The sequence below is a fragment of the Chinchilla lanigera genome, unplaced genomic scaffold (assembly GCF_000276665.1).
Source record: "Chinchilla lanigera isolate Chin_1 unplaced genomic scaffold, ChiLan1.0 scaffold00138, whole genome shotgun sequence".
In the NCBI taxonomy this organism is placed as follows: domain Eukaryota; kingdom Metazoa; phylum Chordata; class Mammalia; order Rodentia; family Chinchillidae; genus Chinchilla; species Chinchilla lanigera.
This window is the reverse complement of record NW_004955539.1, coordinates 3057394-3129482: the sequence shown is the minus strand read 5'-3', so window position 1 is coordinate 3129482 and position 72089 is coordinate 3057394.

Genomic DNA, 72089 nt, shown 5'->3' with positions numbered 1-72089 from the left:
ACAGAGAACTAAAGTGCCCTTATTTATTCCTGTGTGGCCACTCTCTACATATGATATCACAGCTCTCAGGAATTCTCATTTCTCACTCCAGATGCAAGTCCCTACTTACATTATGCTTGCTAACTTGCTTACTTAAATGGTACTTCTCTAAAATTTATTTCTATCTGAAACATCTGCATTTGAATGAATTTGGAAATGTATCTATGCAGATGATATAAAGTGAAGATAAGGGCCTGAGGGATTAAAGTGTTTCCTAAAAGAATGACTGGAATCTTCATACAGAGACTCATAGACACACAGGAAAACGCTCCATATGAATTTAGGTAGAGGTTGGAATGATGAAGCTACAAGTCAAATGATTTCAGTGGTTGCCAGAAGACACCAGAAGCTAGAGACATGAAGAAATAATTTTTCTAGGGCATCTTCAGAGGGAACATAACCTTACTGACAGCTTAGCTTCCAGAAGTATGAGAGAATTTATTTCTTTTTCAAGCCAACTGATTTGCGACTCTTTGTTTCAGCAGCCATAGGAAGCTAACGTAGGTCTCATAAGAAGACATTTGTGTAATCAAACCCGGAAATGAGTGTGGGAGGACGCTAGAGGAAAATGTCAATACCAAATGGCATGGTAGATAAAAGACCATCAGTGTAACATTCTACTCTAGTTTGCCATCTGACTATTAATGACTCCTGTCTCTCTTAAATGAGGAATGCATTTAACCTGCTCCCCTAATCCTTGAAATCTTACCACGGGAAGGCATTTGGCTTTGGTTTCAGACCTGAATTTACTCCAAATCAGGCCTAGGTGCAAATGAAGCTTCCTGTTTGTAGTTCTTCATTTCTAGAGGTCTGTGAGCTAAAACAGGTTACCTTCTCTACACACACTTAATATACAGTTACAAGACCGTTTTATAATTACAATCGAAGGTATCTTTCCAGATAAGGTTGAGATATGGAGCAGGAAATGCTTAGCATTCATTGGTTTACAGCAGTTCTGATACTCAGCTGAGCAATTAGTAGCAGTTCCTCCTGTTCCAGACACAGAACAGTATTTTAAAAGTTGTCAAATAAAGAAATAAATCTAGTCTTGGATAAGGAGCAAATATTTAAAAGCATACTGCAAGGGCTGGGGATATGGCTTAGTGGCAGAGTGCCTGCCTGGCAAGCATGAAGTCCTGAGTTCGAACCCTAGTACCATTAAAAAAAAAAAGAAACTTTAAAAGCATATTGCAAGAGGGAGGAGATTACTGCAATAGGGAGAGAACAGTTGCAGCAGAGAAGGGGGTACCTATGACAATATAGAGAACATGACAGCTACAAGTGGCTCAAAAGTCAGGTTTTTTTCCTACCAGAAGGAGTGAGTGAGGCTAGCAATAATCAATGTAGTGAAGCAGGTTGAATGATATTGGCACTAGTGGAGAATATATGAGAGAATGTTTTACGCTGAGGTACATATGTTCTCAGAACAGGTTATTGAGTTTGTCTGCTGTCCCAGTTTGAGGGTGGGCAGAAGTTCAAACACCCAGGTTGCAGAGGAACCTGGGGTAAGCTTATTAATAAAACTTTTGTTAACCAACTTTCTATTCAGATCAGCAGGAACAAAGACTTCAGCTCATCATGCATAAGAATTACATAGGGGAATTTAGGAAAGCTACATATTGCCTTGTCCTACATAGAATTCCTGCTTCTAGGAATTTTATCAAAGGAATAGGCAAAATAAATATTCTTTATGGGAAGTCACATCATAGAAAATTAGCTATGAGGAGATTGTTAAATCTTTGCTGGTTCCCAAACTCATGGGCCTAGAGTAGATTTCAATATTGTCACAGTCTAAAATACTCAACAGTTATTTCTGTTATACCAGGAAATGATTACTATCTGGGATGATAGTTGTATTTTAATTTTCCTTTGTTTGTCTGTTTATCTCTTGTTTTAGTAGAAGTCCTCGTAATATTTCAAGTGTTTTATTCTGCCTCATGTTCTGTGATGGTTAGTCTTGATTATCAACTCGATTGGGTTAACAGATGCCTAGATTAGCAAAGCACCCTTGGGTGTGTCTATGTGGGTGATGGGGGTGTGATTCTGGGAACTATATGGGATCCCTGAGCCTTTCCGCACAGGACTCTTCCTCTGTGCTCTGCTTCCTGCATGGTATGAACTGAGTGGCTTTTCTCCGCCAGGCTCTTGCACCATGATATTTCTGCATTGGAGCCAGCCAAACATGGGTGGAAACCTCTGAAATCATGAGGCACATTAAACTTCTCCTTTTTTAAATTATGGGTATCAAGTGTTTTGTCCCAGTGATGGGAAAGCCTACTAATTCACTTTCTCTAATACATTCCCATTATTTCTATTCCTGCCAGGATCCACCTGTGACATTCCATACCTTAAGTTACATTTTCAGTGTTTTATGCACATGTACCAAATGCACACAAGGATTGCAATCACTATGCACTGCAAACATGCGCCAATGAAAAGCAAATGAACATTTTAGTCTTACCATTTATTGGGTGGTAATTTACTTATAGCCAAATCCTGATATTCCTTTGTTATGATCATGTAGTTAACTCTACAATTATTTTTGTCCATCTAGACATTTTTATTGCCATTCAAAATAATTTGGATGGTTAATATTCATCTCATGATCAATATCCCAGATTCACTATACTAGAAAAGTTAAGGGTACTCTGAATGGAAGTCCCCTAAATCAAACATGTCTATTTTGGTACAGATATAGCCATCAGTTTATAATTTTGTATTGTGCTAGAAACAAGACTAATTTCATATACCAATTTTAAATAGATGCTATTCTCACAGAGGCTGCTTACTGAAATCAGTATAGGTTAATAGTACATTGAGGGGTTCCTGTATGAGATATATTCTACATCACAGAAGACTTAGTCATGTATTTGGGCTCTATCACATTATCCTGTTCTTTTTGTTATTAAAGTAACTATGGATTCATTATCATCCACAACATAAGTTCATACTGACTGGGCCATAGTGGAACTCAGAACAGGATAAAGAAGAAAATAAATTCCAGACAACACTTGTCTACTGTAAAGTTACATGTCTGAGTATCTTTACTAAAAGAACACTATCAGAAAGTTTACTAAGGAGAATTTGGATTGAGTATGAAGTGGCCTTCAGACACATAGAAGTAGTGTTCTCTATGAATGAATGTAGTAAATTTCCTTGTCTAGGACATAAGTGCTTTGATACTTCACACTACATTTGGGACTGTTTCCTGCATGCATGTTGGGTGCTTCAAAATGTAGCCATTCATTTTCATCTTACAATGTTTCTGCTATGTCATTGCAGAAGAACTTCTTTCTAAAAGAGTCTTTAACCAAGGAAAAATGTTACCATGTGCTAGTAATTATCACTTTATCTCTTGCTGTTGCACTGAAAACACAAATAATTTGACATGTAATTTATGAATAAGTAGATCAGCCTCTGGATTTTATAACACTGTAGGCATAATCTTGAGCATAATCTCAGAAGAAACTTATCAGCTCTTCTATTGTATTTGACAAGGTCAAATTATAGTAAGTGCTCCACAATTAACATTTTAAAATGGGTAAGATGGACTGGTATCATTAGAATGAGGTCAAACTTTTTTACATAGTCTGGGGACTGAAGCCCCCATATCATCTTCTCAATGTTATGAAATTGAAAGTGTTAATTGTCTTTTTCAAGTCTGCTTATGAGTTTTATATGGACTGCCACCTATAGTTGAATTTTCTGGAGAGATATTTTTGTAAAATCGGATCAAAGTAGAAAAGAGAGTCCTTTCTCCTGTATTTAATCTATTACCATTTATGAAATAGTTTCCTGACACATTTAGTAGTCTAGCTCCCAGAACACTTCAATGACTTATAATGATAGTTTATATTATTTGAGTACATCATGATTATATGATTTATTTTTCATTAGCTTTATTGAGATATACATTTCATACCGTAAAATCATCAAACTTGTAGGTGATCTAAGGAATTCTGACACAAGTTTCAAGGACTTTTCCCAATAGTTCATTTAGCTGAATAGACCAATAAGGATTTTTCTAAACCAAGATAGAGTGTAGGAAATCATCCCTCCATTCTGGGATTTTTTTTATTAGTTTTTGCAGTATATGCCATTTTCAGTCATGTTGGGGAGTGGGTACATGTGCGTATTACACCTTGTTTCTTTTTTTAATCCCCTGCACCTTTGCTCCTCCTTCAACCTCTCCTCCTCTAATTCTCCTTTTCCCATTTTCATTCTTGCTGGTATTGTGAATGCTTAAGACTGCTGTTCTGAAAATGTGGAGAACAACATTGCTAGGAAAATATATACAGTTAATTCCTGGGGACCCGTGATACACCGTAACGCTCAATTTTCTCAGGGGAGTTGTTATCTGTGAGGGAAGAAGTCAGCACTGCTGCAGAATGAGACAATGCTCATGGCTGGTATAGCACTAAACAGTGGGTTTCATACACATTAGAGTCACCTGGGAAACTTTTAAACTGATGATGCCAAACCTCGTATCCAGACATTCTGATTTGAATGTTCTCAGGATGTGTCCTGGCAATTGGAATTTTTAAAATGATCCCTAAGTGTTTCTTATAGGCAGTCAGAACTGAGAGCCTCTACAAAAGGAAGTATATCATATTCTACATAATCTACTTCCCTGTAAGGTTAATTTTACAATCATATGGTCACTCCAAATAATACCTCGCTTTGGGGAGAATTCATAAAATTTCTCATTGGTTGGGAATAAGTATCTATATTATTATCCAGAACCTCCTTTTAGCTCTATAGCAATTAAGATGGTGTTTTTCATTCTCTCTGTGTGATAGAGTTCTCCCTTGACCAGTGTAGGAGAAATTATTATGGCAACATCAAATCGCTTGTGAATCTCTCTCCTGATCTGTGGTTCTCCTTTTCTTGATATGGTCTCTCATTTGATTCTCTAACATAGTTCAATATTTTTTATCTATTTCTTGTTAATACCAGTAAGAGTTGCATGTATAACTTTCTCTTTGGTAGACCATTTCACCTTCACCTCGTTCTACTATAATCAACTTCAGCAGAATGAGATGTGACAAGTCCTCCATTGTTCATATTATCTGTAAATTCCCAGGATATTTTTAACACAAAGTCCTTTGTTTGAAAGTTTCACATTCCCCAATTTTTCTATAATTCCTCCAAATATTTTATTATGTTTTGACTAATTACCACAAAAGGAGAAAGTAGAATTCCAAACACCAAACACCTGTATGTAGTAGTAAAACTGAGGTATTTATTGATACAGTTTTTAAGAGGTCCTATAGTCAGTCTGCCAATGTTGCCCAGAAAAGAGTTCTCTAGAGGCTGTGCCCAGAGAGTTACTCGTAAATCTCTCTGGCAGTTTACCTCCTGGGCACAGGACTCTGATTCTCTTTGATGAACTTTACCCACGTTAAAGGGCGGTGGCCAGAAGCACAGTGGCCAACCTTCTTAGCTATGTTTCTAGAAGCACATCCTCTTGTCTGTCATGCTCCCTTTAAAAAGTCCATATGGTTCTTGGGAGCACATTTATTCCCCTGTATTCTGAGGCCGGTAAAATGCGATGCACTGTACTGATATGAACAGTGCATTTCGAAGTTATTTTCTCTTCTCTGTTTTGCATTAATTATCTAGTCACTCTTTTCCTTTTATCTAATTGATGATATAGTATTTTGGGTCATTATCAAACACAAACTCAAGCACATATGGCTCCCCTAGTTCTTTAATTTCTCTGCAACTTACATTGCCATCAAGACTGTCCAAACGTCAGCATGGTTTGCTAATTAGTCTCTCTGGCCCCTTTCCTATGTTCTCATCTTAAGGTGGAGGGCAGCAGCTTTTCACTGAGGCATGCTCTTGATTAGAATGTGTCTGCCATCCACTACCAAAAGGTCTCCTCCTAGTAAATGCTCCCAGAGCATTATTGGTGACACGGACAGCAGGGGAGCAATGGGTTGTCAGAAAAGCAGAGAAACTATGGCACCACGCATAGTACTAAAGGGGCCTGGCTCACCCTTTTTCTGAAGTTATCACTGTAGTTTTAATTGAACCCCAATTTGATGAAGCTAATGACATAACTGAAACCTTTTTCCATGGTAAAAAGGATAGTTCTGAGGCTTTGATGGTCTATCCCATTAAGTTCAGTCTCAGATAGGCCCAAGAAGCTAGAGAAAATTTCACTCTCTAGGAGGAAGAGAGATAAATTCTCTTTGCCTCTCAGAATTTTTTGCACTGAATTTTTGCTGATTTCTGGAGAAAACCACAGCTGGATTTCTCCAGCATTTATAGTAACCTCCTTCTTACTGTACACGGCTAGAAAGCTAAAACCTACACTTCCTAGATTCCCTTGTTCCTGTTTTGCTGAGTAGAATTTGATTAGAAATTAAGAGGCAGAAACACTGTGGCATAATACATTCATTTTTCTGGTGCAGATTGAGTGGATGAGGGAAGCTTCTAAGAACCCTTCATAGTCTTTAATTATAACTAAGACCAACTGAAGACAATAGCATAACAGCAACTTTCTTCTTCCTAATCATGGTAAATTTGGGGAGAACCTGGATCCAGAAGTTCAGACAATGGCCTCTTATAGAAGATTCTGGATTTTCTACCTTGTTGACTAAATTTGAGGCAGCACTTTTCTTCACAGGTTAGCCATGAAGGTATTCGTGGCATTAATCTAATACTCAGCCTACGGCCTGCTTGTTTGGTCATTATACAACTGTGTAAATGCTCAATTTCTTGCAGTAAACACTATTTCAGTTATAATACCTAGAGAGACTTCTGTTCTCTGCAGTTAAATCCTGACTGCTACACAGCTGGTTCTTTCTTAACTCTGCAGGGACACTAAGATACGGCTTTTGATTCCTGGTGATTGACATGAATAAAGCAAATAGTTGGTCAAGGGAGTTGTTACCGATGGTACACTGTGCTTGATAGTTATTTTCAATTAAGGTAGATTGATGTTAACTCCCTCTTCTACCCCGCATCCCAACAAAATTCTTGCTTTTAAAAAATGACATAAACTGGAGGCAACCAAATGTACACTGCATTCCCTGGCAAATGACAAATAGTGGCAGGTTAACTTGGTGTCCTTTTTTTGGTGTGTTATAATACACAATTGGAAAGTCTGTTACAGCTGAACATCTTTCAAGGGCTTTAATTAATTCATTAGTGATTTTGACAGCACAGTCAGTATACTCCTTGCTATAAAAATAACTAATTAAAGGCTTTTCCCCTATTATCCTGGAGAATTAAATAGAAATATAGCTTTTTAAATTGGGCCTATATCTTTCAAATATTTTATATCTGGTGAGATTTCAGCTTGTTCCCCCATCATTTGCTTTTCTGAATATTGCTTTAGTGAATGTTATTGGTCTATATTTGCAATACATAATCATCACATTCATTTTGGAGAATCAGATATATATATAGATACCAGTTTGATCTCCCACCCCCAGCCCTTCTTTCTTCTCCCTTCCCTTTTCTCCCTCCCAACTCTGAAAATCCTGCGTCCCTGTTTCATCCCATGTCTGTTCAGTTATATTTCGAGTTCCTCAGATAAGAAAAAGCATATCATATTTAATCTCTGTGTTTAATTTAATTCATGTTTTTTGAGACATAGGCATACGTTTCTTGATTTTTCCTCTGGTAAAATTTTACTTATCAATTTACATAGTAGGTAAACAAATGATTAATTCATAATACTTAAGTGTTTAAAACATAGGGCAAAAATATAAAGTTTGCCATTTTTACCATTTAAATGTATAGTTCAGTAGCTTTAAGTATATTTACATCATTAGGCAACCAAACTCCAGGATATTTTCTCTTGCAAAATTGAAACCCAACATCCATCATGCAGTAACTCCCCATTTCTCTGTTCCCCCAGCCCCTGATGTCCACCACACTATCTTCTGTTTCTATGCTTTTGACAAGCTCATTTCATTTAGTATAATATCATCAAGGTTTATCCAGTCTGGAGCGTGCTTCACAATTTCCTTTCTGTAAAAAAGCTGCCTACTATCCCATTGTCTGGATGTAAAGTGTTTGTTCTTTCATTCTTCAATATGCATTGGAGTTGCTTCCACCTTTTCATATGAATAATCTTACTAAGAACATTCGCATACATATATCTCTTATGAACCCAGCTTTCAAGGCTTTTCCATATATACTATTATGGCTTATATCTAGATGTCTCCCCAAAGCTTTATGTGCTTATAGTTGGAGCTTTCTGATGTTGCATGGATCTAGGGTGTGTGATACAGAGATTAAAAGTGTGTGGTACTAAATCATTCCACTGAGTGGAATTAGCATAGTTCTGAGTGTGGCTGAATGAATTTACCTAAAACAGAAATCCCACTCTAAAGTATGGGTAGCACCACCCAAAAGGCTTGTAGCCTGGATGAGATAAAGGGAAAAGGAGGCTTACTGCTTGCTGCCTTTTGTGTGCCATGCCATGAGTTATTTCTTCTCTGCAATGCCTTCTGCCATGCCTCCCTACCTTGGAGCCAACTGACTGCAGAATTAAACCTCTACAAACTGTAAGCCAGAATAACCCATTTCTAGTTTAACTTGTGCATATCCAGTATTTTCCTACAGCAAAAAAGAAAAAAGTAACTAAGATATGCATCAAGATTTGGAACTTTAAGGGTCTTATGGTGGTAATATTTTTTTTTTTTTTTTTTTTTTTTCTCCGGTACCAGGAACCGAACTCACGACCTTGCGCTTGCCAGGCAGGCGCTTTTGCCGCTGAGCTAAATCCCCAGCCCCTGGTGGTAATATTTTTAATATTTTGAAAAATTGTCTTACTGTTTTCTGTAGTGGCTACATATGTATTTTGAGGTATGTAATGTTACCTGTTGCTATTTATACTTCTAGTCAAAGTCTTTAACATATTAAACTTGCTTTTCAAGTGGAAAATGCCTTCTTCACTCCAAGCTATCCATTCCAATTATTTTTTGTGAGGTTTTGGCAATTTCCATTTCAAATTCCCCACTTGTCCACTGAAATATGTCCATTTTAATTTTATTTTTTGTTATTAGTGTGTTGGAATTACATAAATTTTAAAGTAATTCTCTACTTCCCAGAGCATTCATCATTTGAGGACCACTGTCAATTGATATTAATTTCCTTTGTTAATCTTTTGAATCTCGCAGGACAATCATGTCCCAAATCACTTTCACATTAGCTTTGTGGATCACTTGTCAACTTCAATTAAATGGGTTGCCGCACTGTCAAGCTGACATATTTAGGGCCAACCCTAGCTTGGTTTGTATTCCCTTTTCTCCAAGCATGAGTGCTCCTTAAGTTTGCCTCAACAGGAATTCTTTCTGGAATCTGTAGGCCTTTTGCTGGTATTGTCTTCGTTAACTCTTCTGACTTCTGTGGCAATTTACTTCCTCATTTCTACCACTAACTGGTTAAATCCAACCTATTCTCACATGAAAATTCATCTCCTAATTGCAGGCCATCTACTACAGCCCTTTCCTGGTCTCTATGAAAACGAATAATAATTTGAGACACCATCCTGTTGAGAGGTAACATGAATTTCATTTCCATATTAATGACAATTTCTTGGACATCCTCATACTGTCCTAGTAACAATGGGATGCTACGCATCTTAAAAATCCTATCTGTCCATGGAGAGCTTGATTTTTGTGAATAACTTTAATCTTTTGCCTCTCAAACTATTGTATTCATTGTGAGCTAGTGTGTCTAAGATAAGTAATCATTTTGTAAGGACCAAGAGAGAGCTGTTGTGTCATTGAAAGGAGCTCTTGGTTCCTTTAAATATTTTCTAAGTCTTCCAACCTCTGGAGACTTTCTAGATTGTGAATTTTATTTTGTACCATCGTGATATCTACCCAGCTAGTGTATATTAATCAAATGTGATCTCTTATCTCTTTGGCAAACTTTCCCATGCTTAGCAACTTGAACAGAGGATAAACCCTTACTTGCAACCTACTAAAATCTTGAGTAGACTTGAGCATAAGGTGATATATATGTCCTTATGTTTGGTTGATTTTCTCATGCCTATTTTTGTTCCAATATTATTGCACAATGTGATACTGTAAACTTATTTAAGGCATCTTCCAGGGTTTAATTATTCCTCTTTTCTACACTATGAAAACTTAGAAATGGCAATAAAATCACTCCACATTACCAACTATGAAAATTGGTATTGCTTTTTTTTGTTGTTGTTGTTTTTTCCAGTACCGGGAATCAAACTCATGACATTGCACTTGCCAGACAGGCGCTGTGCCACTGAGTTAAATCCCCAGCCCATGTATTGTTTGGGGAAAGAAATCTATTCCTTTCATTTCTTCTGTATCTAAGGAAATACAAGATACTTATTTGCAGTGCAGCAAGTAGTGCAAAGTAACCTTAATTCTGTCATTTGGTAATTGTTCTGACTTTTGGCATGTTTTACCAGCCTTTGGAATCTCAAGATTGTTGGGGCTTTATGTGTTCATTCTCCAATAATCTTTCTAGCAATATGAAAGCAAATCATATCAAAATTTACCAAAGACATAGTTGTTAAGAATAATGTGTGGAAACAGTGATGCTACTGTTGTGAGTAGTATCCTCTGCCCTTATTTCTTCCAGCTCCTACTTGAGGGCTGGATAAGCCAGATTGGTAGATAGTTCAGGAAAAGTAGTCTTACATGAAATACAGTTGCACAGAACTAGTGATAACCTAGATTTCAAAGACTGCAATGAGTGTATTAGGCTGGTCAACTTTTCAATATCTTGTTATGTAAGAAGAGTGAGGTCTAAAAAATGTCTCAATTACAAATCTTGATTACCATTTATTCTGTAATGAAAGAAATCATTTCTAAAATCACAGACTATCTTCATGGTGTATATATTATATCCATATTTGTGGTACTTAGTCACCTCCTCTGGAGTGTGGTTTGCTAGTGGGACACATGACATGCTAGACAATCATCTTTATAATGTAGAAGGTAGTTATCTTGGATACAACACAATATTTACTAAAGAAAATATAAAGCAAATCAATAACTAAATAACAATTAAAATGGATAAAAAGAAAAAATTACAAGGCAAATTTGGCAAGTACACATAACCTTTATGTTTTTCAGTTTTACTTTGAGCAACTCTTCTGCCATTTAGTGGCAGCTGTCTTTCTCTGCAGACACACAGTGCTCTGGTGATCTTCCCTTCCCAAACAGGTCCTTAATAAAGCATTTGTGAACTCATACTCAATTTTGAGTTCACAGTAATTTAGGGAAAGAGGAAGGAAAAAATGGAAAGATTATTATATGCTGAGCACCGGGAGTATTTGCATTTTTGAAGATAATTAGAAGGTTAAACAGTGCAGCAATATCATAGCATTTTAACTTACTGTGTGCTGAGAATATACTTACTATGCATGCACTCTAATTCAAGTGATTTATACATATACATGTATAGATAAACAGATACGTGTGTGTATTTATATATAAAATCACACTCATCCTCACAACTTTCTTTTGAGGCAGGTGCCAACATTCTATTTTGTATTTAGAAAACTGAAGCTCTGAGAGTTTAAGTAACACATGCCAGATCTTTTCATTGCCTTACCACTGATAGTATGTCTTAAGGTTTTCATTTTAACAGTGAACAAGGCCTTAGGAAGCAAGATTTTGCTTTTTATTTAGATCTTCAAGGTTCATTAAAGTGGTGAGAAAAGTGATTATGAAATTAAACAACTGATACCTTTTCTAATGGCATGTCTCAGTGAAGAATTTGCAAGGACAGCATCCATATACATTGATGTATGTTTAACTGGTTTTTCTGTTAGTTTCCTTCCTCCTCAACTCACTCTACCTTCATTATGTTTATACATCTACAGGTATTCACATATGCATACATACAAACACATATACATTTTTCCTGAAGATGTAGCTAATACTATAGTAGTGCTGTGCTTAGAACATTTTCAGATATTTTCTTTTCATTATTTTTTACAGAGAATTTCCACAAGAGTTTAATATCAATCCCATTGGTGTCTTTCAGTGTCAGCCTATTCTTCCTCTTTGCATTGAAGAGGGCTGTGAGGTTTTATGTAGATCCCTTTGTGTTGAAAGTATCCTTCAGCCAGTTTCTGAGATCAAAGGTGATTGTAAGTTTTACATTGATTGTTACAAATGATTTTGCATTAATTTTAACAGTTCTGTATTTAAACTTGTTTCAGACTGATCAACTGGCAAAATATATCATCTTATACTTTACTAAAGTGGTCACTGTACACACACTATTTGCCATTATTTCATAATGATTATCACCCCTGTAATAGTTATTAACAAAATGTCAGCATCACGTAACTTCATTAATATAGTGTTGATTGTCTATGTATGTTATCTCATAAAGTAAGGCACCCAGGAACTCTGTCTTTTGTTTATTACTATAAAATGCAAAAATAGAGGGTATGGAATAAAGTTTTTCTTATTTCAGATGACATCACATGTTCATAGTTTGAAAATTTCTACTCTAAACTCATAGCTATGAAACATAAAATGGAGAGTTAAAACAATTAAAATAAGACAGTCATGCTCAGAAATATGATAAAAATTCTTCAATAAAAGAAGCTGAAGTCAAGCATCCAGATCCTGCAACAGGTTTGGATGTGCGTAGAATTCTGTTCACCTGAGGGAGAATCATTACATTGAAAGTGCCTTGCATGATATGCTAAAGCAAATAAAGCTCCATGGCTCTAAGGAAACAAATAGAACCCATGGGAGGAGAAAGCACAGCAAGGAGGTCAGCTACCGCCATTTGTATTTTGCAGAGATTCAAAGGCAGGCAGAAAGTTGGAAAGTTTTAGAGTAAAAAAGTGAAGGTTTCAGGGCTGCTGCCCCTGGAAACTGTCTGCATAGGGAGTCTAATTAGAACTGCTACATTCAGTATGATTGGTTTTGAGCAGGAAATTTAGCTTCGTTTTTTTGGTCCTGAACTGGAAGTAGGGGCACAAAATAGAGAGATTGGTAAGCAAGGATCATGTCCATTCCACTTTGGACTAAGTACTGTAGAGCTTGAGGGGGACAGTTCTATTGTCATATGTGGTTTACCCATGGCTTGTCTATTCTCCGTGCCATCTTAAAAGAAATGGTTAATGTTCTATTCAAGATAAAAGAAGACTGAGAAAAACAACACTGAGTACAACTTGCTACAATGCCCATACAAAGTTCAGATACCGGGGAAAAGGAAGAATCTCAGTTATCACAGTTAACATGGGTTCTATACTGTCTTCTGTCTTAGTTCCTGTTGGTATCGTATTACCAATGCAGGCAGCAGCCTTAAGCCTGCATTTCTGATGATGGGATAATTGGGACCTCTATAAAGCTGCTATATATGGCCAGTATGGGGACAGTGCTGATGAGTCCAGATTGAGCGTGGAAAACAGCACAAACCCAAGCAGAAAATACTTTCATACTGGGTGAGACTGCAAATCAAATATCTAAGATGCGTGAAGAAAATTAGCATTGTCAAAGACAACAGGTATTATGAGCATTTGAGAGTTGATTTTACTAGAAGCAAACTAAAAATTGCACAGCAGCTGAACAATGTCTTTATACTCAGCGTGGCAGATCTTGAAATGAGAGAAGGAAATAGAAGTCTGAATAAAATCTGAAGAAATCAAAAAAATGAAGTCAGCAGAACGGAGACAAGAACAGGTGGATATCACAATGAACCAATTGGAAAGTTTGTAAATAAAAATCATTATGATGGAAATTTCATGCACAACATTTTATGTAATGCAATTGTTAATTCAAGAATTCTTACAAGTACTAATCTAATTCTGCTATCTAATAATATAAGGTTTTTAAGTGCCCCTTCTTGGAGATTTCCCAGAGTAAGAGAGGGCACATGAAAGGATCAAGTTACTGTGTATTCTACAGGTTATGTTAGAGGATTTCAGACAGTCTAACATTTTTGTGATTCTGCCATTATAAGAAACGTAGGCCCAGACTTTTGATCATGATAAAATAACCCCAGGAAATTGCTTTTCTACCTGAAATAGTCATGCTCCCATGAATAATTTGAGGTCTTTTATAAGTAATCAGTGTGGATTTTGGAATTGAGATATAGCTTTCTTCATCACTTTAATCTGCCTATTAGTATTTTCTTACATTAGTAAAAATAAATGTCTCCTTTTTCTAAAGCACATTTTATAAAAGGAACACAATAGGAGGACCCTGGCTTTTCTGCAGGAGACAATTTATGTTCACTTTCAGGATAATCACACTAAGCTATAAAGTTTAAAGGAATAAAGAATGTCATTTACTAGCTGTGAAAATTGTGCAAACGAAGTGGAAACATTCTTTCATTTTTAGAAAATAGTCTCAAAATATTTAGTAATAATATAACTGACCCCAAACATATGTAAGTTTTTAAGTGCTTATTTCAGTTCACAATGCCACATTGTTCTTTTTTTACAAATACCTTGTAAGGATTGCATACAGAAGATCTAAATGACATAGAAATGGAAAAAGTTTATTTTATTGTAATATGATGTTTTCCTGCTTCCCACATGACCTTGACCAGAAAAGCCATGAGTACATTCTGCAGTCTCGCGGATGAATCTACTAACAAATAACAGACACATTAAAGCATTTAATTGGTATGCAAGATGTAATTGCTATGATTTTTATTGAAATATTATTTTGAAGCATATATTTAGAATTTTCTAAGGATTTAAATCCAAACTGAAAATGAATTCAGTGCATTTAACTCCCAGTATTTATGCTCTTAGCAGGGCACATTTTCTTTCATTTCAAATGAACCTTTGCTGTTAAGGCTTTGCCTCCTTTTCATCTATCCAAATGGCAATGTGTTCATACCAGTTAGCATTTCTAGTTTTCCTCAGAAATTTTCTGCACTTTTTTCTTCTTTTCTAAGGTGAAAAAATGAGGCATCTATTTCTCCTTTGTATTATTCACACATGATTGATAAATTCAGATTTTTACTGAACACTAATAATTTCGTCATTTAAATTCTGCACCTATGTCACTTAACAAAAGCTCCCATGATTTTATTATGTAAATTGTGAGAATGTTAGTGTCTCAGGTTTGTACTACTCAATCTGTAAAGGTGAATCAATTCCTCACTACACAATTGAACTTGATTGTTATAATTGCTTATTGTAACAATCTTATAAGTACTAAAGCCAATGGTCTTTTCTTAGTGTTCACTTATTTTAAAGTTTCATGGCAGGGTACAATGGTTAATATCATCAAACATCAGTCTATACATCTCAATCTTATTTCAAGACTACATAGAAAGACAGCCTCTGTTCATCAGAGCACAAGTGGCAGGGTTATGTCACTTTGATAGTCTGGCTAAATTTAGACAGCAAGATAATGTTACTTATTGGCAGAAATATGTAAATATACAAACCCTCAGCCATTGCAAATAGGAAAGTAAAGTATAATACTCTTTCTGAAAATAAATCTGTCATATTTTAAGATATATCTATTCTAATACAGAAATTCAGTCACTAGATATGCACTCTGAAGTGTTTCTTATACAGGCTCTTAACAGGCTTCCCAGTGCTGTATTTGTAGTGGCAGAGTTTTAGCAATGTGAATATTTGTCAGTGGAAGATTGAATAAATAAGTCAAATGTGGCTGATGTTAAGGAGTCAAGCCCTTGTACCCCAGCATCTCCCAGACATGGTCTGCAGTTTGGCATTTGGAGGAGGATATAACCCTGAGCAAAGTAGTTCAGTGAAGGTAAGAGAAACTTTCTGTGGAGAATGCAAATGTGAGCCCTTAGTAGTCTTCAATCCTAAAAGCTAAGAAATAAGTGCTTATGTTTTATTAAGGGTATTTAATTAGGAAACTACAGTGTTCAGTGCATAATACCTTGGTCTCAATAGAAATTTCAAATATAAATTACTTCTCACTACTTCTACCATTATCATGCTGGCTTAATTCATCATCCTATTTCACCTGACTTGTTCTAATAGCCTTCCCACTGGTCTTTCTGTTTATAACCCTGTGATTCTGCCAGTGCTTCTCTACACAGTTCCTTGAGGGGTCCTTGGCAAATATGTCAAATCATGCCACACTTCAGACCAAAACTCACCAGGCTTCCCCTAATACAGCTAAACAAATAGGAAAACCTCTTACAACATGGTTTGCAGCACCCTCATCACCTAAATATTTCTCTAAACTTACCTAGATTTCTTTCTCTTTTTGTGCGGAAATGATGTATTGCATTTGAGGGTGAATGTTTTTAGGAAGAACCTGTGCACCCTCTACACTCTTTCTTCTTTCATTAGCAATATGGTGCCGAGGATGAGGCTTAATGGTAGGGAAATGAGAGCATGAAGGTCTATTGGACTTGAGAACACCACATGGAAGAGAGACATCCTCAGACCCATCGACCTTGTCATTTCCCATGGAAGTGTAATAAACTTGTGCTGCATTTAAACCAAAACACGTGGAGTGTTCTATTTGTCATGTAAATTAAACTTATACTAACTGTATTGGATTAGTAGCATTACTGTAATAAAGCCCCACAAATTGATACCTCAAACAATTTACTGTCTAAGAGTTAGGAAGCTAGAAGTCTAGTATCAAGGTGTTGATGGGGTTAGGTCCAGCTCTGAATGTGAAGGAGTAATTGCTACAAATCCGTCTTCCAGGTTCCTATGGTTTAGGGCAATCATTAGCATTCCTTGCATTGTCCATGGTGTTCTCCCCATGCCTTCATATTATCTTCTTCTGTTTATGCCTCCTCTTCACACAGCATTTATTTATTTATTTTTTTTTATTTTAAGGATAAAAGGAGGGAAACATTAGCAGACATACAACATTTTACAACATATCACAAGCACAATACAGACAATACAGAGTTACAAACAAAGTGGTAGGGAATTAACAATGGTGGTTGTATTACATATTGATATCTTCAAAGTGGCTTCTCATGAAAACAGATATAGACATGCAATACTGGTCAACCAAAGACTCATTGACAGTTTCTTTCAGCATAGAAACAGCAGATAGAACAACCATGTTATCTATCCTGTATATACATACATACAAAATTTCTATTTTATTAAAATATCATTCATAGTGGATTATAACCCACTCTCCTCTAGGATGACATCTGTTTTTTTTTTTTTTTTTCACAGTGCTAGGGATTGAACCTAGGGCCTTGCAAATACTAGACATGTGCCCTCCCATTAAGCTGCCTTCCCGCTCCTCAAAATGACATCCCTTTTATTGTTTCCAATGAATCTATTTGCAAAAAAGTTTATATTCTGATGTACTAGGGATTCAAACTTCAAATTTGTTTGGTTTTGAAGGGAAGGCATACTTCAATCTACGTCTAACCAAGATCTTGCTGCAATAAAGTGTTCAGTTTGAATATCCATAAACTACTAGGACATTTTTAAAAGTTTTAGAGCATATGTTGTACCAGGATGTACCAGCAAGAACAATAAGGTTTTAGTGGTAGATGGAAGTGGGTAAAGAGCATGAATTCTCTTCTTTTTTGACCTACCTCTTTTCAAGCATGTCTCTCTTCTCTAGTGTCCTTCTCCCCTTCTTGTAACTCTAACTTTGTAGACATGGCTAAATGTCTTAGCCACTTTCCTGTCACTAGGGCAAAATCCCCAACAGCCACAAATTGAAGGACGAGAAGTGGATTGTGGCTCATATTTGTAAGAGGATTTAGTCCCTAGTCAGCTGGCTCCAAAGCAGGAAAAAGATGGTGAAAGGATATGGCAGAGGAAAGCTCCTTACATCATGCAGGTTAGGAAGCAGAAAGAGAAGAGAACAGAGGAGCAAGGTGCACCCTTCTGGGTCACACTCCCAGTGGCTCGACTCCAAGCAGACCACACTCCCTAAGAGCAAGTCAGGTACAGCACCACACAATCCAGTCAGCATCAACACAAATGAGAATTTTGGGGGAAATTTTGGATCTAACCGCAATACTAAAGGATCTCGACATGAGAAGATCATCATGGACTCTCCATGCAGGCTCTAAATGCAGTCACATGCATCCTTAGGGGAGAGGGGCAGAGGGATACTTCATGAGAGAAAGTAGATGTGACTAGAGAGGTAGAAATTGGTATGATCTGGCTACAAGCCAATGGATGCTGGGTAGCACCCAGAAGCTGGAAGAGATGAGAAGCAAGATCTCCACTGTATCTTCCCAGAAGAGAGTGAATCTACGGACACCTTAATTTTACTAACCTGATACTGATTTCAGGTTTCTTCTCTCTAGAACTGTAAAACAATTATTTTGTTCTAAGCCACCAATTTTATAGTATTTTGCTACAGCAGGCAATGGAAGCTAATACACATGGATTAATAATATCCCTTAATTAAAGACTATATATTTCATATTATCATTGTAAAAATTAAATCAGGTAATATATTAAATATTCTTAATTGAAGTATATACCTATTGCACTCTTCATAAATTACAGCCATTTTTATATAAAGAACACTTGCTATTATCAAATCTGGACCTACTTATGTGGGGACATAATTTTCAAAGGAACCTGGCTTCTGAGGTGAATAGCACAACTATAGTTGTGTGCATATGCCTTTCAAGAAGTAGAATTGAGTAAAAAGTTGGAATTCAATATGGAAATACTGAATATTTGGAAATCTAATCGTGGACTAGCAAGCGTCATATATAGTAGCTAATTACTTTTGTCATCAATCCTTCCTCCACAATTTTGTCATAGTGCAGGCCAAGGCAATGTAAAGAAGAATATGAGAAGGAAGAGCAAGTTAGAAGGGTCTTTCAAGAAGGCAGCTTACCTAGGGGATACTTAGAGAATTGTGACAAATGGCTACTTGCTGTGGGCAGACAATGGGTTCAAGGACATTGAGAATGCAGTTTCATAGGGTATAGCAGTCAATTATAGCTGAGTTTTTCTTGACAACCAAATGTATTCAAATTTTGACCAAAATATTGATTTGCTGTGCAACTTTTTTCCAGATTTAAATTATTCACTTGTCATCTTAAAATTATATGACCAACTTATTGCCTTAATATTCTAAAAATCAGATTATGACATAGAAAAATACCTGCTTTTCCATTTTGGCCATTAACTGCTACAACATGATATCATTGCTTTGCAAAAGCTGAAGTTTTGCCCCTGGTAAAATTTCCCCTACGGAAAACAATTATATTTGGATAATACCTTATTATCAAGAAGTAAATAGGCTTTAAACCTATCCTATGTGACAAACCTATCACTGATATAAAATCTTACATGAAAACCTAGTTGCCAAGGTTTGAATTCAGTAAATAGTAAACTGAATTAACGGGCTGTAATTCTGTCTAATGGAGAGAAAGCTTTTCATCTTTTTAATAGGATGATATGTAGCATCCAGTTACACTTCTCTCCTCTGACATCTTATTTTCTTATTCTACCATTGTTTGGATAGAGGCTCATGTAAGCCATATGTGTAAGGAACAAAATTAAGAAACAAAATTTAAAATAAGAGAGCCAAAATAAAAGAGTCAATGACAGAAAATTTGCGAGAGCATTACTAATATTCCTAATGCTTTGGTGTTTCAGAGTGAGATCAATGAAATAATGACACTAAATATTTTCCTGAAGCTATTTTAAGCTAGCTATCTACGTGATAGTAGATAAGTGCGCCTTTATAAACCCCTTATTTTCAATTTTTAAAATGACAATGAGAACTCAGTGATCTCTAGTTCTGTTTGCATGAATCAACATTTTGTATCCTGTGCAAATTATATTTTTGGATATCTTTGGAATAGAACTTTAAGCTCACCCCATGCAAACTGTTATCAAATAGAGTAAAATTATTCCAATTAAAGAATTCTACAGATCCTAATTTTACAAGATAACTTTCCCTATACATTTTCTATATTTGATGGATAACAACCAAAAAATTTGTTACCTTTTTTATGTTTACTATCATATATTGTCTTCAATCATCTTTCACAGCCCATGAGGCATGGCACAGTCATTATCATATGACACTTCACTATATCTGTGTGTACATACTTCTGACAATTTCTACTCTCCTGGCAATTTCCTACAATAGTGAAATGTGTGCAGAACTAAATAAAAAATTAACTGTCTTGACATTTTAATATCTTTTCAAATTTTTTATGTGAATCACTAGATTCATCTGATCTCTTTTGATCATTTCTCCCCCATGGGTAGAGCATTCAGTGTGATCTCAGGGTCATAAAAATGTCTAAATGCTTCATATGATCCACAGGACCCTTTATGGCAGGATATGAACACAGACCATCTTGCTCCCTTCATCGCTCAACATATCTCCACCTCACCTTACACCTTTCCAGCACAATATAATCTATTTAAGCAGAATTACTTATGGTTTGCTGAATACACTGTACTGCAATGTATTTTCTTTAATATTTTGTTGCACACATATGATTCTCTGGCCCTAAAATACCCCTTTCTCACCATTTCAATACTGTGTTCAAGGGTCACCTTTACTCTCTTTCTTAATCAGTAACATCTCATTGCTAATGTATTCATAGGATTATTCACAATATTTTATTTGCCTTCTCAGTGACAGAGTATAAGGGTTGTGTGTGTGTGTGTGTGTGTGTGTGTGTGGTGTTATGTGTACAGTATGTGTGTTTTCCTTTCTTTGTGTCTACTGCCTAGCATAGATCTTAGCATAGTGAATATTCTATAGAAGTGTGTTGAACTACGCATGGAAGCCATGATCCCTACTCATAAGGATTTTATAATCTAGTATATTCCAGTTACTCTACATAACTTATTTGAAAAGAACTATAACACAGTTATAAACTTTTCTAAAGGAGCCAGAGTTCAGATAATTCCCTCTTAATATGCAAGTCTGAAAAATATGTAAAATTCATGACACAAAATTAAGTGACTTGTTTCTGCTAGAAGATTGTGAGTAGCATGAGCTGACTACCTTAGCATGTATAGTATTGATCATGAGGTTGTCATATCACAACTCTGATTCACAATGACTTTATGTGAACTCAAATATGGCTTTTTCATATTTCAGTGGGACTTTGAGGTCTAAATATGTTTATAAACTCCTAAAAATAAGATGAGTTATTACATTACAGGGAAAAGTAAGCATGCTTTAATTGGAATTCATTTTTGATTGCCATCAACTGAAAACCATATTTTCCTTTTGTGTTAGCAGAATATTACTTTTTATTTTTTTTTATTTTTTATTTTTATTTTTATTTTTATTTTGGTTTTTGGTTTTTCTCCAGTACTGGGAACCGAACTCACGACCTTGTGCTTGCCAGGCAGGCGCTTTGCCTCTGAGCTAAATCCCCAGCCCCAGAATATCTCTTTTTAAAAAGTTATTTATGCTCCTGAAAGAAAATGATATCTTTAGCTGTAGATAAATCTTCTTTATTAGAAATCAATAAGCTTATAGTTTAAGGGTGGGCATTTAACCCCTTTATGATCATTTAGATATGAAATAAGTTCAACTGTGGAATTTCATTGGGAAAAAAGATCACTTTCTCTAAAAATAAACACATTAGAAAAGCTAATCTTCCACAGCAAATTACTGGGTTTACACATGCTGCTTGTATCAGCTATCTTATACCATAAGGAAAACCAAGAAAGAGCTAGATTTTAAGTATGGAAAATGATGAAGAGAGACTTCTTCCTAGACAATGTATTAGTAAATATAACACTGTATTTGTTAAGTAATTTTTATGGTGTTTGTCATTGTTGTTGCTTGTGGGGTTTCCTTTTGGTTTTGGGGGGAAGTTGTTTTATGGTATTATTGGTGTTACTAGTGATTGAACTCAGGGACTTCCAAGTGAGCTATATCTTAGTCTAAATTTCAATATCTTTTGAGGCAGGATCTCATTAAGTTATTCAGTTGCCCAGGCTGGGCTTGAGTTGGGAGTCCTTCTGCCTTGAGCTCCAAGAGACCTAGGATTACAGGACTTTGCCCCCATGCATGACTGAGCTAAATTTCCTGATATTAGGAACTGAAAGTATATTAATCATATACTAAAGTTGGCAAATAGAGTGGAGGAAAGACACTGGATAATTCTGAGAAGGCTATAAGGCTGATAGCTTGAAGACACATGTAAGGAGGGCCTTGTACATTCTTATAATGACTAGGGCCCACATGCATTTTTGTGGGCTACTACAGTTCTGCCTTCCCTCTAAAGAAGTTAAAACTGTACCCTGCTGATTGCACATTATGTACTTGTTCTCTAGAATGATCTGACACTTTGTAAAGGAAATTTGGAGGGAAGATGCAAAGTTGAACAAGAAACATTGCAAAAATGGGCTCAGAATGAAACTGGAAAAATGGTTACTTGTAAATCCTGACATATTTGAATGAAAATAGACGACTGTTTATTGCTACTTAATTTACATTAACAAATATATGCAAGTATCTTAGATTGGTACGGTAGCTGTAAGAAATTCACACAAAATTGATGGCTGAAAACAATACAAATGCATTCTCTCACAGATCTAGATGTATGAAACAATTTTCAGAGGCAGAAATTATGATGTTGGCAGTGCTATGACCTCTTCAGAGGGCACAAGAAAAGAACATGTTTTTGTCTGTTTCAGCTTCTCATGGATGATAACATTCCTAGGCTATGGCTACCACACTAGTTTCTGACTCTTTCACCACTGTCTGCTTCTCTTGTCCTAGAGAGACTATATCTTCATTTCTTTTATACAATTACTTGTGATTGCCTTTAGGATCCATTGGACTAAGACAGGCTAAGATCCTAATGTATTTCTGTTATGGTTTGGTTCTAGATGTCCTCCCAAACCCACATGCAGTCCTGTGGCAGGCTTCTAGAGCCTATGACTGATTCATGAGTGTAAGTGCTACACTCCCATTGGGGTGGATAGTTTGCATATGTAAGGAAGACAAAGAGGCTGCTTGCTGCCACTCCTCTCATTTGCTCTTGCTGTTTTTTACTATCATCTGCCACCATGAATGGTTGCCCTATGCCATGTGCCACCCTGCCTTGGAGCCAGTTGAGTATGGACTGAAACCTCCACAGACTGTGAGCTAAATAAACCTTTCTTTCCCTAATTCTAGGTGTCAGGTATTTGGTCTCATCAATGACAGAAAAGTAACCAAGACAATTTGTTAATTTATTCTCTTTCATTCACTTTTATTCAAGGTCTTTTCAGATGTAAAAGTCAAGTAGCCCTGTATGTGTTAGACAATATGGTTTAGTACAGTGAAAAGATAACATTTGGAGAGAGGGCATAAACTATTTGTACTGTATTGCCATCTCCTAGGAGAATTATCTAGTGGAAATCACATTAAAATTGGCTCCTAAGACATAGATTCATATAAAATATTTGCTATCTCCTTTATTTTATTGAAATCTGAAAATATCATATACCTTAACTTCAAAAAAGTGCCTTCAACTATCATAAACTTAGTTTTCTATACGTGTAACTCTTGTCAGTGTACACTTCCAGCATCCCTTTGTTGAGATCCCATACATCAAGGCCTTTTCTCTTAGCTAACAGGAAATTCATCTTCTCTTTTTTTTCCTGGAAGCATCTGTTTCCTTAACATCTCCCAAGTATGGGACTTGTAAGTGTGGGGATCACCTTGAAGTCATTTCATAGTGTCACATGCACAAGCTAAAGCAACACAAACAAAATTCATCACCAATGTTGTCATCTGGGGATCCCACAGAATCAAACCTAATCAAACCCAATTATACTGAAGATTCACAATAGGTCAGAGAAGAATTCTCTGAACAAAGAAACCTTCTTTGAATGAGAAATTAAAGGATTGGCTTGCACATCTTAGAGGGTAAATTATTGCCAAAGCAATCATAGACTTCAAAAGATAAGATGGGGGTGGAGTGCCGAGTATCAGCTACTCAGCTTCCTCAGAACAAAGTCCAAAAAGTCTGAAAAACAGCAGGCTGGAGACAATCCAAAGTGATTGCAGGGCACATGGGTACCACCAGGAAACTGACAGTGGAGAAAAAGAAAATAGAATTTATTGCTACAGAAAAAATAGCTCACTGTCATAGACCCAAGTCCATGTGGTGTCGTTACAACAGCTGTGTAGTTGGTCTGGCAGGCACAGAGACAGCAAAAGCAACTTATTCCTCACTGACAAACTGAGACCTGACCTGGACCAAACAAGTTTTGTACAGTCAGAGGCAGCAGTGAGAACAGCCCAAATAAGATGTTGATGAGTGAACTAAAGTGGTGCACAGCACACAGTCATGTAGTAGAATACTGGCAGTGGGAGCAGGATCACCATTCTATTTTGAAGGACCCAGGGCTTACCTAAGCAACATTGCTCCTCACTGGGAGACTGAGATCTCGGCTCCACTGGGAGAGTCTTGTACAGTCAGAGGAAGCAGTGAGAACAAAAGACACTGTTTCCCAATCACCTCCCCCCCCACACCAGAGTCAATGGTTTGTAAGTGAACTAAAGTGGTACCTGGCACACAGTCACATGGAGGAGGAGCAGTGGGCAGGCAGGATTGCCATTTTATCTCAAAGGGCTCAAGGTAAGAATGCCAGCAGCAGAACACCTTGAGGGTCTCTTCACTGCCAATGTCCTGGAGTGAAAAGAGTGAAGGGTCATCTGGTACAGTAGACAGCAGGCAGTTAGATAGCAGGCTTGGGTGTAATCTACTAATAAGTACAAGCTGGAACTAAGACTAAGTTCTGGTGCCTGCCAAAAGCCAATCTCAACCCTAGCTAAAAAGAACTGGAAGCAGCCCCCTGCTCTTCAACCAGCTGCAGAAGCAGCCCCGTATTAGGTGACCAGTGGCACAAGCAGGCAAAAATCCTTGACTAGAGGCAGACAAAGGCACTCCTCCCACACTTTACAATAAATGTCTGTCAGAAGAGTCAGTGGTCTGGCCAAGATCAACCTAGAACCCAGCAGCAAACACACTGGTAAGTGGGTGGCATAACTCAGTATATATTCCGGTTCTAACTAGGAAACTAACAGAATTGGGGGCACCAGAGGAATATATTTGAGGGGTGGTTATTTAGGTTTTGACTTTTATTGTTTGGTTTATTTTCTCTGTCCTGTCACTCTATTTCCTCAATGATCTTTCTAAAACTATCTAAGTCATCTAAGTTTTTCCAGTTTGCCTTGATATTCTTTTGCTTTTTCTTATTCTTTCTAGCCTGCCCTTTTCCTCAGCCTCCCAAGGTTTGGGTGATTGATCACACTTTGTCCTTCAGCTTTGCTTCCATTATGTCATTCTTGAGTTATTGCTGTTTTATCCTCTGTCCCTCTTAAGGTCCCTTTTCTCACAGGATAAATTCACTCTACAAAGGGAAAACACACTGATTACAACTTCATGGTTTCCATTGGATGTTATTATACAACTATAGATCTTGCTCCTATGGTTAGAAACATCAAATTAGCAATTACCACAGACTGCCTGTTTCTAGGCTCTACTTGAGGATATTCTGGTTGCTAATTGTACTGGTTTAGACAGTATGCCATACTTGTTGTAATCAGTTGTTCACCTTTGTATGACAACATTGTAATCTGGGATCATAATCAACCTCATAACCCAATACTAAAGGACTGAGCCAAACAGATAGCTACTCCTCATACTTAATAAGTGGGAAGATAGGATCTTGGGACAGACACAAAGACTAACAGCCAACTAAATCTAGAGGACATCTAGGAGGAATAGGCATTTCCTAGACAATACTTAATATAAGTAACAAGGCTAACTAACATAAGAAAAATATAAATAGCAACAACACGGAAAACAAATTAAAATTTTAAAAAACACAGAAAATGATAAGATGCACAAGGAACACACAATCCCAGGCTTCCAACAAATCCAGGACAAATCCAGCATACAATGAGGTAGAGGAAATCAAAAGCTATCCACCTGGATGTTCTGGAAAGACAGCAGCAAGAATTTTAAAAGAGATGACAATCATAGTGAAGTGTTTTCTCAGCAAGTCTTGAGCATACATAGGTAAAAAACAAAACAGGGAGGCATAAAAGTGATGGAAACAATGATTGCTCAACATAGGAAGGAATGAAATCCATGAAATAGATTCAAACAAATACCTAGGATATTAAAAATTCCACTGAAACTTCGTTAAACAATATGAAAGAAAGTTAAGATAGAATATGTGACCTAGAAGCAAGGATTACAACTAGTGATCATGAAAAGAAAGATCTCTTAAAAATAGCAAGGGACCATGAAAAAGCAGGACAACAACTGCAAGATGATGTGAAGAAGAATACATAAGATTAGAGTCAGTGAAAATACAGGAGTCAGCACAGATGACATAAAGAACCTGCACACAGAAGTAAAAGCAGAAGAATTCCCAAATGCAGGAAAAGAATTTGACATACAGTAAGGGAGGCATACAAAACTCCAATTAGTCAAGACCAAAATAAATCTACAAAAAGGCATCAAGATAATCAAGATTCCAGAACTTCAGCACAAGAACAGAATATAAAAAGATGTTAGAGTAAAGAAACAAAACACCTACAAACAAAATCCCATGAGAAAAACAGCAGACAAACTTCTCAAAATAAACCCTTAGGTCCAACAGAGCTTAGAGTGAAGTATTTCAAGTCCTGGAAGAGAACAAATTCCAACCTAGACTAATGTGTCCTACAAAATTATATTTCACAATTAATGGAGAAATAAAATACCTCCATGACAAAGAACAACTGGAGATATTTATGGCAACAAAACCAGTTATACAGAGGGTTTTGGAAGATATTCTAGAAAGATATAATAAAGATCACAATTCCAACTGTGCAAATAGAAGCAATCAGGCAGGGTGTAGTAGATTGATAATCAGAGGGCAATTTATAACCCCCAGCTGAACTGAGTAAGTGTGATGCTGAGGAGGCCCACCTGGGGACTGCTGCCAGTGGTGGAAGCCATAAGGAGCTGTTGGTTGCTTTGGAGGAGCTCCTCATGCTGGCTTTCCTGATGAACTCGGCTGTTTTCATCCTGCGTGGAGCTCAGGACCTTGCTGGCACTGAGCAGCTTCGGTTCACTTTTGGGGAGCTCTCGTCCTCACTTTGAGCATCGCTTCCTGGCTCCAGAGGGAAAGATGGTGCGCTGCCAGTTTCCTGGAGAGGCTTGCTGAATTGGCTTCCCTGATGGGAACTCGGGCATCTTGACCACTGGAGGAGCTCAGGACCTCACTGTTGCTCAGGATGGCTGTGATACCTTTTGGGGGAGCTCTGATTCTTTTGAGTATCACTTCCTGGCTCCAGTGCAGATCCCTCAGCCTGCTAGCAAAACTCCTTCATCCCACTGAGCAGACTTCTTATATTCCACCACGGACCTTTGGGCCTTTCCCAGGCAGATCTGTAAAACTGGACTGCATGAGAAATTGTTATGGGCTCTGTGCCTCCACTTAGATTTGTGGGAGGCATTGTTATGAGCTCTAGGTTTTCTGCTGGACTCATGCAGGTCATTTCTGTGGGATCCAGGCCCTTGGTGAGATTCCTTGGTCTTAGTGTGTGGACATTTTTCCTGCACTCTCTTGCATATCATTCTCTGAGTGACTATTATAAATAACCTTATAAAATACGTGTCCTATATTATATTATTGTCCCTTGCAAAAATATGCCCCAAACCAACACACAGGGCAAGCAATTAAACTGAGCAGAAAGACAGGGAACCATTGGCAGGAACATAATATGACAAGGACAAGCCAATACATATCAGTTATAAGCATCAATGTAAACGGTCTCGACTCACCAATCAAAAAATAGATTGATAGTATGGATGAAGAAAAGAGATCCCAAGATACTTTGCATTCATGGAACATACTTAGCTGAAAAGAAATTCATAGGCTGAAATTTAAAGGATAGAATATAATACTCCATATAACAAGATCCTGGAAAAAAGCAGAGGTAGCTATTTTATTTGTGCACAATGTGATTTTCAAGCCAAGACTGATCAAAAGAGATAAGGAAAGTCACTGCATGCCTGTCAAAGGAAAATTCCACGAACAGGAGAAAACATTCATAGATGTACATACAACAAATGCAGGTGCACTCAAGTACATAAAGCAAATATTAATGGAGAAGAAAAATCAAATAACATATTTGTAATGGGAACCTTAACATCCTACTGTCATAGATAGATCAATTAGACAAAAAAATAAATTAAAAAAGAGATATCATAACAGAACCAAACTTCTGAACAAATGGGCCTAGGTAGATGTGTACAGAATGTTCCACCCTACAATATCAAAATACACATTCTTCTCAGTAGCACATGAGACATTCTCTAAAACAAACATCATACTATCCCATAGAACATACTTAAATAAATGCAAAGACTTGAAATTATCCCATGTATATTATCTGACCAATAGTGCAATGAAATTGGAAATAAATGGCAAAAAAACCCACAAAAATTCTATAAACATGTGAGAATTAAATAACACCTTCCAAAAACAACCAGTGGGTAGTAGATGAAATTGAAATAGTTAAAGAGTACCTACAATTAAATGATAAAGCTGATACAATATACCAGAACTTATGAGATATAATGAAAGCAGTTATAGGAGAGAAATCAATAGCAGTGAGTTTTCAGCTCAGGAAAACAGAACAAGCTCAAATATACAACCTAATGTTGCACCTCAGAATTCTAGAGAAAGATGAGCAAGTCAAGCTCAAAGCTAGTACAAAGGAGGAAATTATAAAGAACAGAGCAGGAAGGGATACACTTGAAACTAAGAAAACAATAAAAAAATCAACAAATCAAAGATTTGGTTTTTTGAAAGAGTAAATAAAATTAACAAATCTTTGGCAGACCTTATCAAAAAAGGGGATAAAAGAATCAAATTTATTCAATTAGGAATGAAAAAGGTGAAATCAAAACAGAACCTTCAGAAATCCAGAAGATTATCAATACTGAGATGAATTAAGTAATGGTCAACTATCAACATCCAGCTAAAATGAGTCAGCATGGTCCTTGGACGTGGAAGGCCCACCTGGGAATTGTTGCCAACAGTATAAAAAGAGAACCAGAGGGGAAGATGGTGTGCTGCTCCTGGAGAAGCTTGTCACACTGGTTTTCCTGATATGAACTCAGCTATTTATTATCATCGAAACATGGTTTCTCACGGTCCCTAAGGATGACTTCTGTTCTCTTCAGAGTAGCTCTGGTCCTTACCTTGAGTGATGCTTCCTGGCTCCAGTGCAGATCTCTCAGCCTGTTTGCAGACATCCTTCATCCTGCTGGTGCAGACTTTCTGGCTTCCACCACTGATCTTCTGACCTACCCAGTGCAGATTCTTATTTATTTATTTATTCATTTGGCATGATCTTGCTATGTATTTCAACCAGGGCTTGGATTCACTTTGTAGCCCAGGCTACAACTTATGCCAGTCCTCCTGTCTAAACCACGCAAGTGCTCACATTGCAGGTATGTGCCGTTATTCCTGGCTGCACACCCTTGATACAGACTTGCATGGGACATTGTCATGTGCTGTACTCATACACCTACAATTACAGAGGACATTGCCATGTCATACAGGCCCTCAGCTCCATTCTTTGGGTCTCCAGTGCAAGGACATATCTCTTGTATTCCTCTGTATTTGACTTTTTGGGTGATTATAAAATAATTGTACAAATTATGTATCCTGTATTAAATCTATTCTCTTGCAAATCCTGTCTACGATAAACACCTACTTTGAAAACCTTCACTGTAATAAAATGTAAAACACAAAAGAAATACACATATTCCTAGATACATATGAATTACCAAAGTTGAATCAATAAGTATATAAATTCTAAATAGTCCAATATTACTCAGTGAAATTGAAAATATAATTAATAACTTAGCAACAAGGAAAATATCAGGTACTGATGGATTCACTGCTGAATTCTGCAAGAAATTTAGAGATCTAATGCCTTTAATCATCAAACTCTTGAATGAAATTGAAAGGGAAGCAGTGCTCCCAAGGTCATACATGGAAGTATGTATTATTCTGATACCAAAACCAGAGGACCTAGTGAAAAAACAGAACTACAGGCTAATCTCCCTCTTTTTTTTTTTTTTTTTTTTTTCTGCACCGGGGATTGAACTCAGCACCTGTGCTTGCAGGTTGGCGCTTGCTCCACTGAGCTAAATCCCCGGCCCCCAAATCTCTCTAATGAATATAGATCCAGAAATTCTCAGTAAGATACTGGCAAACAGAGTGCAGACATTGCATCAATAAGATTATACACCATGACCAAGTAGGATTCATCCAAGGAATGCAGGAATGTTTCAACTTGTGCAAATCAATAAACATAATACACTATATTAACAGAGCCAAGGACAAAAATCCATATGATCATCTCAGGTGCAGAAAAAGTGTTTGACAAATTCCCACACCCATTCATGAAAAAAATTCTATAGAAAATTATAATAGATGTTCTTTATCACAATCTCATAAAAAGCATCTATGACAAAACAATAGGAAATATTATATTTAATGGTTGAAAAAACTGTCACTCTAAAATCAGAAACAAGACAAAGACCTTCACTATCATCACTCCTATTAAAAATAGTTCTTTAAATATTATTCAGAGGAATTAGACAAGAGAAAGAAATACAAGGAATAAAGGTAGGAAAGAAAGAAGTTAAATTATCATTATTTGCAGATGACATGATATTTTACATAACAGATATGAAACACTGCACCAAATTTTTAGATTTAATAACCAGGCTTAGTCATGTAGCTGCATATGAGGTCAACATGAAGAATTCAACTGCAATACTCTAAATAAATAACAAACTCACTGAGAGAGAGAGATTAGGGAATCCGTGTCTTTCAAAAGAGTACCCAAAAATACATATTTAGTAATCAATCTAACAAAGGAATTAAAAGATCCCTGCATTGAAAACTACAATACTCTGGAAAAGGAGATCAAAGAAGATATCAGAGAATGAAAAGATAGCCAATGCTCCTGGGTACGAAGAATCAATATTTTTTAAATGGCCATACTTCCAAAATTGTTACATGGATTTAAAGCAGTCCAAAACAAAATACCATTAGCATACCTAACAGAGCTAGAGAAAACACTCCTAAAATTTATTTGGAACCAAAAGAGACTTACAATAGCAAAACCAACTGTAGGCCACAAAGACAAAGCAGTGGGCATCACAATCCCTGATTTGAAACTACTAAGAGTTATTGTGGTAAAAACACCACGGTACGTGCAAAAGAAGATCTGAGGACCAATGGAACAGATTAGAAGATGCAAAAACAACTTCAAACACACTGAGTAACCTTATATTTTTCTTTTGTTTTGTTTTGTTTTTAGAGACAGGGTCTTCCTATGTTTTTCAGGCTGTCCTTGAACTCATTATATACCACAGGATAACCTTGAACTCACACTGATCCTCCTGCCTCAGCCTCCAGAGTGCTCGGATTTCAGGTATGTACCACCACTCTTGGCCATCCCTTTTATATTTGACAAAAGGACCCAAGACATTCACTGGAGGAAAGATAGCCTCTTTGAAAAATGATGCTGGAAAAACTGGCATTCCACATGCTAAGACGAAAAGTAGATCCATATATAACACTTTGCACTAAACTAAAGTCATAATGATCACCGATATAAATGTTAAAATAGAAACATTAAATCTTCTGGAAAGGAGAATAGGCAAAAGTCTTGAAGATATAGATGTAGGCAATGACTTCATAAACACAAACCCAATGGCATAGGAAATTTTAAAAAGAATCAGCAACTGGGATGTCATCTAATTAGAAAGCTTTTGCACAGGAACAGAAATCACCAACAGAATGAAAAGACACCTCACAGAGTGGGAAAGTATCTTAGCCAGTTGTTCTTCAGACAAAGGACTAATATCCAAATATATAAAGAAATTAAAAACCTCGGACTCTCCAAATTTAAAAACCTAATCCATACATGGGCATCTTAAATGAATAGACAGTTTTCAGAAGTACAAAAGGCAAACAAATACATGAAAAAATATTCAATATCACTGATCATTTCAGAGGTGGAAATTAAAGCAACACTGAGATTCCATCTCACCCTGGAGAGAATGGCTATTATCAAGAAATCAGCCAATAACAAATTCCAGAGGGCCTGTGGGGCAAAAGGAATTCTTCTCCACTGGTGGTTGGATTGTAGCCTGGTTTCACCACTCTGGAAATCAGTGTGAAAATTCCACAAAAAATTAAGACTAGAGGTTCCATTCATCCCAGCTCTTCCTTTTCTTTGCATCTTCCCTAAAGAATTAAAAGCATCATGCCACAATGATATATTTACACCCATGTTTATAGCAGCACAGTCTTTTAATGGAAAAAAGGTAAAACAAAATTTCATAAAAAGTAATAGGAAAATAACAATAGTTAATACATTACCTGTTGTTATCTTTAAAGTAATTGCTCAGGGTACAAGTTATTGGCATTAAAATTTCTTTGATAAATATTAGGACAGACATTCCTTTTTAATACAATAAGAGACACTAATCCTATAACTGACTTACATTTTTCCCTTTTTCCTACTGCCCTTTCCCCTTTAACCCATCCTCATTCCTTTTTCTTTTTGATCAATTTCTTAACATTTCACAATATCTACTGGACATTTTAGACCTTCTTTACTCTTTTAGTTTCTCACACCAGGGAGACAATATGATGTTTACAAATGGTGGTCTGATTTATTTTACTTATGACTATGGTCTCAAGTTGCATCCATTTACCTGTAAACATTTCAAGTTCATCTCTCTTTGTGACTGAGTAATACTCCATTGTATAAAAATACCACATGTTTTTTATCACTTCCTCAGTTGATGGGAATTTGTATTGTTTCCAAGATTTAGCTATTCAAAATGGAAGCACAGTTTTAATTACTAAATCTGTGAGAAAACCCAAATGCCTATCAATCAATAAATGGATATAAATCATGCTGTGTTTTTTATACAGTGGAACACTATTCAGTCATAAATAAAAGTAAACTTCAGGCACTTATAGATAAATGTATGCAGCTTGAGACCATAATCTTAAGTGAAATACATTTGGCATACATGTTTAAATAACTCATCGTTTCCCTGGTGTTAGAACCTGAAAGTGTAAATAAGATCTAAAATATAGAGTAGATATTGAGACTCAGAAAGAAATTATTCAAAAGGAAAATGAGATGGCGTAGGAAGACAAAAAATGAGAAAAACAGGATAAAAGGAAAATGAAGCTTTGTAAATAGGAGGAGATGAGGGACTGAAAGGAGAAGAGGGAATGATAGGAAAGAATAGAGAAACTAAGCTATATCATGTACCGATAGAAGTTCATTATGATGATTGTGATCACTATGTATGTCTAAATTTTACCAATAAATTTAATAATTTTTTAAAAAGAGAAGATATGCAGAATCTAGAGTCAAGTTAAGATTTTTTGAGCTGGAAGGTAGGGCTGAAAAACCACACAGAGAGCAGACAGTAAGTACTTTACTTAAGATTACAAAATTTTAAACGATAAAGGTTGTAAAGTAAACCAGAAGTCATAATTTGGAGGAAGAAACTGTAACACATAATAACTGCTAATGTTCACTGTTATGGACAATATAATAGAGTAGAATGAAGAAATTTCTGGGTTGGTAGAAGTTATTTTACTCAATCACAAAAAGAATAAGATCTAGGTGTATGTGGCCACACTGATGGAACTTGTCAACATTGTGTTAGGTAAAACCACCCAGGCCTACATAGACAAATACTCCACAATCTTTTTCATATGTAGCATCTAAAGAAGTTAATCTCATAGAAGAGTAAAGAAGAAAGTGGTTACAGGAGACTCACAAGAGTAGAGGAGAGGGAGTTATGTGGAAAAGCCAACAATGTTCACTAAGTTGTACTTAGTGGAAGGAAGGAAGTTCTGTTGTGTGATTACACAGAAGAGTGATAGTAGATAAGGTAATGTACAGTACATTTCAAAAAGCTAAAGAACAAATTTTGAATATTTCCATCATAAAAAATGAGAAATGTTTGAAGTGATAGATACACTATTTAAACACTAAGATCTGATTATTACAAAATGCATACATGTATGAAAATATCATAAGTATCTACAACTTCTGTGTGTCAATGGAAAGGTAAGGAAAAAAATAGTTTTTGTTTGATATCTCAAGAAAATTCACACACCTGTTACAGATACTAAATGGAAATATCAAGTAGATTGCTAGATCTTGACATCAGAAGTTCACTAAAGGAGAGGTCCAGGCTAGAGATACACATATAGAGTCTTTGGGACATAGAATAGGAGGAATATAGGTAATATGCAAGCATTTTTAGGGACTCAGAGCCTACTTGGTGGGCAGTGAGCAAGACTCATGATTCACAATCAGGTTGAGGGGGCACTACAAAGCTTCAGAGCAGGAATATGCAGTAAAAGAAGATTGAGTTTGGCCTAGTTACACAAGACTAATCAAAGTAAAGAAATGGTTCTAGTTAAAGTGCCATGGGATAGCTGTAAATGTACTCAAAGTGTGTGTAACTTACCCAGTACAATGATAAGTATACACTAACTCTTGATGTCTTTATGATAATCCTATAATCAATTTTAATCATTACATTGATCTTACAGTTGAAGACTCTGGGCTTAGCACTTGTCAATATTTTGCCTAAATTCATATAGAATTAAGAAGCAGAGCCACTTACCTCAGAGCTGCTCTGGCTTCCTAATGTCCCTATAGTCATTTTGTCCATGTGATGAAGAAGAAAAGCTCTTTGTAAACTTTCAGTTTTACTTCAGTAATGACATATCAGCATGTAAAGATCCTTGCTGTGGGAGACTCCCTCAAATCCAGTGACAACTCAGAGGGACAGAACATATGCCTCTGTTTGATGGTTGGAACTTGAAACTAGTAAGAATCAGTATAACTATAAATGTGACTGTATTAATACCAATGGGAATATAAAATTTGGGGATATTTGATATTTTTAGTGGGGAGAAGACTCATGTTTCCAGATCAAAAGGGCTTACAAGGGATGAGATAAAATTAATGAAATACAGCCTACATCTGAAGTATTTTAGTGAAATTTCTGATATTTGAAAATGAAATAAAAATCATTCATGCATCTAAGCAGAAAATCAGATTACCTATAATGAAAAGAAAGTCAAAATAAACTTATATGTATTTTTGTATGGGTGTTTGAAAAAATAAACTGACCAATGAGACAATTAAAAAAATAGATTAAATTTAAATTAATGTGCAAATGTGATTATAAAACAATTCAAATATAATTCTTGAAAGATAATGGAAAATCCTGTAATAATATGAAACTGGGACACAATCTGTAGATCACAGCAAATAAGACTGGCTGTTATGAGATCTTACGGGAGTGAATCGGTGAAAAAATGAATGTGCTTTCTTCCTCAACTTACTTAGGAAAATAATTAAAAATGACTTAAATTAATGTTTATAATTAGAGAAATGAGTGTTTAAATATGCATTTCAAAAGCTGAAATAAGAGCTAGTTGACCCCAAGCCAGCTTTCTCCCCTCTAAATTAACTAAGTGTGTGCATCGGGCAATAAATTGAAACATACAACAAAATTTAAAAATTGATGACAGAAGGATAAGCAGGAAAGTACTGAAAACCATTTTGATTATATATATTTACATCAGATGTGCTCACTAGCTAAAATACCAATGATCAGAATGAGTCAGAATGTGAAATATAGAGACAGGCTATCAATAAAAACAAACCTCAAGTAAACTTACCTATGAAAAGTAAAAGTCAATAGTTGGGTAAGAGTTAATCAAATCAAATTAGAATAACTGGATTCATTGTATTGATGTCAGATATGACAGTGTCAAAGATTTATCAGGCATTGTTCAGTTTGCAGAGATCAAACAAAAGATATACTGTTTGGGAATAGGCTATTAGCCACATTTTTTGTCAGGGCGATTGAAACTTCTTCATCCAAAATGGTCTTCCCCTTAACCTGGAAATCTAATTCACCATCTGTGTAGATTAACCACCCCTAAAGCAAGAGAAGTTAAAACAATTGGAATATCTAGCTATCAAACAATTGCCAAAAAGATACCTTGAGCCATCTGTAAGCCCCTGGAACTTGCCCAGTTTTGTATACTCCAAAAATCAGGAAAAAGGAGATTACTTCAGGACCTCTGAATGGCATATACACACTTACAGTCTTTGAGTGCCTTTTATCTTGCATTCCTGAGTCAGACTTCTAACCCCCCAAAGTGGCCCTTAAGTCATAGACTTCAAGGAATATTTTTTCAATGTTCCCTCATTTCCAAGTGACAAGTCACTTTTTGCCTTTTCTGTGCCCAAATTAAATTTTAAGGAGCCTATGAAGATATCAGTGGAATGTGTTCCCACAAGGCATGGCCAATAGTGCAACACTGTGTCAGTTTTTTTGTGGCACAGGTTTTATGTCCCACAAGACAGCTTTTTGGAATCTTATATAATTCCTTATATAGAAAATATAGTTATTACATCTTCCTGCAAAGTTGTGGTGACCCAAATATTTGCTCTAATAAAGAAAGATTTAATTAGCCATGGGCTTAGTATAATCCCAGTAAGATCCAAATGTCTTGCACCCATAAGTATTTAGGAACTATAGTATGTAAAAGGCTGGTGAGGCCACACAAAAAAAGATAAGGACAGATTACTTAAAAATTTTAAATGATTTTCAGTGATTATTAGGAAATATAAATTGGATTCAGCCAAAATTAGGGATTGTTGTTTATCAATTATATCATTTATATAGCATATTACAGAATGAACCCAATGTTAATGCTCCTAAAATTCTGACTATGAAGGCAAAAAAAAAAAAAAAAGAATTACAGCTAGTGGAGCAAAAGATACATGAATGTTGAGTGGTTTATATTAATCCTAATCAACTATTATATTTACTTTTTCTAGAGACTCTTCACTCCCCAAAAAGGCTTAATTGGACAATATTATAATAAACAAGTTTTTCCCACTGAGTGTCTATATTTACCTAATCAATTGATTAAGACTTTATATCTTTATACAAAGAAAATAGCAAAAGTTGTACTTGAGGTTGAACAAGGACTAGACAATTAATTGGCATAGGCTGGGGATTTAGCTCAGCAGCAAAAGCGCCTGCCTGGCAAGCACAAGGTCCTGAGTTCAGTTCCCGGTCTGGAGAAAAACCAAAACAAACAAACAAACAAACAAACAAATTAATTGGCATAGATCCAGACAAAATTGTGTTACCCTTAGATATGACTCAATATTCTAATTTGTTACAATTGGCTGTATATTGACAGGGAGCATTCACAAAATTTTAGGCAAAATAGATAGCTATTATCCTAATAATCCCTCGTTTCATTTCTTCCTTTGAAAAGTCTATATAATTCCCTAAATAACTTCACTCAAACTAATATCCGATGGCACAGTTTACAGATGGATGAAGATATCAGTGGAATGGTAAGGCAGCCATTTGGAGTAAGGATTTTCAAAATGTCTTATCTATTCCTGGTCTTTCAGATCAATGATCAAAACTTACTGCTATCTTTTATATCATAAAAATGTTGCTACAATGCCTACAAATATCATTAGTGATATTGCTTATGCTATCTATCTAGAGACCACCAGTGTGTGGTTGCTCCTAGATTCTGTATTGTTAAATGTGCTCCTTACTCTATAAAAGGCCATTTGAGCTAGGACTACTTCTTCTTCTTTTGAGACAGGGTCCCATTTTGTAGCTCAGGCTGGCCTTAGCCTCACTACAAGTTCCATGCTGGCCTCAAACTCATGGAAATCCTCCTGCTTCAGCCTCCTGAGCACTGCAATTAGAGGCATGCGCCACCATGCCCAGCCACTCTTTTTTTCTTAGATCAAATTATATTGCATTCTAACCTACCAGGACCCTTAACATCAGGTAATAAACAGATCAAGCCCTGATACCTTATATTTCTTCTTTATATTAAGCTAAATGAGCTCATAAATATCTTCATCAAAATTCCAAGGCCCTTATGAGAAATTTTCAATTTTCGTTGGTTAAGACACCCAGAGATTGCTCCTCCCATTCAGATGTTTCAATGGATGTGCCAGACTGACAGCTTGCACCCTTGGAGACCCCGTGACTCTCCGAAGGTCTTGACATCAAGACCACTGAATGCTGAAAATCCTGGCCACATCATCAAATGGGAAGACGTCAAAGTGACAGTGCATGAGGATAAGACAGTGACAGCCCATCAGAGGCTGCTGCTCACAGCAGATAGCATCTTCCTTGCTTTGATGGCTTTGTTGACTACTTCAATATGTACTGGGCCTGTTAAGGGTGTTTTGACCCTATCATCCTCCAGAGATTTATCATGCTAATGATGCTATGCATCCCAGATTAGATATATTTCCAGCAGCACATGCCATAGTAGAATTAGATAAAGAGGCCAATGTTAATTATACCTCTCATTTTATCTATCTGCCTCTACATATAACAATGTGAGAACCCAAGACTCTCCTTATCTTTCAGATACTGCTGAAAAATGGGTAGGATCACCAGATCATAATTTTATCATGATAATCTGGGGTCAATCCCTATGTTTGGGCCACTTACAGATTCTCATTGACCCAAACTTCCACCTTTCCATAGCTAGGGTCTATTCCCCACCATTTCAAGAAAAGACTTTATCTCCCTTTGATGTGTGTCAAGCCAAACGAGAACATAAAATGTCCAGGTATGATTCTGACTTTATATATTGGGCTCCACAAGGCTAATATCTGGAAAAAAATAAACAGAAATATTAGCATCCCCTTTGAATGGAAAGCTAAGCAAATCACTTCTTAGCTTCTGAGTCTATTGAATTTATTAATTACACTGAGTTCAGGCTTAACGTGCCAATACACCAAATTCTATGAAAGGGTAGAGCAGGACCTATACAGCATATTTTATGAAAATTGGGACTTCCCTTTGATGTAGGCAGGGTCAGAGTAGATAATAAATTGGTTTCAGATAAAGAAAACATGTCCTACTGTATAAACTTTACAAGGCGGTTAATACTGGAATATGCATTTATAAACCTTATGTGTTTTTATTTGGCAGAATGTCCTGGCAAAATAATTCATCCACTTGTTTTGATTGTGTTCAGACTCATTGCATTAAGCCTGGTGAGCTCCATTCTAAAACAATAACAATCATGGGATAGATTCCTGATGTTTGGCTGCCTTTTAACCTTACAGAGCCCATCTCCTTTTAGCTCCATACTTTGCTTGATCATTTGGCACTCAGAGTCAAGTTCATGGGAAGACTTATCATTGCAGGTATTGTTTCCCTAGTTTTGCTTATCTCTGGTGCAGTTGTCACCTCAGTAGCTCTTGTACATTCTGTGCAGACTGCACATTTCATTAACAACAGGACTGAAACTGCCAATAGGACTTGGAAAATCCAACAAGACGTACAGACTAAGCTTCAAGCACAGATAAGTGCGCTAGAAGCTACTTTTCTGTAGCTAGGAGACCAAATAGAGAATTTACAATTACAGCAAAACTTCAAGTGCCACTATAGTTCCACATGGTTCTGCATCATGCCTTGTCCTATCATAAGTCCTTCTACCAATGGAAACACATTGAAAAGTATATTATACGTAGTCCATCAGAATATCACCTTGGGTAGTGATGCATTCCACAGAAAGATGCTTTCCATGTCACAACAAACCCAAGATTTCAAAGCCCAAATTCAAGATTGGGATAAAATTACTGATGCACTTGATCAACTCAACCTGTTTTCATGTCTTAAGGCTTATTTCTGGCTTTATGTTGGTGTTCTAGGACTTGCTGCTATTTTCTTTCTATTTATACTCCCAGTATTTCATAGAGGAATTGCAATCAACTGACATCCAGACACTATACAACCTCAACTTACCTTGGTGCAGCTGCTTCAGTTTCATAAGAGTAAAAGGAAAACTTCTCAGGACCAGTTTGACATGGTGCAGAGAAGACAATGATTGATATTAATGAGTTGGCATAAAGTAAATTGAGATTCTGTCCTAGGCCTGCATGACTTGTGGTGAGACCTGCAGCTGGTATGTGGATGAGATTAACCCCCAGGCCAATGCCCAAGGGTAAGATCACAAAACAGTCTGTGAAGTCCTGGTGGTTCAAAGCAAGCTAACATCCCAGCTGAGGATTTTGTAACTCTAACCCAAATTCCTTTCCTAGTCCAGTAGATGAAGTTAGCAATAAGACAAGTAACTCATTAACGACAACCCAATTCTGTGTGCTCTTTGCAAAAATACTTTGTTCCTCAAATTCACAGGCTTTGCATGTGTCAGCAGTTCATCTTCATGACTTCCTACAGCACACCAGCACATGTCCTGTAATAAATACTGGAGATATTAGCACCTCGTGGTTTTAGTCCTTCTACGGTGACCATCCTTCTTCCCCGTTGTAGCTAAGATACATCTTGTCTGGGTCTTATTCCATCATCATACCCCTAAACAGGAGATCAGTGGTCTAAGCCAGGTCCCTGATAAGGAAATATACTTTATTTTCAAGCAAATCAAGTTTTAAAGGTGGATCATTTATTAAGCCAAAAGAAAACCAATAAGTTACAAGTACAAATAGTGCAGACCACATTCTTTGTCAATGGTGTCATAAAATATGAAATCTAAGGATAATAATTATAAACATTTTTAAATATAAATTATGAGATAATAAGAAAATCAAAAACTTCAGTGCAGAACATTTTACAAATAATACTGTGGATAGGAGTAGATATTAATTTTTATATGATGAGGCCAAAGCTCTATTCTCAGCTATGTTGGGCAAGTTCACCAAAGCCATTTGACATCAGAAACTCTGCTGTCATATTTCAAGAGCCTAAAGAGAATTTACTTTCTCCTTTTGCACTTTCTAATAGGTACTAGCTAATATAGATATGACCTCATAACACTTCTTGCTTGACTGCTGCTGTGGTTGTTTGTCTAGATACGTATACCACTGAGGCTACTGAAATTGATGCTATAGGTACAGTACTACTAAACGCAACTGAATATGGTGATTGACAGGAGGCAAAGAATTCTTTTGGCTGTGGTCCACTCATCATTTGCAGCCTGGGGGATGCTCTGTTGTTTGTTCATTGTTTTTGCTACTATGAACAGCTGGTGTATTGAAAGTCAGATTAACCTATGCAGTGAGTATTTTAGTCCCTGTACCGATACATTTTCCACACTGCTGCCAGGATGATCACAATCTAAACATGTCACTTCCCAGTTTAACATTCTGCCTTTGGCTCACAATCTTTACAGAATAAAATCCAATTTCCTTAACTAAGCATGCAGTGTTTAACACGTTACAGTGCTTCACATAATTTTCCCTCCTTGTTCCTAAGAAGTTACACCCCTCTCCTTCCAAAAATTTTTACTTGATTTTACCTCTGCATGAGACAATTGATGCTTTAATTATTGTGCAGAGATCACCATATTAAGTTACAAAAACTCTTAGGAAAATATTTGTCAGGAACATGACAAAGAGTTAATATCCTTAATATATACAGAGTTTGCACAAATTCAGAGAGAGTACAAGAAAAATCACAGTAGAAAAATGGGTTAGAGAGCCATAAAAATAAAACTAAGAGATAGAAAGCAAATCACTGATACCAACCAGGATATAAGGGAAAATAATTTCATAAGTAATCAATAAAGGCAAGTTAAACTAACATATTTTACTTCACTTTGAGTGGTGACTTAAAAACTGACACCAATGATATGTCTTATTCTAGTCAAGTCTGTGTATTAAAATGATTTTCTCACAGAGAGAAGTGTCTTAAAAAAAGAGCACCTCTTCCTACTTTTAACCAAAGCACCATATTTGCTTGTCATTGCCCTGTCTACAGTACTTCCTGTAGGCCCGGTAATGGTCTAAGAACTTCACGTTTGTTCAGTCTTTTCATCTTCATAGTTAACTTTTTGAGGCAAAACACCATCATTTTCTGTATTTTTTAGCTGAACAAACTGAAGCCCAGAGGTGTTAAAAAAAAAAAACTTGCCAAAGATCAAACAGTTAACAGAGGGGGCAAGTTAGCCTCCAGCAATGTGATTGTAACGTCTTCCCTTTTAACCAATATGTTACTCTACCTCATATATAATTTTCATTTTAAGAAACAATGTACGTGTGTTTTCATTATATCTCATAGGGATAGATCAGTTATATGTGCTGCTACAATTTATTGAACATATTAAATGCCACACACTGAGTTAAGCATTTTATTAATAATCATATGAGACAGTTATTGATAACTCCGTTAAGCATTGGAGGAAAATGAGGCCTCAGTAGTTTATATAACCTGTCCATAATTCTTTATAAAGAAAGTGGAAAAGCCAGGATTTGAATCAGGTGTGCTACACTCATGACGTATGTTTTCACTCATGTTTAACACTAATGCAAAAATATTAACATGGTTTTCACTCATGGTTTTCACTCATGTGTAACACTAATGCAAAAATATTACCATAAGTACAGATATTTGTAAGCCAAATCATGTCTTGCCTTTGTGAAAGTCTCCATTGGCTTACTGCTACACTTGGAATGAAACTCATACTGATCCCTAAGGGTGGTAGTGCCTCCCTTGTCCTGGCCTGTCTGCCTTCCCATCCTCATTTCCTGTCCTTCCTGTTGCTGTGCTCCAAATACATGTGCCCCCTAAACTGCTCTCAGTAGTATCCTTAGAGTTTGGGTCTGGAGTTCACAAGCTTTTTTTGGTAGAAATCTAACTGTTAAATATTTTAGTTTTTAAAAAAATTTTAGTCTCTTCATATCTGTACATTCTTCCCCCAAACTACCTACTTCTGCCATTTTTGTATTTTATAAGTTGTAGACAATGCATAAATATGACTGTGAAAGTGACAAGACTGTATTTCAATAAAACTTTATTTATAAAAATAGGAAGTAGGTTGGATTTGGCATATGCACCATAGTTTTGCCAACTCCTATTACTATATAGAATACTACCTGGGTGAAACTAAATACATACTTGTGAATGACTAAATTTATATGTTTACAGAATATGTGTATATGCATACAACATAAATTTTATATATATGTATATATTCACACACACATATACATGTCAGCTTGTATATGTGTTTGTGCACAGAAAGAAAATTAGAGAGAACCACAAAAATATATTTCAGTAGTTATAATTAAAATCCAGAATTATGACTTTTATTTTTATTTATTTTATTTTTCAATTTCAGGATTATAACTTTCATCTTTTATGTGTTTTATATTTTCTAAATTTTAATGGATATGTATTACTTTTGGTTACATTTTCTTTAAATTATATTACAAATATAGTAAAATGTGCATTTCATAATATCTCAGGTCAAAAAAGTATTGCAAATTACACATTCTTATGTAATGAACACCCAGATGAAGAAGCAGAACACTATCAGTCCTCTGGGAGCTCTTGTGCTCTCTCTCATGCTCTTGGGCACATTAGCCTGACTTCTTGCACCATAAACTGACATGTGTTTCTTTGCATTTTATAGAAATGTAATTATATGGCATGTACTCGTTTGCATCTGACTTATTTCACTCAACATACTGTTTGCAAGATTTATCTGCAGTGAGGTTTATTGTTGCATTTTATTCATAGTTATTGCTCTATAGCATCACATTGTTACGTTGTTTGAATATATGGCACTTGTTTATAGTAATGTGTGCATGCTTTCCGTATTTCCCTTTAACTCACTCCATGGAAAAATTCTAGAGCCCCTTCCCTAGTAATTCTCAAGATAAAAAATTTTTTATAGGAGTCAAGAATGAAGCCTTCCAAAGTCAGTATCTTTATTTACAGACATTAACTTCATGATGAAAGCAAATTTCAGTGCTTATTGTGCAGTCTCCTTAGTTGCTCTAAACAACAATTTCTGCAGTGGACTTGCTGTCTCCTTGGGGCCTTGCATCTAAGTTGATTGCCACCTGTCTCTTGAAGAGTGGCCATTCATTTTGTTCCTTAAGGAGGGATCCTGTTTTTCCTAAATACAGTATCACTCCTCTCGTGCTACCTTTTGTTGTCTTTTCGACAAGCTTAGGCTTTTGTGAAAGCGACTGACTTTGGGATGCTCCTACACCATGGGCATGCAAAGGGTGACATGAGTGGTGACCCTGTGAGAATGGAGGGAGGATTTTTGCCTCTGTAGAGGCTTCACAGTGTACTCTTCTGTTCTGCTTTTGTTCCAAGAATGTAGAAGTCCCCAGGAAAGAAGAAACATTAATTTTCTAGCTGTGTGACATAATGGCATTTCAAAAATGATGCTTTATTCAATCATATGATAATAGTCTTTTCTTTTGTAATCGCTGTCGAATGTAAGTACTTCCTGCATCTTTAGGAAAATATTCCCATTTTACTTCAAAATTATCTGTTTTAAAAATCAAACTCAGCTGTCTAGACTTCTGGTTGGTATGATGCTAAGGTTGGGAATCAAAGTAAATATTGGGTGAGGACATAAAATCTCTTGTATTCCTCTTTGAGATATGAGATACTCATTTTTTTCCAAATTAAAACACAGAAGGGCCGAGGATTTTCCTCCGTCTCGTCAGTTAAACCCAGTTGAGAAATTTTTGCATACCCTTTTAATGGAGTCCATTGCATTTTTATAGCTATTTATTTTTACTGTTTCATGTTTTGTCCTTGTTACTTTGCTGATTCATTAGGGATGGCTGCTTCTTGACATTATTTGGAGCAAGCGTGCCATAGATTTCTTGACTTGTTATTTTATGTCTTTCATCTTACTCTTTATTTGAAAATATGCCTTTTGTAACACAATAGATGTCCATGCCCTCCGTGTAAGTTTTCTATGTCTCATAGATAGTGGTGGATTAAAGAAAAATAGCAAAGATCTTTTCAAAAGGAACCCTATGTCCTTGGATGCTTTATTGTCAAAAAAACCAAAAAAAAAAAAAAAACTGGAAAAAATTTAGCTAGTCACTTAACTCAAGCAGCTAAAAATACAAGATAAGTATAAGAAAAGTGCTGAAAAGGTATTATCTTCTGAATAAGTGAATTATATAAACATCATATTCAGTAGATTGGTTAAATGAATTTAAGAGGTATTGTTTTGAAAAGACTGATTATAAAGGCTGTAGAAAATTTAATCCAGAGAAATAATGAAAATAATTCCTAGAGTATGAATTCATAAGATGTCAGAAATTTCAGAATGTGTTATAAATTGTATGTAATTTGAATCCAATCTCTAATAGTATTTTTAAAAAATTTGACAAAATTATTTCAAAATCACCTAAAATATGCATGTGAAGCTAGCCAATATAATCTTAAATTGAACTGTAATGAATAATGTAATGAATGATCATATTAACACACTTGTAAAAAATACCTTTGCAATAAAACCATCCTGTAAGGTAATAATTTCCCTAAAAACAGTATGAAATACAAGTAGATCCAAGTTTGTATGGAGGTTTGTTCAGGATGAAGGTTATATTTTATAGTGTGATGGATTAGCCAACAAATTATCTTGAGACGGTCTATCAATCAGTACTAGTTGTATTATGCCATGTGCAGGGTCAGCAAAATCCAGTGCCTTCAGGATCCAGAAAATAGTATGTACAAGTATGTTACTGAATCAAGATAGATGTCTTAGTTCATTTGGGCTGTTATAACAAAGCACTGTCGACTTGATGATTTATAAACAATAGACATTATTTTTCACATATGTGGAGGCTAAAAGTTTTCTTCTGAATTGCAGATTGCTGATTCATGTGGTAGAAAGAGAAAGAGGAAACTAGCTTTCCTGAGACTCTTAAGAAGCCACAGATTTCATTGCTAATAGCTTCATCTTATTATCTCATCTAATCATAACTTCTTCTCAAAGATCCTACCCCCTAATATCATTTCTTCTGAGATATAATTTTAAGATATGAATGGGGAGGACAATTATTCAGTCCATTATAGAGAGTGAAAATGTCTGGATCGAGCTGCCTAGGTATAATAAATAGAAGGGCGCAATCACCATAGCTGAAATGTAAATTGCTGCCAGGAGACAAAAACATGATTTATACAATGAACAAGAGAAATATCAATCAGTTAATCATGAGCATTGATGCATGTTGGAGGTGAAAGCTACTCGCTGAAAAATATTAATTTCCAAATATCCTCTAGGGAGCTTTACTACTCCTTAAATCTCCATGATTTCTGCTTACATATCACTCTGTTGCCACGACATTTGCTTAACTTATGGTGTTGCATGTGCGTGCTTGTCTTTTGCTCTCCCTTGATTAAGTCTCTCTTGAATTCCTAGGAGAAGGAAAACTGCTTCTTTTAGCTCAATTTTCTCCAGCTCCTTATAGCTGCTTGGTAGATAGAAATTAAAACTAATAAGCAAATGAAACACACTAACATTTCAAAAGCTTTGAAAAAAAACCTTCTGCATCTCAAGACAAACTCTCAGAAATCCTAGGTTGCTCATTTAGTCATTCTGAAGCAGCTCTATGCCGATTATGGATATCAAAATTATAAAAGATGCATAGCACTGGTATTAAGAAATAAAAACTGAGCCACATATGGCAAAGAAGACGATTCTTTGATTTGGTGGCTAAGGGAAGCTTACCAGAACATATGATTTTCTATGGACTTGTCTGCCATACTGGTACATGTGCTTATAAAAATAAGTAAAGGGACCTTGCAGAGGTAGCTAACTCATAATATTGAATAAAATTATTTCACAAAGAATTGCTAGTAAGAATGAGCATTATTGAATAGTCAAAGAAAAGTAAAAGCTGGTGAGGTGTTTTTGAGGAAAGGGCACCTTACACATTATTGGTAAAATATAACTTAAGAGAAGCATTTTCAAATTTGTGTGGAAATTTCTCTAAAAATTAAATATAGAAAGTCCACTTAAAATAGGAAAAGACCTAAAGAAGACTGAGGTGGAAGGCAGAGATGGAAGCAGAAATAAAAAAAAAATGCAGATGTGTTATACACATGTACCAGCTCCCCATGGTGAATGTTATCATTATGTGCAGCAAGCATGTGCTAATAAAAATATTTGATTAGTCCATGTTGGCAGAGAATAACATTTACATTCACCGTGGGGTTCTTAATATATCTCAGTTTTTTCATTCTCCTTTCCCTTCCCTCTGTCCCCATCACTCCACCTCTAGATCCCTTCCTCCCATTTTCATTCCTTGTCCTTGTTTGCAATACATAATGATTAGATTCATTGTGGGTAACTGGTACAGTTACATGACACAGCATAAATAGTTTATGTTCCTTTTCCTTCCCCCTGTTCCATAGTCCATTTCTTGGTCTATTTCAATTTACAAAAATCTATGTACCTACTTGTGATTATCTTTTATTTTGTTTTTTATTTATATTTTGTTTTTCACGTATAAGAGAAATATGAAATATTTAAGTTTATGTGTCTGAATTATTATACTTTAACATTGTGGCATAAAGTGTATCCATTTCCTACTCAAGGTTATCCTTCACTGTGGCAGAGAAGTCAATCGTTATGTACAAATACCATATACTCACCTATTGATGGACTTCGCTATTATGAGCTCTGCTGCTATAAACATGAGTCGGCATCTATCACTGTATTATGATGTCTTTAACTCTTTCAGGAAGATACCTAGATGAGAAATATCTGGGTCTAATAGTACTTCTATTTTTAGTCTTTTGAGAAATCTCCACATTTTTTTCATAATGGTTGTACCACTTTACATTCCCTATAGCAAAGTAAGATTCCTTTTTCTCTTGTAGCCTCAACTATATTTGTTACCATTTGATTTCTTGATGATAGCCATTCTTTCTAGAATTGCAGAATTTAATTTGTATTTCCCTAAAGACCAAAGATGTTGAACATTTGTTCTTGTATATACTAGCCATTTGTATTTCTTCTGAGAGGTGTATATTCAAACAAGTTGCCCATTTTTTTCTTTAGGGCTTTTATTTTGTGGGATATATTTTTTTGAGTTCTTTATATATTCTAGATATTAGTCCTTTGAGGAATAGCTGGCAATTGTTTTTCCACTCTGTAGGTTGTCTCTTCACTCTTTTGGTTGTTTTGTTTGCTGTGCAGATGCATTTTGATTTGATGTAATCCCATTTGTTGATTCTTGCTGTTATTTCTTGTGAAATTGGGATTCTATTCAGAAAGATCTCGACTTCTATGTCTTCAAGAGTTATAACTATTTTGTCTTCCAGAAGATTCTTAAAATAAGTAATGAACCCTTTGATGCATTTTGTGTCAAGATTCAGTCTTCTGCATGTGGATAGCTAGTTTTTCCAGCACCATTTGTTAAAGAAGCTATCTTTCCTCCAGCATATGTTTATGGCCCCCTTATAAAAAATCAGATCGTTTAATATGCCTGGATTTGTTTCTGCATCATCTATTCTATTCTATTGATTTATGCATCTGTTTTTGTGCCAGTATTATGTTGTACTTTTCAGTGTAGATTTGTAATATTACTTGAACTCCAGAATTATGATACCTCCTGCTGTACATTTGCTGCCTTAGATTGCTTTTACTTTTCTGAGTCTCTTCTAGTACCACATGAATATTAGAATTGTTTTCTCTAGTTCTGTGAGGAATCTTGTTGGTATTTTGATGAAGATTCCATTATATCTGTATATCAGTTTTAAGAGTATGGCCATATTGAAAATATCAGTTCCACTTATTCTGGAGCATGGGATATATTTTCATTCTCTGATAACATCAATCTCCTTTATCACAATACTGTATTTTTTGTTGAAGAGGTTTTTCATTTCCTTGGTTAGGTTAATTCCTATGTATTGAATTTTCTTATTACTGCTGCTAATAGTATAATTTACCTATTTTCTTTATTGGTGATTTCGCTGTTGTTGTACAAAAAATGTGATTGATTTTTGTGTATTGGTTCTTATCTTGCTGTGTTCCTCAGTTAATTATAACAGTCTTTTGTTGGACTTTTTGCATCTTCTATATAAAAGATCATGTCACCTGTGAATAATGTTAATTTGTGTTCCTCTCTCTCTCTCTCTCTCTCTCTCTCTATATATATATATATATATATATATATATATAATATACAAATAACCTATTTATATATATAACCTATTAATGAAACCTATTAATGAACTTTAATATATTTCCAATTTTCATATACATATATGTATATGATCTCTAAGTTGATCTCTGTCTTGTTTGATAGCTCTAGATAGTGTGAGTACTATCATGAATGGGAGTTGTGATAGTGAATACCCCTGTCTTGTTCCTGATTTTGGAGGGAAAGCTTACAGTTTTGCCCAGTTTAGTATGGCAATCGCTGTGTGTCATAAATGGCTTGCATCAGATTGAAGTAGTGTCCTTGTCATAAATGACTTGCATAAGATTAAATTAATATTCTTCCATACCTATTTTCTTTAGCTTATTTTAATCATGAATGGGTTTTGGATTTTGCCAAAGCTTTATCTGCATCTATTGATATGATCTTGTGCTTTTAGTCTTTGTTTCTGTTCATCTGATTTATTGCATTTATTGATTTACCTATGTTGAACTATCCTTATATTCATGTGTTGAAATCTACTTGTTCAAGATGTATGAGCCTTTTGATGATTTATTGTATTCTATTTGCCAGGATCTTATTAGGGATGTTTGCACTTATGTTCATTACAGAGATTGGTTTGTAGTTTTCTTTTATGTTGGATCTTGTCTGGTTTGGGGATAAGAGTGAGATTGTCTTTCAAGGAATAAATTTGGATGCACTCATGCCCTTTCAATTTCAGTAAACAATTTGAAGAGTATTGGTGTTTTAAGCTCTAGGTCCAGGGCTTGTCTTGCTTGTTAGTTATTTTAGTATTTCACTCAATTTCATTGCTTGTTATTGTTTAAGATTTTTTTATGTCATCTTGGTTAAGATTTGGTAACTTACATGTGTCTAGGAATATGTCCAGATTTGGTAACTTACATGTGTCTAGGAATACTTAAGATTTGCCAATTTGTTGGAGTACAATTTTCATAGTAGTAATGATCTCCTGAATTTTGGCAGTGTCCACTGCAATTCTTTCTTTTCATTTTTAACTGTGTCTTTTCTCTCTTTCTTTTGGTAGATTTCCATAAGATTTTATCTATTTTGTGTATTTCTCAAAGCACTAGCTCTTTGATTCACTGGTTTTTGTATTTTTTTTTGGTCTCAATTTCATCAATTTTTGCTCTGATCTTTATGACTTTCTTCCTTAAAATAGGTTTGGGTTTGTATTGTTGCTTGAATTATATTGAAGTTCATTAATAGGTTATTTATGAGCGCTTTCTCAGTTTTTCTGTGAGCATGGACTACAGTAAATCCCCCCCCCCAAGACTGTTTCTGTTATGTCCCACAGGCTACAGTGCATGTACTGGCATTGTCATTTGACTCCTGAAAATGTTTAATTTCTTCCCTGATTACTTCTTTGACCCATTGAGTGTTCAGGAGTGTGTTATTAAGTTTTCAGGAGTGCATAGATTTTTTGTGGGGTTTGTAGCTAATTTCTAGTTTCAGTGCACAATTGTCTGACAGTATACATGACGCAATTTTGATTTTTTTTTTGTATATTGTTCAGCAGGCTTTCTGCTAATACATGGTCTATTTTGGAGAAAATTCTAGGTGCTACTGAAAAGAATTGTGTATTTTTTTGCAGCAGGTTAGAACACTCTGTAGCTATCTTTTATTCCATTTGTTTGAAGGTATGATTTTTCTGTGTTGATTTTTTATTTGTCTCTTTGAAAAGTGGGGTAGTGAGGGCACCCAGTTTGATTCTGTTGGCACTTATTTAATCTTTTATACCCATTAGCATTTGCTCTATGATTTACATTCTCTAAAATTCAGTTTACAGGGGCTGGGGATTCAGCTCAGCGGCACAGCGCCTGCCAGGCAAGTGCAAGGTCAGGAGTTTGATTCCTGGTACAAGAAGAAAAATAAAAAAATAAAGAAACCAAAAAAAATGGAATAAATAAAATTCAGTGTATCTCTCTCTCTCTCTCTCTCTATATATATATATATATATAGAGAGAGAGAGAGAGATACCCTATTTCTGTTGGATTTTCCCTGAACTTATAGTCACATTTTTTGCATCTTCTCATCAACTTTAGTTTGAAGTTTACTTTGTCTGAGTGCTAAATTGCTACCCTAAATTGCTAAATGCTTGCCTTGAGTGTCCTGATAAATGAAATACAGTTTTCCATGCTTTCATATTTAGTCTACGAATTTATCTTGGGGTTATATGGGTGCCTTGAATGCTACACCCTGTTTCGGTCATGTTTTTCCTCAGACCTGTGAATTATTATCTTCTAATTGGGTAATTGAGATAATTTATACTGAGTTATTACTGAACAGCATTGATTGATTCTTATCATATCATTACTTTTGATGACCTCTTTATTTTTCCTTCTTTGTTTTACTTTTTAGCTTGCTTGCTAAATTCATTGCACCCATGTTTTTGCTTTTGTTGGCTTCATTGTCTGTCTAGGATATTCTTGAGTAATTTTGGCAGTGCTGTTTTGCTGCTCATGTATGTCTTAAACTGTCCTTTGTTGTGGTCTGTATTTCTCCATCTATTTTGAAAGATAGTATTGTAGGGTATGTCAGCCTGAATTGGAAATGATTCGGTTCTAGGGATTTAAACGCTTTATTCCTGCCTCTGCTTTACATTCTTTACATTTTTTTGTTGAGAAGTCTGCTGTAATTCTGATGCGTTTACCTTTAGGCATGATTTTTTGCTTTTCTCTGACTGCTTTAGGATTCTGTCTTTCTGTTTAACATCTGAGATTTTGACCTAGATGTGTTGTGGGGAACTTCCTGTTCATTAATCGTTAGTTAGTGCTCTGTAAGCCTCACTCACCTGTATGATGAAATCTTTCCACAGAAATTTTTCTATTGTAATTAATGTAAACAGATTTTTTTATTTTTTATTCCATGTGTGCTGTTTCCTAATTTCTCTCTAACTCCAGTGAGTGTTAGGCTAGTCTTCTCAGTATCATCTAGTGGTAAATTTTTCTTGTTCTCTTATCATATTTTACAAGTTCATTGTCAGCAATCATTTATAATTTTAAGGCTTTTCTGAGTAATTTTCTTTATCAGTTTGTCCTTGATTTTGAAAACCGTGTTTTCACATTGGTGAATTCTGCAGTGTATGAATTCTAACAAATTTTTACTTCTGGCATTTCTGTCTGACACCTATCTTTGATAAATCTGTCATTTATGTTTTGAATGGTTTGGTAATCCCTCCTTTTTAAATTTTTTCTCCAAAGCCCACAGTGGCCAGGTTGTGTGATACTTCCATCATCTTTTCAGCTATGTCCTCTTTGAAGTCACCAAGTTTCTTTAGCTTTTCATTAGCCATTTTGTAAAGCTCAGCTGCCTGATATTTGCTTCCTCCACACTGGTGCCTCCTGGATCTGCTTTGGGAGAGCTGGGAGAACTTGAGGGCCTTTATTGTCTTTTTTCAAATGTTCCTTTACATATACATTAGTACCTCAGTTTTGGAATGCTTTTATTTGCAAATAGAAGCTTTTGGCAGCATTTTATTTCTGTTTGCAGACTCTACATGAAGTGACAAACACGCCTGTGGTCATCTTTCCCACATAAATGTGGCCAACTTTTCCAAAATTGTACGAAAATGAAGTCTGTGAACCGAGGTGTCACTGTATATTGGTGATGAAAGTTGAGGTCAAATAGATTGAGGAGAGACTGCACCTGACAGCATGACCTTTTTAGTTAGATTCTACTTTCTAGGCATGTGCTCCTCACTTTGTCTAGAAATACTGTTTATCCCTCATCTAGTAAATCTAAATAGTTTGACTCCAGTCACTGTGTGGTGAGAATTTCTAATAGTTACAGCAGCGTCAGCAGCTCTATTCATACATGATTTATATGTATTAAATCTTGATTTTACACTTTCCCCCTTTATAAGTAACCTTCACAGTCTATACTGTATTGTCATTTGCAGTTAGTCTGTGAAGTGGAAGAAAAGGGATGGAGGGAAGGGTGAAAGAGCAGCTGAGTTAGTAGGAGGGGATGTGGACAGGAATGATGATAAATAGCAGTCCAGACTGTTAGAGACTTTTAATAGTTGGAATAGGGTCACTGTTGAGGTGTTTTAAGTAGATATCTGTAGAGGCACTGGGGGGTGTTTGGGGAAGGGGTATAGTTTGAGGTGGAATAAACCTGTTAGAGTGCTGAAACTTACCGATATATTTGTGCACATGAAAGGCTGAGAAGAGGTATAGAGAAGACAAGGGGATAGGTTAATAAGGATTAGCCAAAATATAGTATAGGTAGGAAAAAATGTTAATATGAGAAAATGTAAGAAAGATCAAGAGAGAGCTACATATAGGGGAGACTTGAAAAGAAAAATTTTATTGTAAAAGATATGAGTTTAAAAAGATATTACTGATAAAGAAGCAAATACTGAAGTGAAGTTCATGAGGAAAGACGGAGAGAAAGAGAAAAGAAACAAAAACCACAAAACATAACAAGACAAAAACCAGAAAACAAAATCTGATGGCAAAACAAAATCTAGCAGCAACCGAGAAGAAACACTCTAGCAAGAGATCATACAAGCAGTCCCCATGTGGTCACTGTTCCGCAAAGCCTGCCTGTCCGCACAGCTTCCTTCCTGCTTTGGTCATGGCCTGTCTGCTGCATGAACGTGCCACACATCTGTGGGCTCTGTTCCAGCCTTCTGGGATTGGTGCAGGGTGTCAGTTTCTTTGAGTTCACCACCTTGATGAAAGCTGTGCTGTTTAACTGCAGTCTTTTGTCTCTGTCCTGTGACCGAACCACCTCACTTAATTTGAGAAGAAGATGTGAAATCATTTTCCTACAGTGAGTTCTGGTTCACCTTCTACCAATGTCCTATGATTCCTGCTTCCCTTTGTGCTGGGCAAATATCTGTGCTTTCACATCAGATATTCTCTGACTAGTTTGTCTCCAGAAGTTCTTTGCCACAGCCTATCCCAGCTTTTTCTTTGTGTTTAGAACCTGAGCTGACCCTGTCTCAAGAGCTCCCCTTTCCAACAAGTGGAACCTGAAGTAGTCTCTGTGCTTGCTTTAGAGACCCTTTTGCTCTGAGGATGATGGTGGTCACTGTTCTGGTTTTCCCACTAATTCAGATTTTTCTGATTGTTGTGAAATGACAGGAACAAGCTCACTCTGGACCAAGTGATCTGTCCTGCTCCCTGGCCTGTTTCTCGGGATAGGAATCATGAGTCCCTGCTGTTGAACTCTGTGCCTTCTTCCTACCATTCTCTGTGTTTAGATTCTCTGCAAAGGGTATGTGTAGAGTTTCCCTCGCCTGCAGTGAGCGAGCACTACAGGGGGTACTTCCAGGATGCAGCACTCATAGGTGTTTGGGAGGATGACAGGGAGAATATGCCAGTGTGAAAAGGGACAACCCCAGAGCCTGCCATCTGCTGCCCTAGTTCATTCCCTCAGGCTATTGGGGCTGCTCTCAAGATGACCCATCCTCAGCAAGAGCAGGAATGGGGGTGGTGTGGAGCAGCCATGGTGGCACTGTGTCCCCATTCAGTGATCCAGATATTTGCTCTGAGCTAGGTGGATTGTCCTGCAGACTGCTTTTCTATTTTAATGTGTGAATGCCTCCCCCATTTCAGAATAGGTTTACATTTGGTGATCTTCTCTGAGTATCTCTGAAACCACCTCTCTTCTAGTCAGCTATGTTGGACTCTTGAAGTTTCTTTTCCTTTTAAAATTTTTTAAAAAAATAATTCCATGTGATTGCATAATGCCTCTCCTAGGCATCTTCACTGAAGAGCTACAGTCATCCTACTACAGTCATGCACGCATACCTGTTTGTGGTGGATTAACTACTGGTCCACTTGGACCGAGCTAAACTGAATCAGTATGATTGTGAGTATGGAAGCCTCTCCTGAGGACTGTTGCAACAGCATAAAAGCAGAGCTGGAGGGGCAGGTGTTATGCTGTTGATTCTCCTGGAGAAATTTGTCATGCTGGTTTTCCTGATATGAACTTAGCGGTTCTTATCTTGGGAAGAGCATGTGTCCTTCCTGTCGCTGAGGATGGCTGAAGTTCTCTTTAGGAGAGCTCTGCTCCTTACCTTGACCATTGCCTCCCAGCTCTGGGGCAGATGACTTAGTCTACTGGTTATGATCCTTCATCCTACTGGCACAAACTTTCAAGCTCTCACCACTGACCTTCGGGCCTTGTCAGTGCAGATTCTTGATACAGACTTGCATGAGACATTGCCATGGGCCATAGGTCTCAAGCTGTACTTGCAGACATGGCTATGGGCTCTAGGTCTTCAGTGGGACTCATGTAGGACATTGCCATGGAATCCAGGCCTCAGGTGGATTCTTTAGGTCTCTAGTGCATGACCAGACCACTTGCACTCTTCTGCATTTGACTTTTAAAGGGATGACTATAAAATAATCCCATAAATTATGTGTCCTGTATTAAATCTGCTCCCTTGTAGACTCTGACTACAACACCATGTTTATAGCAGCATAACTAATAAAAGCTACATCCCAGAAGCAGCCTATTTGCCCATCAACAAAGAAACAGATGTAGAAAACGTGATATGTGATGTATGATATCACATAATATATACATGAAAAGGTTGGACTGTGAGGAATTGTTTTCTAAGCGCTACACAAGGTGAGAAAACTTTTCTAGTAAATTTTAACTTGATAAATGAGTGATGTCTTGCAATACAAACAGTATACAGTGTAAACATCACATGATTACAATTGATCCAGTGGGTTCTTTTTTCTCTTTCTCCCTGTGGGATTGTGGATGTTCATCTCCTAACAGTAAGAGGTTATGGAGATCTCATTTACAGAGGAAAAGGACAGAAAGGCAAGGAGAGGGATCTCTCATTTCCAATGAGATTAGAGAGATGTGTAAATGTGGGAAACAGTGCAAATTTTGTAGAAAACTACCATCTAAATAAGGCTATAACAGTGGAAGTATTGAATCTTTCTAATGCTAAAGCAATGTCACATTTCTGCAAAATCCTCAGAAGGAGGCAAAAACAAATGTTATTGCCTAGGTTTCTTGTTAAAGGTGCTCTAAAAGAAAGAGATCCCCTTGAGCCAATAAATAGCACTGATTCTATTAGTGATAGAGACAGCCCTGTTTCTCTCTTGTCTTCCTCACACCAGCCATGGAGGTTTTCAAGGGTAAACGTATGTAGGTTAACTTGTTTATGTTTATTATATTTTGTATTTTTCTTTATTTTGTATTCTCTTTTTTTCTTCTCATTTTGTATTCTAATATAGTATTGTAATCCTTTTTATATGACCATTTTGGGGATGTGGAATAATCATCTGAGTTTCCTTTTTTTACAGGGAAATTCACTTTTCTATACAAGTGCTTTAAATTATAGACATGTTTCTACAAATTTTATATATATACATATATATATTTAAATCATAGATTTTTAATAATTTTAAGGAGAATGGATGGACTTGATACCACAACAGTAAGTGAAATAAAGCAGGCAGAAAAGGTTAAATATTGCAGGATATCTCTAACGTAATGGAGCAAAAATATGAACAATTTAAAAAGCAAAAAAGAGCCATATTAGCAAACATGGAGGTAGTGCGGGAAGGGATGAGAAGGGGATCTGGGGAAAGAGGGAGAAGGGAGGTTGGGGAGGACGAGGGGAGTAAAAAGGATCCAGATGTGCTATGTGTATATATCAATCCTGTAAGCTGCATGTAATCACTGTGTATCACACACAGGCACTAATGAAGAAAGGAAAGGCCAGAATATTACTGGTCCAATAAAATAGTAGAACTCATGGTTTTGAGTTCATTTTCCAAAGTTTCTTTTTATGATAGAATGCTAAATGTGAAAATAAGAAAATGATCCTGTTTGAAGAGAAAGCTAATAGGAAACTTTGCTCCTTCCACTAGAAAATTTCAGAGTACATCTGTGCTGTGTTTCAATCTGCTGTTATTTTTCTTCAGCCTGTTATGTTTGCTTCTATTTCAGAACACATATATTAAAGTGCTTCCAAGGACTGACAGCATAACACCAAAAAATATTCATGTGCAACTTAGGACAACAAAGGAAAAGAGTAACAGATTTTCATTATTTTCGGAGTAGTTAACATATTATGCACTTGTCTACTATGTCACCAATGGTCTCCAAAAAGTTGTTATATGACTGAATTGATCTAATAGTAACACTAATAATAATAAGTATCGGTCACTCAATACAATCAGTATGACAAACATAAAGTACTTTATGAAAATTACCTCATACGCCATGTAACACTCTTGAACCAAATTTCTTAGATAAAGACAATTTAGTAAACACCAAAAGTCACAGACATCATTAAGTAGTAGAAATAGAATTCGAATCTAGGGAAATCAACTTGGTGAACACTGATATTTTAGGAGGGAAAATGCACTGCTGTGAGGGAATATTTCTTGCATTTTAAGAGGCTGAGTAGCTTCCCTGGCTTCCATCTAGTATATTCTAGTAGTATTTCCCCAGATGGAACAACAAAAATGTCTCTGAATGTTTCTATGTATTCCTTGCTGACCAAAATCACTTGCAGTTGAGAATAAATATTCTAGAACATGGTCCATGGGTACAATGCTCTATATTCCTCAAACTCTTGAGATATGAGACAACAGACATGACAACCATGTGTAAAGTTGAAACATTTCTCCTCAGCAAAACAGCTAGGTAATAATGTTCTAGTTATTAGATAGGAACTCCATGATCTACTCTTTCGTATTCAATTTCCTTCTATTTTCAGGTCATCTTCATCGTCCCTCATAGTGGAATAAGAACTAGGATTTTATTTAATATGTTATTCCTTGCAGCAAGGTTACCCCCACCTCATTGGTGGAATGCCTCTAACAATGCCTTTTAACTTCAGGGTGATGTATCATTTAATCATGAGATGCAATTACTTTTTTCAGTTTTCATAACCTTTGAATATTTTAGTCTCCTTAGTGAGAACTAAGTATTGAACATCCCAGTGTCATATGAGAACTGACTGGAAGAAGCAGAATGGAAATTTATGTGGAGATCTTATGGCTCTAGTACTCATATTAAGGCTCTACTGTTTCTAAAAGATTAATTTGATATAGATATGCACACAAATATATATTAAGAAAAATATATAAAGTAGAGGAAGTAGGAATTACTTAAATTAAGTATATATAACTTTTGATCTAGCAATCTCATGTGTTTATATTTAAGGGGGTGAAGAAGAGGTGCAGCCAGGAAAATTCTGAAATTCATTGATAGTGAGACATGGAGTGATATACAGTGTATAATATATTTGGGGGCAGACTCATTATTGCACAGCAAGTGGATAGATAAAATGTACTAGAAAGATAATGGTACTATGCAATAGTTATAATTATCCCACTACATAAACATATAGCAACAAAGATTGTGAAAAAAATCAGTGAATAAAAACAGGAAGAAAGAAAATCAGGTATGGAACAATACTATTATCATAAATTTAAAATGCATGTACACACAACAGTATTACACATGTTAAAAATCACTCAAACAAAAGGACACCTAATCAACCTATTAGAATGGTACCTTATTAAGGAGAAGGAAAGGAAAACACAAATTTGGATAGGACATAGAAATAAATAAATCAGAAACAGGGCTGTGCTGTGGTTCCAGTGATAAAATAATTGCACAAAATTTCTACCCTTAAGTTCAATAACAAAAGCCAAAACCAAAGTTCTATCTATGAATAGGATGCAATGTAATTTATTACAAAAACTTGAAATGTTGAAAAGTCATCATATAATATTTATTTTTCAATTTTTAAAACCTTTTTATTATATAATATTTAAAGTGTGTACTATAGTATAATACTGGTGTTAATTTTTATTGCGAACAACCATACAGGTCTATGGAAAAAAATGACTCACTCTCTGGTGAATTGTTCTGAAATTGCTTATGTTGCTCCATCCTTGATTCATCAAATGTGTCTACCTATGTATTCTAAAGAGTGTGTGCACTACATAAAAAGTAAAAATTTACTGGGAGAGGAGTAGAAGAATTTATCTAGGATTTTCCTACTATTGTTCTGTTTCAGTAACTCATTTCTATTGCTTTTTCCTTTGTGCTTTACTTGAATTTCTTTAATCTTAATCATTAGGATCTGTGGTACATGTTTTAGTAACTTTCTTGTCACTGGGAAAAATTACCCAACACCCAGCATTTTAAAAAAGAGATTTATTTTGGCTCAGTATTTTCAGAGGGTTCAGTCCATAGTCACCTGGCTCCAAGGCAGGAAGGGTAAGGTGAGAGAGCATGGCAGAGGAAAGATGCTCACCACATACTGGCCAGAAAACAGAGAAAGAAGGGAGAAGCCAGGGTGGGAGACATGCACTTCCGTGACAGGTCTCCAGTCACCTACCTTGTCTGACCAGGCCCCAACTCCTAACATCACATTTAGCCACTACTTCATCATCATAAAAGTATACTAGTGAGTACACTGCTCCCATGTTCCAATCATCTTAGAAAAACCTTTCCTCTGAACACAGGAGGCCTTTAGGGAATATTCTTCTTTTAAACCATAATAGTAGTCATTTATGGAGTTTACAAAATACTTCTGCTTTTCTTCATTTTGGGTACTAAAAGTAATTTAAAGGTTCCCTTGAGATTAAATGGGACAATCATTTTTTAAAGAGAAACAATAAAAACAATGAAACAGTTTCAAAATATGTTTGTGGAGAGTTACAATAATTTAGACATTGCCTATTGTTGTCTTCGTGGCCATTATTCAAAGTACAAGATATAGACATGGTATCTTGCCCAAAATATATTAGCACAAATCTTCCTTTTCAACCAACAAGGAGAAACTAGCTGTATGACTATGTTAACTATCTTGTGCATAGACATAAAATTTTTTCATTTCCAAATGTGACAATCTTTATCTGGGCAATGGGCCGGGTCCTTCTTCAGTGGTGCAAAATTTTCCAAAACTGCCTAATCCATTGGTACAACAAAAGTCCCATGTGGTACAACAACTAACAAAGTTTAAATTGGATGTTTTTCCCTTTGCATACATTTTCGTGCAACACAAATGCATGCAAAATCCATGTAGACCACACTGGTCATATCATATAAGCTTTAAATAAATACTTGTAGGCATCAATATTTATAGGACTATTTCTTTTGTTGCAATTTCCACCATCAAAATTATTGGTGAAAATAACCACTTTGGTCCTAGGGTTGCTTCTTCTGGTGTACCAGGTTATATGGTTAATGGGTTTGTATTTAATGAAAACTTGAAAGCATCAATGTAGGCAATCCTATGAACTCAAAATAGTGATCCTCTTATATGATGTAAATTGGAAATCAAGTTGAATAATATTTTATATACTTCTACTGGTTTAAAAAGCATTTTTCTTATAATATATAAAAGGATGACAAGATGGTAGAAAAATGAAAGACTGAGTCTTCATAAAATATCATTATTAATTTCTGAGACTTTTTTTACAAACCTAGTGATTTATTTTTGGAGGACTTCTTTCACTGAATTTTTTTTCCCTTTGAGAGAGGCTCTTAAACCAACTATACCATACATTTCTTTGCTAAATTTGTCAGGATGTGGCAACCGGTTCAATTAATCCACTCTTACCTCTTTTCATTATGACTTGCTGTGTAGCGAAATTTCATCGTCATTATGTGCATCTTTTGTTTGCCGTTGAATGAAAAATGATTTGCAATTAATTTGACAGTTACAAATGAACATGTTCTCTTTTATTTATCTGAAGTGCTGCATAAACACTGCTTTTGAGCAGTATCTTTAATGAAGGAAAATGAAGCATAGTCCTTGAAACTCATGTGCCAAGAAGGATACAGCACTTGCTACTGGCATTAGAAAGAAGTCAAGTATATAGCTGCACAAGATGCATTTGTTTACTGTCTAGCTAGTGTCAGGTATATTCAACTGAATACTTTTTATGCATCTTCCCATGATGGGATGTATGTCTAACTATGAGATAATGCAGGTGGCGTTCACTGCTGCATTCATATGAATCAGAGAAACATGCTTATCTTCCATCAAAAGGTAGAAAGTCTATTTCTTTTCCTTGAACTCAGTGAACTTCTGTGATGTTTGTGTGTAATAAATTATCAGATGTGGTACAATGTGACTTCCCCGACTATCCTAAAAGATGCTTGTATTTTCATCTGATGCTGTCTTGTCTCTTAACCCCCTTGAAATGCTGATACTTGGAAATTTGCTGACCCTCTGTGCAGAAGCATGGTCTATGTGGAAAAACTACCATAAGTGTTCTGGTGGGCTTAGAGTCACCTCTGCCATTTTAGACAATGGTCTACATTAAATGGCAAGCACAGAAATAAAGAATCCTTCAAGACTAATACAGTCCCATTTGCCATATGATTGAAATTGTATGAGATGCCCAAAGTAAGAACCAACAAGCTGAGCACAGTGAATCTTCAGCATTAAAAAACTTACAATCGAAAAAGTGGTATTGTTTTATGCTATTAAGTTTGAAACAGTTGCTTTTGAAGCAAGAAATGACTAGGATAAATTCCAAATGGTAACTTAACTTGGTTCTGGTCATATAACACTTTGATTATAAAACATCTAGATTTAATTGCTATCTTATAAATGTAAACTTTCAAATTTTTATGTCTGTAACTTTTTATTTGAATGAAGGAAATGATGTGTACAGGAATACTCCTTAGAAAGTCAGCATGGGTCTTCATGGCTTTTATCTACAGTTAATAATAACAAGGATTTTAGATTTAGAAAAACACACTTAAACTCCTACAGGAGTCTTTTCCACAGTACTTTATCTTTTTGTGTTGGGTGAGAAAGGTCTGTCATTTGCAGGATCTCCTTTGTTTCATGCGACATTCCCAAAGGATTCCATAAGGCAGTGAGTTTACAGTAAAAAAAAAAAATTCAGAATATATGTCAGACTTGTATTTGGCTCTAACAATTGTTGGCTTTCTGAACCTGAACAAGGGAAAAATGAATCCATACTCATGCAATTTACAGATGACTAATCTGAAAGACAAAGAGGTGATTTGTCCAAGGTCATTTGCCCACACTCAGATGTTCTGTTAAATATATCATTCTCTTCTATCTGACTTCATTAAAGAGAGAGAAAGAGAATTAGAAAAGAACTCATTGTTTACTGTGGAATAAAAAAAGAATCACATGATTTGTATCCAATTTAATTCCTAAAGAAATGAGTCTTTGGAATTTGTGTTAGAATTATTAAGCCACTGAACATCTGAGTAAACTGAAAGTGATGAAAGTTCACAAATAACATACAGGGGTACAATATTTAGACATACATTTGATGCACTGTGAACATGTTTTCCTAAATCTGTTACTCTTACCAAATCATTGCACTGTATTCTTAGTAAAGTTCATTTTATTATCCTGAATGGTCATTTTAAAAATTGGTCTTTCATTTTAGCATTGTTTTTCAGATTATAAGGGTCCTCTTCTCTCTTGAAAACAAATTAATTTTGACATTCTTTGCTTCATATAGTTCTGTTCTTTAATTAAAAATACATCTTAAGTGTCATGTCTTTGTAAAATTCATGCAAAGTTATTTCGTTTGAAGTTTTTGAAAAGACAAAACCTTAAATGAAAGGTACTTTTCATCCATCATGCTGTTCTGTATTCTTTTCCTCTGGCCTTTCTGTTTAAACTTTATAGAAAGAATCAAGCTCTGAATGATGAAAGGACAAAACTCCCCTCTGAGGATCATTCCCCAGAGTCTTCAGAATTCCTACCAGGTAGACATTCTGGCAGCTTTCACACACAAATTAATCCACTAGTGATGGCGGGAGGTAGAACATGATTAAACTGTGTACTATCCTGTATAAGCTTGACTGTTAATTATACACTATTGGCACCCAGGAATATGATTTTTTTGAGACAGGTTCTTGCTGTGTAGTTCAGACTAGCTTTAAACTCACTATGTAGCCCAGGTAGACCTCAAACTCACAGTGATCCTCCTGCCTCATCCTCCCAAGTGTTGGGAGGAGTATGATTTTCATTCTCTATTTTTTCATAGTTTATGAAAAGAGAGGTGAAGATATAGATACCAAAGACCATCAAGGGCACAACTTCTGAGTTTGCATAAGGTGCAATTATGAATGGGCTCGGGATTTAGCTCAGTGGTACAGGGCCTGCCTGGTAAGCACAAGGTCGTGAGTTCGATTCCCGGTACCAAAAAAAAAAAAAAAACAAACCTAAAAAAAAGTATGAAATTACTTCAAGAAACTTAGTGAAATACATTATGGAGGAACAATAGTTTCTTCTACCATTAAAGCAACCTACTGATGAAAGGTGGGGTGTCCTAAAAATAAAATAGAAATATAAACCAAGAAAAATTTCCCATTGCAAAGTGGGATATTAAAAATAATGAAAGCTATTGACTGTGATCTGGTTTGAGATCTCATGATAAATTTATATATAGCTAATACAAATAGCTTCATTCTGTATTATTTCCATAATTTTAAGAAGGTGGTTCAGTCACCTTGGAATTCTGCTTCTTTGCCTATCAAGTGGAAGAATAGTACCTGACTAGAATTAAAAGACACACTGCATTTCAAAGACTTGTCTTCCACTTAGTCATGCATAGGTGGTACTAAATAATTTGTAGAAAATATTACAGAGATGATTCAAATTGAAAAGCTGAGTTTTAAATATATTGACAGTAGTCATGAACTGAAGTGGCCCCAGTGGAAAGGTCAATACATAAATAGATGCAGTGATGAAGTGTAATACCTAGCGCGGTTGAGGAACCTGGATAGACCTTGAGAGGAATATTTTAGTTAATGTTTTCCAATTCAATTTTAAGTGTAACAATGTACTAAGAAAAGAAATCATGTGTATTTTGCATCCAACTAACCACTAGTCTAACATCTCTGAAATATAAAAATGTTAGAAAAATTTCTACTTCTTTGTATATCTATTTTTTTTAAAATAAGGGACACATTGGTTTTCCACCTGCTTAAATCCCTCATAAATCAATTTCTATGAACATCTCATATTTTCACTAGAAACACATAAAATTGTGAGATTAAGTAAATCCTAATAAAATTTCATTATGTAGTTAATTTCATAAAGAAAAACAAATCTCCCAATACCAGACATTAAGAGAGAGTTTATAACTTTGGCATTAAATGTGGTTTGATATTCCAAAGATTCACATGGTTTCAAAACTCCACAAAACTGTTGTAAGGAGATAGGTTTGTGACAAAAGTGGGAGTGAAATAGGTGACACAAGATCTACAGGACCTACAACTCTTATAGAGAATGTAATGTTTTTAAGAATTGTCTTATCTGACAAAATAGTACTATGCCATATCGCTCAAACACCATGATGATACTATAAAGTATCTTGACATGTATCCAAGTCTTTCTCAGTTGTTCAGCCTCCACATCTGTCATTTTTGTTCACTATGTAAACAGATTATATAACTGGAAAAAACCATGTTATAGTCTCAATATGTAAGACAAGAACTTTGTCAAACATAATATCATTCATGATTATTTAAAAGGTCTCATTGTACTACAAGTGGACTCTTTAACTAAAAGGCAGGTTCTGCTAAGAAACAAACTTGATATATCATTGTATTGCAGAGCCTAACCATTGCAATAAGAGAGAAAATGACTACATATATAGGAAGATTTAAAAATGGAAGATTTTTTTATTAATCACAGATGATATAATTACCTCCAAAAATTTTAATGACTTCTGTAAACTTTAAAAACTAAGACAACAGCAGTTTTGTTGCATAACTAACATGCATTAACCTATAACTTTCCTGTGTAATAAAGTAACAAGTAGAGAGGTTTGTTTGACTCCTTGTTTCGGAGGGGTTAGTCTAGGGTTGGCTGGATCCAAAGCAGAAACAGCATGGTGGAAGAGCCTAACCAAGGAAAGCTGCTCCCTTCATGGTGGTCAGGAAGCACAGAGAGAATGGGGGAGCAAGGTTGCAGATACTCTCTTCTAGTCATGCCCCACTGACCCTCCTAGTCCAACAAAGCTTCACCTCCTGTTAGCACATTCAGGTATTAAACTTTTCAGTGGATGAATCCACTGATAAATATACCACCCCCACACTCCAATCACTTTCCCAAAACCCTGCCTCTGAACCCATTAGACTTTTGTGAGACACTTAAGAACCAAACCATGAGATTTATTCATGGTCCTGAAAAATCTTTTTGGATCAGTTAAGAATTGTGCTCAGGTATTCACAAAAGAAATGTTAACTATGGACTATTGCTTTTGCCAAAGTGTAAACTTTACTTGATTTATTTAAAATGAATCCTGAAGAGGTTGATTAGGGCTAGTATAATGACTAAATAATGATCTCAGAGGCTTGGGGACACTTTAAGCTTTCTACTGTACCAGTCTTAGCATATAACTTTTCATCATAAAATGATGGCTGCCCAGCCTCTAGCATTACAAACGAAATGGAGGAGAAAGACCACGAAAAGAAGAGCGTATAGCAGTAAGTTCTGTCTCTTTTTAAAGAGCTTTCTAAGAAGTCATCCCCTGTGACTTACACTCATGCTTTATTGTTCAAAAATAGGTCACATGCCTCTGCCTACCTGCAATGAACCTCCACAAAGTAATTTGGTCTTGAGAATATTATTACTGTTAGCAAATACAGTATAGAATTTTGCTAGTGAGGAAAAAGGCAATATGGATATTGTATAAAGAATCAGTGGTTCATGCCCTACAGTACCAGAAAGCTATTTCCAGCTTATAGATTTGAAGACTAAGTATAAAAATGATATGTTATACCTCAATTAATATATTAATCTCATATAATTTTAGCTAAATTTCCAATTCAATATTTTCATAAATAATGAAAACATTTACTTGAGAGATAACATAGCATAGAGATTGAAATTAAAATATCAAAAGCTAGAATGACTTATTTCCAATCCAGACTCTGCTGCATATAAGCTGGGTGACCTTGGGCTATTAATTAACTTCTCCATGCTTTAATCTTTATCTTAAATAACAGCTGTAAGTAATACATTATTGACAGTTTTTAAAGCACATGAAACAGAAATTGTCATCTAATGAGTAAATGTATGTTTTAAAGAAATCTCAAAATATGGCAGAAAAGAGTTGAGGATGTAGCTCAGTGGTAAAGTACTTCTATGATAGACAGGAGACACTGCGTTTTATCCTCAGTAGTGGGAAGGAAGGAAGGAAGGGAGGGAAGAAGGAAGGAAGGAGCCAAAAGAAAGAAACTTATAAAGTCCCAGATAATTTTGAAGAAAAGTAAAGAGTCTTATGCACCCCATAAGTTATTACTGTATAGGTTCTCCTCTTTTATGTGGTCACTAGCATTTTTTTGGCAATGGCTATTATAATTTAGTTTGATTTTCTTTTCCCTGATGATTAGTGACATTGAGCATTGTTCACACTTAGGCTGACAGTTTACATACTTTCATTTGAGAAATGACTATTCAGGTACACAGGCCATGTTTCTATTGAATTATATGCAACATTTGTTAATGTTTGTTTGGTTTCTAATGAATCAATATGCTTTTAAATTGTGTACAATAACTCCTTGCCAGATATATAGTTTGCAAGTATTTTCTCCCATTTTTAGGTTTTCTTTAGGGTTCTTGAAAGTTATCCTTGTAGTGAATTCGTATTTCCATTATGGAATACTCTATAGAGGTTCAACCAAAATTAAAACAAAACAACCATAGGCTCCAGCAATCCTACTACTGAGTATATATCAGATGGACATTAAATGAATATGTTGAAGATATATTTGCACTAACATATTCATTGCAACATTATTCTATGTTCAAGATATGCTTGCATTCCCGTATATTTCTATTGCCACGTTATTCACAATAGCCAAAAAGCGACAGCAAAGTATGTGCCCGTCAACTAATGAATAGGTAAAGAAGAAGTATACATACATGGTGAACTACTATTCAACCACACACTTTTTTCTCAAGAATCTGAGAAACACAAAGTATTAATAATTTAAAGAGAAAAATAAAAGATTGTAGGTTTGAAACAGGGAGGTAGAATTATGAGGAAGAGAAGGGTGTCTGGGGATGGGTGGAGACAGGAAGTTCGTGTATCTAGATCTCAATTCCCAGACATGAATGTAATGATTATCTATCACAAACATATCTTAATAAAAAATAAAATAAAACAGTGGTCATTTCTGGAGGAACTGGGGAATGAGAATATTGGTCTCAGCAGGATACATCAGACGTTTTAACATAGATATTTAGCATTGAGTTTATTTGAAAATCTAGGGTGAATGTTTTGAATTGAACCCTAATAAGTAAAACAACCTAGCTACAAAATGAACAAATGACTTGAATAGATATTTCTCCAAAGAAGACAAACACATCTCCAGTAAGCACATGGAGTGTTGTCCAACAATACTAATACCTGGGGACACATGTAGGTCAAAGCTACTATATGGTACCTGTTTTGAACTGCTAGGATAACGATAATTAATAAGAAATACTATTGTTGCAAAAGCATAGAGAAAATGGAAGCATTTTGGCAGGGGGAATTAAAATTGAGATGGTCTCTGTAGAAGACAGTTCAGTGGTTTGTCCAAAATGAAACATAGAATTACTGTACTATGAGCATTTCTGCTCTCGTGAAAGGAAGGACTCAAGCAGATCCATGAATGCCAGGGTTCATTACATCATTTGCAACAGTATTTACAGATCAAAAAAGTTGAAAATAACTGAGCCAAAAAGCAAAATGTGATAAGCACACTCTGGAATACTATTGAGTTGTAAAATTTAAATTTGGATACACACAACTATGCTGATGCACCTGAAAAGTGTGCCAGGTGAAATAAGGCAGACAAAATATGATACATACCGTATGACTCCACTTATATGAGAAACCTAGAGTAGGTAAATTCATACCGACAGAAAGTAGATTAAAGGTTGCCAGGGACTGAGAAGAGAGTAAGTGGAGAATGACTGCATTACTGGACAGAGTTTCTGTTTGGGATCATGAAAAAGTTATGGAAATAGATGATGATGGCCGCTGCACACAGTCCTGCAGGCAGTTAAAGCCGCTGAACTGTATATTTTAAAATGATTAAATTGAGAAATTTTATGCTATGTGAGTTTTACCACAATACTTTTAAATGCAAGGATAATATTCCTAAATATTAACACTTTTGTATTTAGATGATACATGATTGGAAGTTATATTATTATTTGTTTTTTATGCTTGTATTATTTCACAATTAAAAAATCAAGGATGTATTTATTCAGAATAAAATCAAATATGCCATTGGAAAGAAAATAACTTTGTAAGATTTCAGATTTGAGGATCTAGGGGCTTCATTAATTCACATACCAAAGATACAGTGGGACACCGCATTAAATATTAAAATTAATTATTCAAACCAGCAACTCCGATCCACTCAAATGATTTGGAAGTGAGAGCAATGCATGCTTTTATGTGTGCAAAAGTTTTAAATTCATTTGACTGTCAAGCAGACAAAGGGTCATGCACCTTGACAATCTCAGCAGTTTGAGGGGAAAGCTGCATTTAAATTTTAAAAGGCAAGCAAAACAGTTGTACTACATTTGCACTGCTCCCATTAGAATTGTAAGCTAAGAATCAGCAGGAAAGAGTGCAATCCAGGCTACTTCCAAACCTATGTCTAATTGTGTGAAAATTCTTCATATTTTATGTCCTATCTGTACATTCTACACTAAGACACTTTTTCTCAGCATGAGAATTATAAGAGGAACTCAAACAGTGATTTATTTTCAAGTGTTTGATATCAGTTTTAAACTAATTGCAGCTCACATTTCTGTGGTAAAAAAGGAAATGACTTGGAATTAACTTTAAAGTACACCATACTAATATGAAGAAATTTAAATCAGGCAGTAGAATAGAATTCTGGTTTTGTTTCTATGATTTATTATGTATGTTATGTCGAGTGAGTTCCTTATTTTACTAGGTCTGCAGCTCATCAAGAAAGAAGGAATGGATGGGCACCAAATGATCTCATGTCTGCCGGAAAATAAGACCTAGCTGGAAATTAATCAGCCTTGTAAACTAGAGATGAAAGTGCCAGCCCCATTCAGGCTACACTTGCCTTGCCTGCCTTACAGTATAGTATAGCCCCCAAGGAAGAGAACAGTGATGACAGGTAAGGCAAGGACAGGCCGATTGTGGCTGGCATTTTTGATCTCTAGTTTTTAAGACTGATTATTCTCTAGCTCGGTCTTATTTTTGGGAAAAGCATCGCCAAGAATAAATCTTTATATAAGGGCTAGGTTTTTGTTTGCTTTATAAATTGGGAAAAATGACTTCAGAATCTTAAAATAAAAGCTAATTTAAAACAGCGCTTTCCATTGACAATAAAAGTTGTGTCATGAATTTTTTTGAACTTTCTCTTGGAAAATTTAAAATAATAGATTGAATGAAATTAAGAAGAAGATCAAACTGATGACAGGTTCCACATGAATAGATGTTCTTTATGGCGCAATAAAGCATGTGCAGGGTTTCAGCTTTCAAAACCACCAGTCTATTCATTTCTTTGTTCTATTTCAAAACTGTTTTGTGTTCACTAAAAGTGTCATTATTTTTTGTTGTCATTGTTTGACTTTCGGTTTTATTCTATGATTCAGAGCCTATATTTGCCTTCAAAAGTAACAAGCAGAAGTGATGCAATAAACTATCCATTATTTGACACAGTTCTGTCCAAAAGAAAGATAATGGGAACCTCATATGCACATTTAAATTTTTAGTAGTCACATGAAATACTAGAAAGAAATGGATGAAATTAACTTTAATGAGATATTTTATTGAACAGGTTATATACAAAATATCATTTTGACGTGAAATCAGCATTAAAACTATTAGCAATATAGTTTGAATTATTTCATGCTTGATCTTAGAAGTCCTGTGTGCATTTTACATTTAGGGCACATTTACATTTGAATTAGCTAAATTTCAAGGGCCCATGACAACCATAATGGACAGTGTAGGTCTAGAAAAAGAGTGCAATATTATTTTTAAAAGGGATTTAGTAAATGCCATCTTCAGTATTGACACGCTAAATAGCTTTCTAGTGGAGAGACACACTGATTTGATTAAAGAGCATGGCCAGTTGGGAAGTTTTTCTTTCTGTGGAGCTCCTGCTCCACAAGATTCAAACTGTAGGGAGATCTGTCAGGGTGGATAAAAGGAGCTGAGTTAGAACCTATTTGCACGTCACTGAATTGTGGAACAGGGCTGCAGCATTAACTTTTGCCAGAGGTGACTTTATTTCACACTTCAAATAGAGTCAGTCCAATGAATGTGATTAGTTGATTACTTGATCACAGTGCCTCCATATCTGTGAGAGGCTGTTGGCAGAAGATGGAGTGTGATTTTTCATTTTGTTTTCATAGTGCCAGGGTGTCTCTAGGATTAAGTGTGCATAACTGGAATGACTTTGATGCTGGGTATGACTAGCACAAAATGTGTAACAGTCTTTCATAAACTCGGACGTGGCTATTCTCACTCCAAACTTCCCTAGATTAGAAGTGAAGCCTACGCAATCACTTTTCCTTTTGAAGTTCACACACCAACATACAATAAAAGTAATGATAATTTTTACCTCTGTTTATACTTCATTTTTATTTTCAACATCATTTTCATGGATATTACTTTGACTTCCACAAATTTTCTGCAAGTTAAAAACAGCAAAATACCCATACTCCTTCTAAGCTTTATTGTTGTTGTTTTGTTTTTGGTTTTGGTTTTTGCCGGTACCGGGAACTGAACTCACAACTTGCGCTTGCCAGGCAGGTGCTGTGCCGCTGAGCTAAATCCCCAGCCCCCCTTCTAAGCTTTAGACCTTGAGAAAAATTATTTCCTGGCCTTGAGCCTCAGGGTTATTATTTTTTCATTTGAATAATACCACTCCAGAGTCATGGGATTAAATAAAACATCACATTGGAAATGTGTTGTATGCAATTATTTGAGGTTAGTTACTTTCATCAATATAAATTTTACTTACAAGCTTAGCAAGCTATGTGGATAGTTTTAGACACATTAAAATCACAATAGAAAAGTAAATATTTTGGTATATGGAATCAGAGACGCACAGAACTAGAAAGATCTGAAATATGATTTAGTAATGTGAACTGGGGAGCTATAATGAGCCAGACCCTGTGAGAGACACATACTATCTAATCCATGCTGCAAGAAATGGAATAGAAGGAAGGGAATTGATTTGCTTAAGGTCACATGGTTCATACATGCATGATATTATAATGTAAATATTTTTAAAAATAAATACCCATGTTTCATGAAGTCATTACTACCCTTCCTCGACCATATGTAAAAACTTGCTATTGAGCTTTGAGTCCACAGGATCAACATATTGGAAGCAGTCTGTATGATACATGAGTCAGGCATACCAACAGCGAGAGCAACAATTAATATCCTGGACACAAGGGAGAAAGTGAAAACATTACATTCTTATAGTCCATGACAATATTTTATATTCAACACAATGACCCTGTGTCTTCTAAAACTAGAATTGAGTATATTAATAGAAACTCAAAGTCAGATGTGTTTTCTTCAAAATGATTAAATTGTTTTCAGCAAGATCTTGGCGGTCTCTGACTATTCAACTATAGCTGCCATATAAGATATATCTATCTGATGTGGTTCAATTACTTTGTTTAAAAGTTTAAAAGTATGGAAACTTAGGCCAGTTTGTAGCTGCCTTGCAAGGCTCCACTCCACTCTTGCTATTTCCATGGGACCACTAGCATAGGCTACAAGACCACCCAGCTCCTGATATTACAGGGGGATCTTCTGTCTCTGAGAACTAAGTCTTGCACAGAGATAGAGAGTGAGCGTGGGTGGAGCTAAGCCATCTACTAGTAGCTCCCTGGAGATGAGACTGATGGGTTTCTTTTCCCTTAATCTCTGAAGGTACTCTGTTTCCCACGGTTTCCTTATTGTCTAGCTCTTCCACTTATTCTCAGTTATCCCAGTATAGTCTTAATAAAAAACCTTTATTTGATTGCATCAGGTTGGGGCTCTTTTGTTTGTACAAAGCTGTTTAATGGAACCTTAGGGAGTGCAGGGGATTTGTGCAAATTCACACAATGAATAGTAA